The 72,089-nt window shown below is 36.5% G+C and overlaps 1 protein-coding gene across 2 annotated transcripts; it reads left to right on the top strand.

The window, feature by feature from the left end:
* The first annotated feature begins 12,899 nt into the window (after nt 1-12,899).
* On the top strand, nt 12,900-50,131 carry LOC150110406 (uncharacterized). Of its 2 annotated transcripts, none has more exons than XM_090393551.1 (4): nt 12,900-13,136; nt 23,383-23,482; nt 34,202-34,284; nt 49,702-50,131. In XM_090393551.1, the coding sequence occupies exons 2-4, from the start codon at nt 23,446-23,448 to the stop codon at nt 49,873-49,875; spliced, it is 294 nt and encodes a 97-aa protein (XP_090249677.1). In that variant the 5' UTR covers nt 12,900-13,136; nt 23,383-23,445; the 3' UTR covers nt 49,876-50,131. The 2 variants fall into 2 exon arrangements, with proteins under 2 accessions (XP_090249677.1, XP_090249678.1); XM_090393552.1 differs by lacking the exon at nt 12,900-13,136 and adding an exon at nt 13,489-13,667.
* Nucleotides 50,132-72,089: the final 21,958 nt, after the last annotated feature.

Below are 72,089 nucleotides of genomic sequence, written 5' to 3'. Positions count from 1 at the left end.
TTAAATGCAGAGGGAAAAAAAACAGAGTTTTCAGGAGAAACCCTCACTTCTCCATATGCCAGAAACCGATTCATTCCAGAACGAGTCGATGATAAAGTTTATAAAGATGTTACTCTAGCTGGCGACGGAAATCAAATAATAACAATCTTCAGACAAATAAGTACGTCCTATGTTTGCACTCATTACAACCATAGGACTGTACTTTGACTGGCAGCACTATTGTAGATACGTTCATGAGAACTGTAATCTGAAGGATATATGATTACTTGGGGTACAAAAATCCATGAGAACCTGAACCGAAAAGCGGATGATATTCGATCAAACTGCTTGAAGGAAGTCTGGTGTGAAGATCAAATTCCTGATTTGTGCAGCTCTTAGAGTATCCAACTATAAATAGGGATATGAAACAATGTTATGAATTAAATTACAACAATATTCTTGCAAGAATTACTGGAAGAGGTGCTTAGATATATTGCAGAAGAGAAGAGAAGCTTGGAGGAGAAGAAGCTGGCTTAAGGGAAATGGGAGTCGTCAGATTAAGATTATTACCTTACCAGCACTAGTTGAAACATGATTATAATACAGGAAGGACTGCGTAAAACTTTCGTAGATCTATAAAAGGAATATGAACCATGAGAAAAGCTGTTCGAAACGTGATATACATCTACAGTGTGAATGAGATAATATATTAAAAATGCAGTCTATATTTAAGTTGTAAGTTAACAGTTAAAATAGATGAAAGGGCAGCGAGATGCTCTGATGTTAAAGAAATTTGCACATGATCTCCATTGTTATTTATCATCTATATGGATCAAATTATAAGATAAAGTGGCATCATTATTGTTATTTTACGGGTACCTCCATGCAGTCCGAACACTCATCAAAAAAGACCCAATGTACCAAAGAATTTATCATACCTCTGCTTGAATCCACTACCAGACAAAGCACTCACAACCGAATCAGGTAACCTCTTCCACTCGATCACAACGCTCGAAGCAAAAATTCTAATCCTAACACCCCTACAAACCACATTTTCATTCAACTTCGAGATATAACCCTTTACACTGTTCCTTCTAGCCAATTGCTAGAAGGAACCATTGCTGAAATATTTCCCCTTCATCTATCGTATAAAACCCTTTAAATGTTTCATCTTAAACCCATCTCTTTCGCGAAACAACCAACTTCTGCAATCCATACATCTTCAATCTTTCGTCATGGGGAACATTCTGCAAGCCACTCACTATCTTGATCACTCACCTCAGAATCCTCTCCACTGCTTCGTCATCCCCAAGAAACTCAGGGAACAGAATTGAGCACAGTAATCCAGATGTTGGTGTATCATGGCCTTATAAAGAGGAATAACAAAATCAATGTCTCGACTTATTAATGTGTTCTTCATATCCATGTAATCTTATGGACTAATTTAGCAACATGTCCTCTAAATTTTAACTATGTGTCTATTACATCTCCAAAATATTTAGCTTAATCTATTTCCTGGAGTACAGTGCCACCAATGTGATATGCGCCATGTAATATATTTATCCCAAAATGCATAACTTGATTTCTCGATATTAAACTGCCATCCATTAACTTTTGCGCATAGTGACTGTTCATTTTATTTGTCCTGCAAGCTCATCACCATGATTAACTATTACTCTACCTAATTTCGTGTCATCAGCAAACAACTGAATATTTCCGTTCAGGATAATTCGTATATCATTTAAGAACAAAATAAACAGCAATGGTCCGAGTAATTAGCCTTGCGGCAAAACACTAATCACTTGTTTTCTCCTCTCTTCTGGTCCTCCATATACCACTTTTTTGATATCTATCTAGCAGCCACCCTCTTATCCACTTAACCATTATCATATCCGTCCTCATTTGTTCTAATTTCCTTATCAGAGTTCTATGCAGTATTCTGTCAGATGGGTTTTGAAAATCCAGCAAAATCATCGTGTAGCAATTTCCTTTATCTAACTCAACCGTAATTCTATTATAAAAAGTTAGCAAATTACTAAGACATGGCTGACCTTTTACAAAGCCATGTTGACTTTCATATAGTATCACAATTTTATCTATCCATTCTTGAATATCCTTTTTACCAATTTTTCTATTACTTTTACCACCAAACCTGAGATACCGATTATTGTATAATTTGCTTTTGCAGTCTTAAAACCTCTCTTATGCAAAGGAATTATTTTGTTCACTTTCCACTCCCTTCAATCTCAACCAGAGCTGAGAATTAAATTAACGAACCTAGTCAAAGGTATTGATAGCTGATATCCAATCTAATTCCGTAGCTCTAATTCCACACCTGTATATTATCCCAGGGAGATTCTGCAATATCCTAAGAACCCCCGGTTCAACCACCTTTGTTCCCCCATCAATGTCTCTCACATATGTTAAAGCAGTAGCCTCTCTAGGATTATATACCTTGCAAATTGATCACTCAGTAACTTAACTATTTTATCTCATTCTCTCACCTCGTTACCATCATCACTCATTAAGGTTAATCTTCCACTGTCATTCTCCCTCTTACTTTCCACATAACAAAAGAACTGTTTGGGATTTCTTTAGACCTGCTTGGATAGATTCTTCTCATAATCTGATTTTGTCTTTCTTGCCATGCTGGTCACATTTCTTGCCTGAGCATTGTACTGTTCATGAGTTTACTGGCCACATTTCTCTTTATATACCCACCACAGCTTTTCTTCTGCAAAATCATCTTTCTTAATGATATTATTCCTCCCTCTAACTTGTACCTGATTAAACATCCTTTCCTTGTATGCAATTCAATAATTCTTCCTGCAGATGACCCTTAACTATATCCAATGCATTACCCTTCCGTGCTTTATGCAATGGTATAGATATAAGTTTTTTCACAAGCATATCATAACCAACAGACTTAATGTTCCACAAAATCCCTTCTTGATAGAATATTCCTCATGTTGTGCAATATCCCAAGTTATAATCGCATGGTCACTTTTACCAATTGGAGACAATGCTGTCACCTCGGCTTTGGATAGTTCTTCTAATCCTATAACCAAGTCCGATACTCTCCCACCGCTAGTCACCTCCATCTCGTGCTACCATACGTAACTATCTCTTAGTCGTGTATAAATTCTATTTCCTTCCTCTCATATGATCTTCTCCCTTCCAGTCTCTATCTCGATAATTGGTGTCCCCATAATAATCACTCGAACTGTACTCATTGTATTAATTTGGCGATACATGTCTTCCAGATCACCTCTGGAACTCCTGGCCCATAGAAACAACCAGCTTTATATTTTGTCTTAGTGGCTTTAATTTCACACCAACTTGCTTCAAATGATCAGCCACTGTCCTATTCTTTTTGGCTGCAATTCATCTGCTAATCTCAGAAGTACTGAGATTAGCAGATGAAAATACTAAACCTTTCATAATGACTCCATGTAACTACATCATCTACAGTTAGCCAAGTCTCACTAATGCCTATAACTTTTGGCAAGGTTGCACTAACTAATGCAAAAAACCATCCCTCTTGTTCTTGATACTTCTGGCAATAGTATATAGAAACTTTAGCATCCAGTTAGTTCCCCACCCGCCCACCTTTAATTTCTGAATTGATTGCTTCAATATTTTTGCTTGAGAGACGATTATTATTACGGGCAACTCCAAGGAGTCATTAGACTCATCGAGGGTGTCTAGGGACTCATGAGTCCTCAGACTCATAGATTCCTCATTTGGTCTTTCTCACACTCACTAACTTCTACCCAAATTGCTTATGTCTCTATGGATTTTCACTTCAGCATGTTCGGTGATCAAAGCTCTCTCTCTCCAGACTCCTAACACCTAAGCCATTTAGATTCAGTAGTACGTCAGCATTGTACAAATCCTTCTTTCTGTAAAACAAAGACCAGTGTTCGACAAATTCTACATCATTAATTTTGTACGATCTACGTATAAACTCATTGTCTATCAAGGCCCTCTTTCAGTTTCCCCTCTATCATAGCGTAGTACTAGTGCACTTACAATCTTCAGAGTCCTCTCTCTCTCTCTCCAGAGAGTGGACTCATCGAGGGAGGGCACTTTCTCTACAACTCTCTGTCTCCATCATCAACTCCATCTACAACGAACTGCATCTACACCAACGCCATCCATCGCCCACCACCGCTAGTATTTTTAAGGACAATTACAAACATCCATGCCAAGGACGGGATTTGAACCCACAGCCTTTTGACTAGAGAGTGAATACACTAACCACTCGGCCAGCTATGCCGGCTTGAGTTTATGGGACGAAACACATGACCTTTTTCAAAAAAAAATTCCAATTTCAGATATCAACTAACTGGGGAACGGTTCGAAGAAAGATTAAACAGGTTTCTCTAGCTGGTGACTAGATTTGAATTGCGAACTGCTTTTTTTTTTTTTTTGGAGAAACCTAGCATTATGGATGCAAAGCCACTTCTACATACCTGCAAAATATCAGCTAACACCTTTTAATCCCATAGGCGAGGGAGTTTTAAGTTTTAGTAATGGAGGGGGGAAAGTTCTGTGTCCACCAGTAGCCAATCAAAGATAACTTTTCCAAGACTATTGCTAATTATACGTAGGCTGTTCAATAAGTTATAAGACTATATTTATACAGAAAACAGATTACATTTAATCGTCATAATTTACATGGTCTTTTTCGAAGTAACTACCATGAAACCCGATGCATTTGTCCCAACGTTGCGTCCACTTCTTAAACGCATGTGAAAGTCCTTTTTTTTTTTTTTAGAGTTCTTTCAAAACCGCCTCTGCAGCTTTTACATATGCTTTGTTGCTTTCGAAATGGCGGCCACTTACTGGTTTCTTGACATTGATAAATAAAATTTATTAACTAATTTTTTTTCTTCAGCACGCACCAAATCAGAAACAATAATTACCAACAGTTTATCGTTATACATATTGGGCGATGCAATAGAGGATTTGAATAAAACAAAAAGCATTATAGTCAGTTTAAATCCATCAAACAAAAAATACATCAAAATTTTTCCGAACGTTGTGTAGTACTTTGTGCCAAGTTTTGGTGTTCAAGACAAAATTATAGACTATTTCCTTACCTGGTGAAACGTCCGACCTGCAGTGTGAATATTGAAGGACGTAAGCGACAAATTTGCTTTACAAAACAAAATTGTTGCTAAATGAGAAGGGAAAAAAATAAACTACAGCCTGAACGAGGAACTAATCACACGCACAGAAACAGAAGGAACTTAGTATTCGATCAGTGAACCCTCATAAAATCTATAATTGTAAGGATTTATAATATAAAAATCTATAATTTGGATACATTCCTGTATCAGATAGATGGTCCAGGTTTTTCTGAAATGAGAGAAAACTGCCTAGAATTTTAAGACTTTTGTAATATTGTAGAGTTTATTCTTTGTCTTCCAGGAGGTACAGCACCAGTTGAGAAAATATTTTCTCTTATGAACAGTAAGTGGTCAAAGGAGAAATCTTGAGTTCGGACAATGAGGGCTATGTTAGTTGTAAGACAAAATTGTGTTATGGAGTGTTAGAGGTTTTATGATAAGGTGTTGAAAGACCGAAATTTCCTGCGTAAGATCGCCTCATCGGTGAAATATTCATGGCACGATCGTAGTGAAATACAGTCCCCCACTCTTTATGTCAACTTAAATTTTTGTATGGGTTCTGTCACTGAAGACTAATTAAGCTCAATATGTTTATGTAATGAAACTTTTTGTCCTTACTTTTTCATGAACATAGAATATTACATAACTCCTGTCTGGTTTTTGCCATCACAATGTCCCGTTTTTCTCTCAAGGAAATATGGTCAGCCTATAAATAGTTATCTTACCAACAAATTTCGGACAAAAGCATACGAGACAGTAAAAGGTAACTGTTTCCTAGAGAAAATCATACGAAACCCAACTGATAAACATCGTATATTCGAACAATTGAATTCTGTCACAAATTACTTTACATAATAAATTTTATATAAATTTAAAAATGTGGAGTACAATTTATCGACATTTGGAATTGAACGACAATGTTTTTTAATTGAAAACACACGCGCGCCCGGGCGTGTGTGTTTTCAATTAAAAAACACGTGTGTGTTTTTTAATTGTGTGTTTTCAATTAAAAAACGAGCGCGCGCGTGCGTGCGTGCGTGTGTGTGTGTGTGTGTGTGTGTGTGTGTGTGTGTGTGTGTGTGTGTGTGTACTGTATATGAAGCGATAATAGCCTGTGTAGCTCAGTGGAAGTGCTGTTTGCATTCCATGGCGCGTGACCGCACGAAGGAAGACTTCGTTTCGAATCTAGTCGGCGATCAGAGTAAAGTTTTTCGAGTTTTTCTTCCCGTAAACTCAAGAAAATAAACCGTAGAACCGACCCTATTTCAGGCATTAAATATATTGTGTTAGGTTTAGTGACCACGAGATGGCGGCACTCTCTCTCCGCTTTCTTCACTGCGTGTCATTTAATCGGTGATAGCCTTGGGCCAGCTATCTCTGATTGGCTACTAATGGAGATTGAACTTCCCCCCCTCAGTCTCCAAAATTTAGATAGGCTAAAATCCGGCCTCGCCTACTTTTTATACGGAAATGAAAGGTGTTAGCTGATATGAAGCGATATTTTACCCCATCTGGTGGCCAGGATAGAAAATGGACATCGGTTTCAAGGACCCTTTTTGAACAAAACATCAACTTCTCCATGGCCAAAAACACAGATTAGGGAGTTAAGATTCATCACGCTACTATCTCATATTATCACAAAATGACAAAAATGCTGGACAGTTCCAAACTGCCCTTCCTCACCTTTGCACTGGCAAGCACGAAAAATCTAAAAGTGGTCCTGAGAGGGGGTTTCCGAGGGCATCACAAAAGATGAGGTCACTACCGACCTCATCAGTCAAGGACTTACCCCAATCAAAACTGCACAGTTGAGATAACAAGAAAGGAGAGAAAAACCTACAAATAACTACACACTTTTATATCTTTTTTTAATTACTACAAGGCTCACTTAACTATTTTTTTAGTTAAGTAAGACTGTAGTAATTCGCCTACTTATTTATTATCAAAACCCCTTGTAAGTCTCGAATGCTCAGATCTGACAAAAGGCCAATGCCTTTAGTACTAGTAGAAATCAGTAACACCCAGAAAAGGATATAAGAAGTGACAGATATCTGCATGCTCAAAATTACTACTGAGCCTCTGAGGAAAAGGGCATCGGTAGGCCAATGCCATAGATGCCAAAAATTTGGGCATGCCCAACCTTTGTGCAGAGCAGCCTACAGATCAGCTCCTGCACCAAGCCAAGGGCTACACCTGCCTGTTCTGCCAATTGTAGAGGACCTCATCCCGTAAACTACAAGGGGGTGCCTTCTCCAAAAAAATCGTGGGTCAGCAAGAGTAAACCCTACGTCTCCAAGTAATAACACCATAAGCAACCAAGCAGGTTGCCCTCCTGTTCGAAATACCTCAACTTTGGCAGCACAGGAAGGTATGCCATCTTCATCCATGACCAAGATATATGTAGAGTCAGCTCGAACTCAGATTTCCCTCATCACATGAGCAAGCAAGCTCCAACTTTACATCAGAATAACTGCGTATCTTGCCACCATGCTGCAGGAATTCAGCAAAGCAAGCTCCTCACCATCTTAAAATAAGAGATTTTACATACAATATATATAAAAAAAACACACCAAACACACTCATAATAGCATGGAATGCTAATGGGCTACAAAACAAAATCCTCGAACTACAAGAGTTAACTCACAGATACAATCCTGATATAGTCTTAGTTAACGAAACGCACCTTAGGCCAACTAATAGCCCAAAATTACAGGGCTTTACGATGTATAAAACAGACAGAATTATTGCAGGTGGAGGAGGCACCGCCATATACATCAAAAACTATTTAAGCCACAAGGTCTTGACCAACCCACAGACCAAAAACCTTGGGATAACGGGTATTGAAGTTCACAGTAACAATACCGGCAGCATCAAAATCTATGCGACATACAACCCACCCGGCATCCCACAGTTGGCAGTTGATTTGGATTCCATTCTCGGCTCTACTGACTCCATTATTATGGCTCGAGACTTTAATGCTAAGCATACAGCTTAGTTCAGCTCCACAATCAACGATGATAAAGATCGTATTCTATACCATTACTCAACCCAAAACTCAATAGTTATAGCCAGAACCTCAGAGCCCACTCATCACAGCCCATTTGAAAGCTCAGATGTACTTGACATAGTCATCCTCAGAAGTATTAGATACCAGTATCAGCTTGAAACACTAAATGAATGTTTAATGGTATAGAATACGATCAAAACTCTGCTTATGCTCGGTACGCTAGAGCAGCTGACTCCGCCACACTCATTTATACCTTGGGACAAACTCTCCAGAATTCTCCCAGAGCACATTGGCCCAGTCCTTGTTATTAACAATAAAGAAGAGATAGTCTTTGCTGTAAACTAGCGCTTCTGAAACTGTGGGCCGCGGCCCCCTTGAGGGACGTTGGTTATGTTGAGGGGGGCCGTGAAATAATGAAAACAAATTTAAAATGTTTTAAGACTAAGTAGATTTTTTTATTTTAAAAGAAACGTATTTAACTCTTTTTATTTATTATTTCTTCTTTGTTAACTTTTATATTTTAATGGAAAAATTCACACATTAATGTTGGTTCAAATTTGCTTCCTGCGTATTTCGGCGCTTAATGAATATTAGCAAATATTGCTTATTCATATATTTCATTTCAAAGGAGTGGTTAATTGTATTTACTTCGAACGCTCTCCAGGGATGCTCCAAATCTTCCTGTCCCCTTCATCACGCATTCGTAATCAGGGACTATTAATATTGACTTTTTATACATATCAAAACTCGTTTTATATTATCACTGTCATCCGAGCTAGTTTTCTGTTACCAATAAAAGTTTCGCATATATACTTCACACATTTCATGTTGTTAGTCTGTGGTGTGCCAGTATTGGTAAGCAGTGCTATTATTTGATCTATTCTATGTTAAAAATAAAATGGAGCCATACCGCGAATACAAATATTCAAAAGCTGCAGAGGATACAGAATAAATGCCTGAGAACGATTTTGGATGCCCCATGGTTCATTAAAAACTCAGAAATCAAAACTCCTTACATAACATCCCTCCTTCATGATCTAGCAGAAAAGTTCTTCACCAAGACAAGCAATCATCCAAACCTGCTGATCAAGCAAGCTTCAGATTACAATGAAGCAGATTCTACAAATACAAATGACCCAAGTCAGTTCTATGCTCAGCTGAACACAGCTAATTTCACTGCCCTTCCAGGGAGAGCTTAAAGCTCAATAACACTCCACTCAAAGAACTTCCCTCTCAGACAAAGGGAAACATGAAAAGCATTTATGCTTCATCCATCAAACCAGTAAGTTTTATTAAGGAAATACCGTGAGCAGACATATAAATACAAAATTAATAATGAAAAACTCACGTAAAAAGATTATTTAATAATATAATTTTCGCCTGTATGTAACAGGCATCTTCAGTGCATTTTAAGCTAAAATTAAACAATAACTGACAATTCGAAAAAGCGCCACATAAGTAGCTAATGTAAGATAACTAAAAAGGTCAATACATTTCCTAATACAAAAAAAGTATATATACAATAAAAAGTTAGGTAAGATTAGCTGATTTATAAAGTACTATCTCCCATAAAGGGGGATAGACATAAACCATCGGATCTGTTTAAGTTAGGAGAGTAAAGTAAAGTTTCACATGTTTCTTTATAAAGCCGTTCCATGAGGATCTGACTTTTATGAAGGACTCTTGTCTTCTTCCAGTGAACTCTATGTCTAGTGATGATGGCATGTTCTGCAAGTGCAGACTGTTCAGGTTCAAGATATTGAATATAAGACTGGTGTTCTTCTAGCCGAATAGAGGCAGATCTTCCTGTTTGTCCGAAATAAGATAATCTTTTTTATTTAATTTTTTTATATATTTTTTTTTAGTTAGGAAATTTATTGACCTTTTTAGTTATCTTACATTAGCTACGTAGGTGGCGCTTTTTGGAATTGTTAGTTATTGTTTAATTTTAGTTTAAAATGTACTTAAGATGACTGTGACACACACACACACAAACGAAAATTATACTATTAAATAATCTCTTTACGTGAGTTTTTCTGTTATTAATTTTGTATCAAATCAGTAACGTTCTGCAGGATAAGTATAGCCCACTGTAGCACATGCATGTCGTACGAGACGACTGAAATGTGTACTCATGGAGAGTAATGGATGGCAGTGCTTTTGCCGTTGAAGTTTTAACTGAGGTTCGGCTATTGTTGTTACCCTCCTGCCATGATCAGAGCTTATAGCTGTATATTATCCCATCCATCCATTTTCTTCTACAAATAACAGGGAATGTGAAAAGCATTCTTGCTTCACCTATATTTTATATTTCATATTTGTGAGATATATATTTCTATGTGTGAAATATGAAATATTTCACACATAAAACATACAGAAACGAAGCTTTTTGGTATGTTAGTTATTGTTAGATGACACATCTCTGGAGTATTTTATTATTATTATTATTATTATTATTATCAATACCCGACCTCTATGGAGTCAGAGAATCATCATGGGAGGTACTCACTATTGCATATAATGCTCATCCAACCTCGTCATAAACTGATTCAATGTGTCAACATCAACAACACACTCAGGCAATGCATTCCACTCACCAACCACCCTCCATGCAAAAAACCTGCTTCTCACTCCTTTGCTCACACCCTCCTTATACAGTTTCCAGCAATGACCTCTTGTTCTACTTCCCTCTCCAATTCTATGAAGAATCTCTTCCATATCTACCTGATAACAACCCCTGACAAATTTATATCTCAGTCATATCCTTTCTCATTCTCCTATGCATGAGGCTCTGCAACTTACATTCCTTCAATCTGTCCTCGTACTCCACATTCCAAAGACCACTGACTACCTTTGTGAATCTTCTCTGTACCATTTCCAACATATCCTCGTCACCATGAAAACCAGGCAACCAAATCTGTGCACAACAACAATCCATATGAAGGCCCTATCAAGGCCTTATACAATGGAATCATCAAAAAAAAATCATCTAACGCCTTTTTATTCCCGTACGGGGAGTAGGCGAGGCCATTTAGCATTATCTAACTTTTGGAGACTGAGTGGGCAGTTCAATCTCCACTGGTACCAATCAGAGATAGATGTCATAAGGCTATCACTAATTAAGCGGTACGCAGTGAAGAGAGACGGCTCAAATGTGCCGCCATCTCGTGGTCCCTAACCCTAACACAATATATTTAATGCCTGAAATAATGTGGGTTCTACGGTCGATTTTCTTGAGTTTACGGGACGAAAAACCCGAGTTTCCGGGAGGAAAAACCCGCTTGCCCGTGCCAGAGATCGACTCGGGAACCGGTCGAAAAAAGCTTAGAAAAATTTCCTCTAGTCGCCGAGACTCGAAACCAAGTCTTCCTTCGTGCGGCTAAGCGCCGTGGTGTGTAAACGCCACATCCACTGAGCTACACAGGCTCTTACAATGGAATCATAACTTCTCTATTTCTGCATGTCAAAATTCTCAGTATCATTGCCATTATTCTATGTGATGTCTTCACAACTTGTGCGATGTGACTCCTGAATTTCAGGTCCTTGTCCACCATTACACCTAGATCTCTCACCTCCTCTACTTCTGTTAAAGTTTCCCCACCAAGTGTATACTTGGCATCCCATCATTGCTTACCAAATCTCAAAACCTTACACTTGGCAACATTGAACTGACAGTTCCACATACCTGCCCATTCATGCAATCTATTCAAGTCCTCTTGTAAGGCATTAACATCAGCCTGACTGTGCATTGCTCTCCCCAGTTTTGCATAATCTGCAAACAGCTGAATATTACTAGTTAAACCCAATTCAATATCATTAACATACAAATTGAACAACAATGGCCCTAAAAACTTACCCCTTTGGCACACCACTGGTAACCTTTCTCTTTCGAGATACTGCACCCCCATATACAACTTTCTGATACCTATCTGTCAGCCAGTCACTGATCAACACAGAAGTCTGTTATCCAATCCCTTCTCTTTGAATTTAATTAATAGCTTGTCATGTGGCAGTCTATCAGAAGCCTTTGAAATCCAAGTACACCACTGTATATGCATTTCCTCTATCCAAGGTATTTCTCACCTTGTTATAGTACATAAGTAAGTTAGTTAAACATGATCTCCCCCTTAACAAACCCATGCTGATAATGCTGCTGTTATCAATCCGTTTCTGTATCCTACTTCTCACCAATCTCTCCAGGACCTTCACCACAACTCCAGATATACAGATCGGTGTATAATTTAAAGCTACAACCTTATCACTACCTTTATGCAGTGGAACAATTTTACCCTCCTTCCATTCCCTTGGAACCTGTGCTGTTGCAAACCTCTTCTTAAACAGACATGCCAATGCTACTGCCAGTTCCCTGGAACATTCTCTTAAGATGCCTGATGATATATGTCATCAAATTCTCTCGCCTTATTAACATCAAGGTTATTTATTTCCTCAAATTCCTCCTGCTCACTCACAATTAAGCTATTCTCTCCTATGTCCTCTACACTCAAGTTCTTCATGATTCCACCCTGATCAGGATGAAACACACTTATAAATTGATCACTGAATACCTCAACAATGTCTTCTACAGCAGTTGCCATTCTACCACTTTCATCTCTTAACTTAAGTTGAGTAAAAAAAGCCGGAAATTGATTAATTTCCCCTTTGTGCACAACCTCTCATCAGTATTTTATTTATTTTATTCTTCTAATTTTAAAACCAAATGAAATCTTCAAAAAATATTAGGGGGAGACGGCGAGAAATATGAGAAATACGTATTGGACTCCCACGACGAATTCTTGAAAGTTGCACGTAATAATAGGAAGAGTAAAATTATACAATTTGAAAATAACATTCGTCTGTGAGAGATTTTGATCGACGAGGTTAAAAAATAAAAGAGGAGTTTGTTTAATCCTTAGGTTTATTTGCGAAATGCTGATCCCATTGTTATATATTATGTCGTGATGTTAGTGATACGAATGTCTCTCCCTAGACGAGTTTTTGACTTCAGGAGAGTTGATGTAATAATAATGAACAGTTTTCTTTCTTTTTTTTTTTTTGTATTTTTACCTTAGTTATACCATTTTATCATCAGAATGCGCTCCAACGTACCGCGAAATAACTAAAAGCTAAACTGTACTAAAAAATAAATTTACTTTTGACAGCGGTAATCACTTATTTCGCACCCATCTCTGGAATTTGCAGAAAGAAAAAAATGTTGCAGTTTATACATTATAGGAAATTAAAAAAAAAAAAAAACTCTTTATATCGATACTGATAACATAATGTCAATGTTTTCCAACTGTTTTCTAGGTGTATCCCCGTTATAAGATATCATTTGTACTATCTGTTCCCAGTATCCACTGATATAGTTAGTTCATGTGTAGCTCTAAAGGTTTTATTTTATTGAGAATTTTATGATGATGATTTGATATATTTTTCAACTCAAAGCATGCTGACAATGGCACAAAAGAAAAAAAAAATTACTTTTCATGAAAGTGATTCAAAACACGTTGCAGGAAGGAAATAGAATTTCTACGCCTAATAAAGAGGTAATTACTTAAGGCAGCATGTGATGGAGGGGACTAGGGGTAGGACAGTATTAAACCTGATCATAGGATCAGAAGAGCTATCCATTACCAAGGCACCCATATTGCCTCCTATTGGTGAAACTTACCATGTGATCTTAAATTGGGAGACTGTAAAACATGAAGAATATTCTGTCAAGAAGGGGTATATGTGGAACTACAAGGTAGGTGATTAAGCTTAGGAAGAAGCTTAAATTGCCATGGCATGAAACACTACAGGGTAAGAATGCTAGTAGCACCTGGGATATAGCTAAGGGTCAACTACAGGAAGCAATATTTAATTGTATACTTAAGGAGGGTTAATGAGATAGGAGTTAAATGGATGAATAATATCATTAAGCATGAGCTGTAGAAGAAGAAAATGCTGCAGAGGGTATATAAAGAAAAAGGTGATGAACAAACTAATGAACAGTACAAGGCTCAGGCAAGAAAGGTGACCAGCATGGCAAGGAAGGCAAAATCAGATTATGAGAAGACCAGGCAAGCAGGCCAAAGAAGTCCCAAACAGCTTTTTTGTTATGTGGCAAGTAAGAGGAAGAATGACTATGGAAGATTAACTTTAATGAGTGAGGATGGTAATTATGACAAGCTTAATTAATAAAATAGTGGCATTACTGAGTGACTAGAATTATATACCCTTGATTTGCAAGGGTAATATAATCCTAGTGAGGTTATTGCTTTAACATATGTGACAGACACTGATGTAGGAAACAGAGGTGGTTGGATTTGGAGGTTCTTAGGATATTGCAGAATTTCAATATAAATACAGCTGTAGGATTAGATTAGATATCAGCTAGGGTTTTGTGAGAATGTACAACAGAACTAACTGGCAATGCCTCTGATTAGGCTCTTTAACCGTCTCAGTTCTGGTAGAACTTCCAAAGGAAATGAAAGAAGCTAAAATAATTTCCTTGCATAAGGGAGGTTCTAAGATAATAATAAATTTAGTCTAATCCTTTATCCAAGTGTAAGCAAACAAGTTTGCGCCTGAAAATATCTTTAGGACTGAGGTAAGGTGGTACATCACTTAGCAACTCGTAGCAGAGGTGGACTAAGCTCTCATCACTCCTTGTCTCAGTATCTCCCATAATGCAAAGCACATCTCCTTGCAGACATGTATACTGCTATGCATTAAGGGAAGGGCCACTACCCAGGGAGGTTCTAAGACTACAGTAGCAAATTATAGACCAATTAGTAATTCAGGTAAATAATACTGTATGAAGGTCAACATGACTTTGTGAAGAGTCAGTCATGCCTTAGTGATTTACTAACTTTTTATAATAAAGTAACAGTTGAGTTGTTTGAGTTAAATAAAGGAAATGGCTACACAATGATTTTGCTGGATTTGCAAAGCCATTTGACAGAATACTGCATAGAATGCTGTTAACGAAATTAAAACAAATTGGGATGGACATGATAGTGGATAAGAGGGTGGCTGCTAGAGATAGATATCAAAAAGTGGCATATGGATGGCCAGAATCGAGGGGAAAATAGGTGGCTAGTGGTATGCTGCAAGGTTCAGTGCTCAAACTACTGCTGTTTAATTCATACATAAATGATATAGAAATTACCTGGAAGGAAATATTCAGTTGTTTGCTGATGATGCAAAATTAGGTAGAGTAATAGTTGATTATGATGATGTGGAGAGTTTAATAGGCTGTCCTGCAAGCTTTTGGGCAAAAGATAATGGGTGTCAGTTTAATGTGGAGAAGTGTAAAGTTATGCATTTTGTAAAAAAATGGATAAGCCCTGTATCACATTGATGGCACTGTACCCATGAAATAGATGAGCTAGAGATTTAGGATTGGTCGTGGTAGACAGAGAGTTAAAGTTTAGAGGACATATTGCTTAAGGTTATTCAAGATATCTCATAAGATTACTTGGCTATTGAAGAACACATTAAAATGTAGAGATAAGAAAGTTGTTATTCCTATTTATAAGGCATTGATATTTAAGTCTACATCTGGATTACTGTGCTCAAGTCTGGTTCCCCCTGGGTTTCTTGGGGGGATGAGGAAGCAATGGAGAGGATTCAGCAGTGAGTGGTCTGCGGAATGTTCCTTATGAGGATAGATTGCAAGTTTGTAGATTGCAGAAGTTGGTTGATAGGAGAAAAAGAGGGGGTATGATAGTACCATTTAAGTTGCTTAAAAAGTTTTATAGGATAGATGAATGGGAAATATTTCAGCACTTGGCTAGAGGGAGCAGAACAAGGAGGGGGGTCATCCCTGGAAGTTGAATAAAGGTGTGGTTAATAGGTGTGCGAGGACTAGATTGTTTGCTTGGAGAGTTGTAAATGAGTGGAATGGGATGCCAGAGTCAGTTGTGAGTTCTTTGTCTGTTAATAGGTTCAAGGAGAGGTATGACAGATTGTGTGAATAGATTGGGTCTCCTGCGATAAATCTTACTCCATGGAAATGCCTGTATAATAATAATAAAGGTGTAAAATAATTTTATTGTTTGTTTGTTAATGATCATGGGTCACTAATAAAATGTATGACAGTTTTCTTATCTCATAGACTGATAAACACTAATTTTTTTTCAGTGCATGATGAATAGAGAGAGAACTTGAAATCATCCCTGAAAGTTGGGTAAGAGTGTTGAGTAATGTGCAGAGTATATTTTTTGCTAGGTGAGTGAGTGGATTGGATTGCCAGAATTTGTTGAGTGTCCTGACAGTGAATGAATTTATGGAGAGATATGATAGATATTGTGCATCTAAAGATTAGAGCGGGTCCTTTCACAATGAGTCATCTTACTCCATAGAGATATCTGTGTAGTAATAACAGTGTAAATAGGCCAAGTTTTTGTTTTTTATTACTTTGAAAATTTTATTTTTTGCATAATTTGGAATCCTTACTTCAGGAAACCAAACATAATTTTTTTAAGCTGCTTCAGACCTCCAATAAGTGGTGCAGTGATTACACTCTAGGCAAATGAAATTCATCTTGCACCTCAAATTTATTGCACCTTCATAAATTCATCTTGCGCCTTCAGTATTGGTAGTTATACAGGGTAAAGTTAACCATGGTGTTAACAAATGCTTAATATACCAGATTCAAGATTGAACATATGATCCATTGCACACTTCACCTTGGCAGACAAGACTACGAGATACTTGAGATATTTGGAGATATCTCAAGCCCTGTTCACATGCACACGTGTAAGATAAATCTTCAAATGCCTATTATCCCCCATAGGCAGTAAATAAGTAGATGTCTTGTAGAAAGTTTTTTCACTTGGTTATAAATTATATTAAACTTTCCAAGAAATTATATTCTTGTTTAATCCTTTATCCACGTGTAAGCAAAGTTTGTACATGAAGTGTCATCACTCGGTTGCTTGTATATAGAGGCTAATCACTTCACATTAGTTACCTTATTGCATGTTATGCAATATGGAATGCCACTACCTAGAACAATTTTTACCTTTGTTGAGGGGTATTATTATTATCCTTTATCCCAGTGTAAGCAAAGTTTGCACATAAACATTTCTTGGCAAGTTGTATTTATAACAAAGTGAAAAACTTTCTATAACTGTCTCATCCAAAGTATTTTAATAATAAGGTGATACTTTCTCACTACTTGTGTATGAGAAGTATATGATTTCTGCATTAATTCAACCTTGGCATCTCTTCTGGCTACTTGATGAAACTTCAGTCAAGTTTGAAACCTGTCTGGGTAGCAACTCTTTCATAGTACCAGACCTTCCAGTCTGAAAGGATGTGTGCTTTGCATTATTAGATATTAGGACAATTGATTTGAACTCATTAGTTTCTATATACAAGTATCCTGGTCATGAAGATGCTTCACATGCAAACTTTGTTTGTTTTTCACTTGAATAAAGTATTTAAGAAGAATTTTGTTTCTTGGCAAGTTTAATTTAGTGGAATTCTTATAATCCCTAGCATGTTATATGCAGGGATTGTATTGCAGGATTTATATATTATTATCCCTGCAATGGTTTTGAGGCAATGTAATGTAAAGCAGAGGTTGACAAGAAGGCATATTTAGTTTGATGTTGCTGTAGGCCAAGGAATGTGAAAGGTGGCAATTTATATATTTGTATGGAGTTTCCTCCCTTTTTCTTCCCTATCCCTATTGGGACTAGGAAATGTATGAACAATTTGGATTAGTGAACAAAGGAAGGGTAATTATTATGAGTGATTTTAATCATGGCAGTATAGATTGGAATGAAGAGATAGCATTTAAGAATAAGAAAAATGAATTTCTCAAATTCTTGAAAGAGAGAGCTATCTCAGGCAGCATGTAAAGGAGGGTACATGAGGATCGAGAGTTTTAGATTGAGAGTTCTGGTCATTTCATCAGAGGATGCAATTGTGAGTGGGGTTTCACATCTTTCCTCCAGTTGGTAAGAGTGATCATGAAATGATCACCTGGGTTGTAGCTAGCCATATGCAGACTTCTGTGAGGAAAGGATACATGCGGAATTACAAGGCTGATAATTATGACAAGCTTAATTAATAAAATAGTGGTAAAAATTATAAAATAGATGATAAGAGACAGCTTGGAGCTATAACATGGAATGAGGATTTGAGTGGTAAGTAAATAAATGCTGCTTGGGAACTGACAAAGAAATACATAACTGCATCAATGTGCAAATGACATAATCAGTAAAACTTTTCTTATTTCTTTTGTGCTCTCTCCATGTGAATTTCTAGACCATATCCTGAACTGAAATTCAGCAGCTACTTATCCAGTATTATTAGCTTTGCTCTATATGATATGGTATTCGTTTCCTGATTTACTGTGCTGATTAGATCTGCAATAAGGAAAAACAACAGTTTTTTTCTTTATCTGCCCTCTGCATTGACTCACAAAAACCCTTTTTTAAAATAGAACCTTCTTTGAGGCAGTAGGCACAAAAAAGTCTCACCATCCACATTTTTGAAATTTGTCCCCACATTGCTGTACTGGAAGTTGTTTACCATTGAAGAAGTTTTATCTTTGTTTACTCATTGCTACTGAAGCTGTTCCTTTCTTTCCCTAATCACCCCTTATCACTGTTGACAGTTATGTCAACATGGAACTGCTTTAATTCCACTAGTTCCACTTCTTTTCCATTAAACCTTTTGATTGTACTTATGATGATGATGGTCTGTCTTCAATTCTGCTGACATTGCTTTTGTATTAGTTGTTGACTTTTCATTGTTCATTCTGTTTTCTGACAGAAGTAATGTAGTTCTTTTAATACATTCATTCTGGTTCATATCTCATGCATGTTTCATGTTGGGTGAGAACTTACTTGAGTATATATTGTGTTCCTTATGCAATCACGAGTTTACAAATTTTTCTACATACATGCCATGTAAGTTTCAATTTTTTTCGGTGGAATTTTATTTGTAAAACTGATATTAGCATGCTGTCATAATGTTATTTGATGTCATAAAAAGACATTAAATATCAGTTGACTCTGCCTACTTAAGTACAAGGTGTGGGAGTGCAAACATGAAACTATGCCTGCAATTTCACTTGTAGACTTAGTCACTTAGTGGATACTATCATTCTTGAAAATGCTGCAATTCTTCAAAACATTTTTGGGGCTTGTTTTCTAGTATGATTTTTTTATTACTTCACCACATGACATTGAATGTTAGCAATGTCAGAAAACTGCATTCTTTCAAGGCATTCTTCAGTTTACAAACAATCAAACATTGCAAGAGGAAGTCTGGTTATTTATTTATATGTTTAGCATATGATGATCCAGTGGCTGTGAGACCTGTTTTATGGGGGAGTACAGCACCATCTTAATCCCCTCCTCATTTTTATCTGGGCTTAGGACCAGCATATAGCTGACAAATCAGGCCTGTGGCTGGATCTTAAGTATTTCTGACTGTAATCCATGTGTGTTCTTGAGGATGAAAAACCAAAGTTTCCAGGTGAAAAAACCCCTTACCTCCATATGAGACCAGCTAACTCACCTTTTGTTGAAAGAGACCAGATATTTAACTATTTAAATATAGTTAAATATATAGTAAATATAATAAAGTAATATTAAAAGTGTGAAATAATTTTTTATTATTTGTTTATTAATGATCATGGGTCACTGATAAAATGTATGACAGTTTTTCTTATCTCATAGTATGATAAACACTAATATACAAGTAGTGTTTTTGGTTCCATATATTTGGTTGGTTGCATCACTAATTGCACTTTTTTTTTTCTAGAAACAGTCTGTCCAGCTGACTCACATCAAAGCGAATCAAATGCAATCCAATGCAAATTCATTCTGCCCTCAAATATATGCTATACATCTACAAACTGCACTCCCTTCTCACACACCTCTGTCACTATACCATACAACCACGTTATCTCTCACGCTCCGCAATAACCTCCTTATATCCATCCTTACATTCTCCTTATGTTCTACTAAATCATTTGTTCCCACATCTGCTATGAATTCTCTTGCTTGTTTACCTCTCATTTCCAAAGCATCGATTATCTTGCTCATCCCCCCCCCCCCTTGGAAAACAGACTTTGTGGACTTCCTCATTAACCTTGTTTCTAATAATGGAATCCCCATACATTGCTGTTCTCGAATCGTTTGTCTTCCCCCTCCCCCTCTACTTTCCATCAATCTATCCTTTTTCACTCTTTCATTTCTTTCCAGTAAACATCTAATATCACCATTCACATACCTCATTTCATTTCTCATTTTGAACTGTTAGTTCTTCAATGTTGCATTCCAGCAATTTCACTATGTTCTTGCAGTCTCACTGCCTCATTTTTGCTGTTCCTTTCTTTTACTTCCCTAGTCTTGCTTGCTTCTGTTTCCTTGTTTTTGCTTTCTTTTGCTTCTATAATATGTAATATTCTGTAATATTCTTATGTGGAATTATAAAGCAGGTGATTATAATAGTCTTAGACGTCAACTTCGGGAAGTTTCATGGAGGGAGGAATTGGAAGGCCGGGATATCATTAGTGCATGGGAAATTGTGAAAGAATATTTGTTAGCAGCAGTGGTAAGATGTATGCTACGAGTGAAGAAGAGGACACAATTTGGAATAAAGTGGGTGACAAACAATATTAAACAAGAATTGCATGTGAAAAAGAGGCTATGGAAGAGATATAAGGAGACAGGTGAAGAGAAGATGCATGAAGAATATAAGACACAGGCCAGAAGAGTGACTAGTGTGGTAAGGAAAGTGAAACTGGAATATGAGAGGAGTTGGCCCTAAGATCAACCCCAAAGAAAATCCTAGGGAATTTTTTAGCTATGTGGCCAGTAAAAGGAGAAATGACTGTGGAAGAATGATATTGTTGGATAAAAATGGGAATAGAGTGACTGATGCAGAGGACATAGTGGAATTGTTCAATGAACACTTTATTGGAGTATTTCATCTTAGAGGAGTCAGTTTTAATGCTAGAGGGATAGGGCAGGTTTGAGGTTTAGAGGTACAGGAGGAGAATGTGTTTCAGATACTGAGTACTCTGGATGTCAGTAAAGCTTTGGGACTGGATGGCATTTGACCACGAGTTTTGAGAGAATGTGCTAGGGAACTGACAGTGCCTTTAACCTGGCTTTTCAATGAAAGTCTGGCTGTGCGAAGGTGCCCAGGGAATGGAAGGAAGGTAAGATAGTACCATTGCATAAGGGTGGTAACAGACTGGAAGTGTCTAATTATAGGCCAGTTTGTGTGTCATCAGTAGTTGTTAAGATCTTGGAGAAAGTATTGAGGGACCGTATACAGCATTGGGCAGATGAGGGTAATGTTATCTGTGAGAGTCAACATGGATTTGTGAAAGGGTGCTCTTGTTTTAGCAATATGCTAGCCTTTTATAATAAAGTTAAAAGAACATTAGATGAGGGAAAGGCATATACTGCAATTTTCTTAGACTTAGCGAAGGTATTTGACAGGATGCCACATGATAAGCTGATATTTAAGTTGCAGCACATGGGTCTGGTCAGATTGGTCAACTGGATTCAGGATTGGCTGTCTGTAGGTACCAGAGCGTTGTGTATGGTGGAGCAGTTTCAAGGAGGCAGAGGGTTACAAGTGGGGTCCCACAGGGCTCAGTACTAAGACCTATATATATATTGCCAGTGGATTGCAAGGGGATATTCAGTTGTTTGTGGATGATGCAAAGCTGGGAAGGATTATTAGTAATAATGCAGATGTGGTAGCCCTGCAAGAGGATTTGAATAAGCTAGATAGATGGGCAAATGAATGGGGGGGGGGGGGTTCAGTTTAATGCAGCAAAATGTAAGGTCTTGAGGTTTGAGAAACATCGATGGGATGCTGTATACTCTATGGGAGGTTATACTGGAGGAAGTAGGGGAGACAAGAGATCTGGGGTTGATGATTGATAGAAACCTGAAATTTAGGGGACATGTTGCAAAGGTGGTGAAGGTAACACAGAGGATTGCTGCAATTATGAGAATGACACTGACCTGCAGAGATAAAAGGGTTATCATTCCGTTGTATAAGTCTCTGATCAGACCACACGTAGACTATTGTTCTCAGATTTGGTCCCCAGGATTTGAAGGGGGTAAATTAACTGTGGAAAGGGTACAAAGACAGCTGACAAAGGTGGTTTCAGGACTGTACAATTTTGGTTATGAGGGATCGGCTAAGGGAATGTGGACTGCAGAGTTTGGTGGATAGAAGAAGGAGAGGTGATATGATTGAGACTTTTAAACTGTTGAGAGGTGGTTACAGGGTTGACACTGGGGAGTTCTTTCGCTTGGTTGAACAGCTGGAAGGAGTGATGACAAGAGGCCATCCCTGGAAGTTACGAAAGGAATCTGTGAGCAAGAGGGTGAGGAGTGGTTTCTTTGCATGGAGGGTGGTTGAACTATGGAATTTATTGCCTGATGGAGTAGTGATAGCGAGAACAGTCAACGAGTTTAAGGAGTGGTATGATAGACTTTGTGTTTCTTGGGGGGGGGGACCTCCCCCCCCTCGATGAGGCTTGACAGACTTTATGTTCTTAGGAAGGACCTCCTACGATGATAATAATAATAATAATAATGTCATTTACTTTTGTTTCTTCATTCTTTTGTTTTTTTCACTCCCACAATCTTGCTTGCTCACTTTTGTTCTGTTATTCGCACACACTGTTGCATCCACATTTATGTAAGCACTCATTCCTTCAGTCATTTTGGCACTCGCTGATATCATAGTTGATAAACAAAATATCACACTTTCTAGAAACCCATACCTTATCCTGTCTCCTGTTCAGTTGCTGTACAAATACATCTTTCACATTTTGTCACACATATGTATTGCACTCTCAACATTGAACCATTCTCGAAAATTCTTTGTCATTAATTATATTTGATCTTCATGCTGCATGGCTTGCAGATCTTGTTCATACTGCTGTTTTTTTTTTTTTTGTTGTTGTTGTTGTTTTCAATGCAAGCTTCAAAATTCAGGGAAAAAAATCATAAACAAAACCCACAAAGCCCCACAATTCTGTGATTACATTACGCTATCAAACATATCTTTTCCAGAGCTCTTTACCAATGACCTGGTATGTTACTGCCCTCTAGCAGTGTGTGTGTGGTACAGCTCTGTTTTAAATAAAATATCATCACCATACTAACTAATAGCATGTGACCATTATCTGTAGATAGGCAGTTGATTGCATGTGAGAAATTATATCTGCATTTAAGTGCCAGTGTATTCTTATTGTTGTTTTTTTTTATTATTGGACAGATACCCTTTATGAAAATAAGAAAAGCCATGTTAATTATCTAACTAAAGATAACCTTCAGCTGTATGGAAGATAACAAAGTTGCAGAGCTTTCCTTCAAAGGTAAGCCTCTTTTTTGAGTTCACTGTAGAATGAAATCTAGCATGTATCATATTTTATGGTTTTGAAAAAAAAAAAAAAATTGTAGGTAGTTTATAATAGTTTGACACAACTATTCCATGTATTTCTAGTAAATTATATATATATATAATTAATATGCATAAATTATCCTTAGTCTTGCTGTTCTGTCATGAATTCATACAATTTAAGACTTATGCTTGTGGAAGGAACAAAAGGAATAATGATTGATCAAATTGTATTTGAATTATTAAGCCATTCCTCCCCCTCTCTTGTCACCAGGTACCTGGAAGGTAAAAGATCGAGTACTAAATGATGTAATCCTAAAATCCAAATTGTCACATTCTATAGTCACACTAAGGACAACTTGATGGGTGGGCTGATAGTATCATAATAATACTCCCTGAAACTTGTTAATATGAAGTAGGAAGGGGAAATGTTGTAGACTAGCATATTCCAAAAACAGTTGCATTTTAATCTGCCTCTGTAAATATCCTTCCTTCCTGATTTGTGCTTATGCATAGACCCACACTTTACCATGTAGGTGTTTGAAACCATATCCAATGGAATAACGTGATTAATCGTTATTTCATGTCCTATGTCTGTATATTGCATGTGTACTTCTAACCAGTTCCCCCTGTTTTGGGGAAAATCCCCCCCCCCACACACCACCACTTCTGTATGAGACCAACTAACTCACCATTGGATTGAAAACACCTGAAGGTTCCTCACATCACAGACAGAATTCAGGCCAGGGTCTTTTCAACCAAAGGCCTTGTCTAAATAAGCAGAGCTATGAAGTCTCCTGTAAATATAGGATTACAACTGCTTTGTGGTCGTAGTGTGTAGTATTGGACATATTTTTTTACATTCATCCATGCAGAAATTCTTCCAATTTGGTAGAAGTAGGTCAGTTCACTTGTCAAGGGATCTGCTAGGATCCAGATGACGGAGACAGACATTTATTATTATTTGGTAACTCCTGTGGAGTCAACAGACTCATCATGGGAGGCCCACTCAACCATCAACATGTTTATAATAATGAGCTTTGAAGTTATTTACACTGTCTGCACTCACAACACACTCAGGCAGTGCATTCCACTCATTAGCAACTGTCCACATAAAAATCTGCTCCTCACATCCTTCTTCATCACATCTTTATACAACTTCTAGGGATCCTCTCGTTCTTCCCATCTTAACACCTACTCATTTTTATAATTTCTTCTGTATTAATCTGATAGAATTCCTTAACTAACTTGAAGGTCTCTATCATATCTCCTCTTTTTTTTCCCTATCCACCAACCTCTGGAATCCATATTCTCTCAAACGCTCTTCATAACCCACACTCCAGAGTATTGATATCCTTTTGGTTATTTTGGTTCTACTTTGGACCCTCTCTAGTGTTTCTACATCACAATGAAAACTACGTGACCAAATCTGAGCACAAGAGTCCAGACGTCATCTGACCAATTGGTTCAATAGAGCCACCACCACTCATTATCCCTACATGTCAAGTACTTTTAATAGCAGCTATATGATGTGCAGTCTTTGCAACATGCGTGATGTGCCTTCGAAACTTCAGCCCACTGTCCACCATCACTCCAAGATCCTGAATCTCATCCACTTCCTGAAATACAGCTCCACCAATATAGTATATAGCCTTATATCTCTGTATTCCAAAGTGTAACACCTTACATTTATTAGCATTAAAACTGCAACCTCACTCATATGTCCAATCTGCTCACTTTTGGTGAGCAGTGAAGAATAACCAATTTTGGGTAATGCTTGAAGGAAGCTTTGTGTTATGTCTTGTAAGAATTCGTGCTGTTTTCCCCTTAAGGTGTTCTTGATGTAAAAGGTGGCAATGGATTTTTCTGTGATTTTTTTCCCCCTCCTCTGAAGAGAGAGAGGCATGGTTGAATTAAAAGTGTAGTGTGGTTGATTCTACTGAGGGAGAAGCATCATGGATGTTAATTTCTGCACTGAGACTGGTATTTGACAAACAGATGGTTCTACTGTATTAGTCAATGTTTTAATGACAAAATACTGTTAGGAGAAGCAGTAGCAGTGTGAAAGATGATTTATGTATTTACCAGTGTTTATGAGTAGGAAGGGGAGGGTCAACAGTGTTAAAGATGATATAGGTATTTATCAGTATGGGATAAGTTTTCACTAAACAGAAAAGTTAAGAATCTGTTGGATAGACGAATGATGAAGTATGGGAAGACTGAAAGAGCAGAGGTGTAGTGAATGGAGGATGAGAAATTCGTTCAATAAGTTTGCAGCTGAACTGTGCATAGATGTGGACTAGTAGCTTCTTGTGTTTGTGTTTAGAGGCAAATGGAGTAATGGTAGTGGCCAGTTTGATGGAGCAGTGCCCATGAAAATACAATGGAAAAGACATAATGCTGCAACAGTGTCTATGGGGAATCCACTGGAGGGGGGGGGGTCATAAGTTAAATAGATTGTACTCAGAAGAATGCAATCAAGCATTCTGAGAGAGATCCTAGATGCACCCCAAATATGGGAACAATATTCTAAGGTTTCGAAATTTATAAAGTATTCAGAAATTGAACAAGAGATAAGTACTATTTAGATCACAAAGAAATACCAAATTTTTTGGAGGCTTGAAGAGGTTATAGATCTGATGTGCTTGTGCCAGGACAGGCTGAATGTAAAAGCCACTGCAAGAAGAGAAACTGATCCTAGTTGGAGCAGAATATCATTAGGAGTGAGGGAGAGTAAAGCAAGGTCTTTCTTCTAGGAAACAAGATAGGATTGCATTTTGTTGGCATTAAAATTCACTGGATTATCCACACCTCCACTTGAGAATCAAGGAGATCAGTGTTTAAGGCATTAGTTAAAGATCATCTTGAAGTGTGAATTATCTGAACAGTTCAAATTTTGAAAATGGAAAATAGACTACTCTCCTCATCAAATCTGTATAGGATTGGCTGTCAGAGACAGAAAATCATTGATGTATAAAAGGAAGAGTGTAGATGAAAGCACAGACCCTTGAGATACTTTAATTGAAAAATCTAACGAAACCATCTACAAGGGTGGTCTGAAAAGTTCTCGGCCTAAGAATGAAAAAACGGATTTATAATTTCAAAATTATTTTTATTTTTCAACATAATCCTCCTTAACACTAATACGTTTATTCCAGCAATATTCCAGCGCCTTTATCCCATCCCTGTAGTGGTTCTCAGTAAGATCTGCAAAATACCCCTCTACAGCTGTAATCACTTCTTGATTTGAAGAAAAATGCTGACCAGCGAGGAAGAGTTTTAGTTTTGGGAAGAGAGAGAGAGAAGTCAGAGAGAGCCAGATCTGGGGAACAGGGTGGATGTTCCCACCATTTGTAGTTCAGATCCTTTAATTTTCCCATTGCGAAAACGCCTTTGTGGGCAGGTGCATTGTCCTGATGAAAGATGATTTTTTTCTTCTGCAAACCGCGTCTTTTCTCTCAAATATTTTCATCTAGTCTGGTTAAAAGATCGGAATAATATTCCCCGGTTATTGTTTTACCCTTTTCAAGATAATTAATAAACAAAATGCCTTTAGCATCCCAAAATACTGATGCCATGACTTCTCCTGCTAATGGAACCGACTTTGTCTTCTTTGGTGCTGAACAGCTGGCTTCTGCTCACTGTTTTTACTGCTGTTTGAATTCTGTTGTGTAATGGTGAATCCAAGTCTCATCCATAGTAATTAATCGACACACAAAATCAGTTTTATTCATGTTGAAATGCTCTAAGCACTGTTCAGAGATTTTCATGTGAGTGAACTGCTGTGAACAAGTGTGGCACCCATCTTGCACACAGCTTTCTCATTTGCAATTCTTCATGCAAAATATATCCTACACGTTCTTTTCAAATGCCTATAGTCTCAGCAATTTCACGTACTTTTACTTGCCGGTCATCCAATACATTTTGTGCACTTGATTGGTGATTTCTTGATTACTCTTTTTGGACGTCCTTCACTTGGATCATCTTCAAGGTTTGTACGGCCATGTGTAAACTCGGCAGCCCATTTCTTAATTGTCAAAAACGAAGGAGAAGAGTGCCCATAAACTTTTATGAACTTCAAATGAATTTCTTTTGGCGTTAAACCTTTTTTTACAAAGAATTTTATAACTTCACGATACTCAATTTTATCCATTTACAAGGAATACAGACAATACTTTTGCTTTAGACAGCTGTATAAAACAAACTACTTGATAGAATGAGTCAATTTCACATGGTTGCTTATGACAGACGTATCAACTTAGAAAAAAAAAATCATGCCGATAGTGTTGCCAACTACATTCAAGGCCGATAACTTTTCAGGCCACCCTCGTATGATGATTTAGTGCTTGAACCAAGGCTAGATCAGACTGAGTTGGTATGTAATTAGGAGGTGTTGAAGATGAAGAACCAGTAATCTGAGCAGAGATGTACTTGTCAGACAGTCAAAAACTTGTATAAACCAATAACAAAGAAATGAGCTAAGCAAACTATGAATTTTAAAGACCTGAAAATAAAAGACCTGAAAAGTGTTGCCAACTACATTCAAGGCCAATAACTTTTCAGGCCACCCTCGTATGATGATTTAGTGCTTGAACCAAGGCTAGATCAGACTGAGTTGGTATGTAATTAGGAGGTGTTGAAGATGAAGAACCAGTAATCTGAGCAAAGATGTACTTGTCAGACAGTCAAAAACTTGTATAAACCAATAACAAAGAAATGAGCTAAGCAAACTATGAATTTTAAAGACCTGAAAATAAAGAATAAAAGGAACATAGAACTTGTTTTATACACAACAAACACATTTTAAGCTGTCAATTGTTTGTTGATAATGCAAAACTGTGTAAAGTACTAGTTATTCAATGTGATATAGAGAGTTTGCAGGGCGATTTAAATAGGTTGACAGTATGATAAATAAATATGAAAGATACTAAATACCAGTTTAATGTGAAAAGTGGAAAAATATGCATTTTGAGATAAAAAGATTACAAGTACCACAATTACAGGTGCCATGAGGGAAATATACTCTAGGAAACTGATGAAGCCAGGGATTTGCAGGTGGTAGTAGGAGGTCGTGGAAGTCATGCATCAGCATATTAGTACAACGAGTGCGGATTAAGTAACTGTTGTGTAGGAATTCAACTTTGTAGACATTGACTGGAAGGAGGAACGATATGGCAGGAAAGAAATGGAATTTATACACCTACTGAGAGATAATTACTTGAAGCAGTATGTGGTGAAGGCAACTCAGGGTCTGAGAATGCTGGATCTAGTTATAGAATCAGAAGACCTATCCATAACTAAGATGACCACATTGCCTAAAACTGGAGAAAGTGGTCATGTGGTCTTGACTTGGTAGGTAGCAAAACATGCAGAAATTCCAGTTAAGAAAGGGTTTGTGTGGAATTACAAAGTAGGTGATTAGCATGGGGATAGTCAAGGAATACCTGGAGGAAGTAATATCACACTGTATACCCAAGGTCAGGAGGATAAATAGGGTAAGAATTAGGTGGATAAGTAGTATTATTAAACATAAGCTGCAAAAAAAAAAAAAGAAAGAAAGAAACCATCTGCCACTGACCACCACTAGTATTTTCACAGACAAACATCCATGCCCACAGCAGGATTCGAACCCGCAGCCTTTTGGCTGGAGAGTGGATACTCTAACCACTCTGCCAACCAGGCCGCAATATAAGGAAAAGGAGACCAGCTAACTTATGAACAGTACAAGGATCAGGAGAAAAGAGACCAGCTAACTCATGAACAGTATAAGGATCAGGCAAGAAAGTTGACCAGCATGGTAAGAAGGTAAAATCAGATTATAAGAAGAAATTATCTGGGCAGACAGACCAAAGGAAATCCCAAAGGGTTCTTCTTTCGTAATGTGGCAAATAGGAGGAAGAATGACTGTGGAAAGATATCTTTAATGAGTACTGATGGTTGAAAGGTGAGGCTGTTGAAATAGTTGAGCTACTGAGTGACAACTTTGCAAGGGTATGTCATCGAAGTGAGGATATTGCTGTGGAAGAGATAACAAGGACTGATATGAGAACAGTGGTTGATGAATTGGAGCTCAGAAAATTGCAGAATCTCATTGCAAATATAGCTGTGGATATAGATGGGATAGCAGCTCACTTTTTATGAGAATATGCAAGAGAACTGGCAATGCCTTTGACTAGGCTGTTTAATCTAACCCTTCTCTCTGGCAAAGTCCAAAGAAAGTATAAGGAGTACAGAATAATTCTTTTGTATAAAGTAGGATCAAAGTGTGTGGTAGCAAATTAATTATAGATCAATCAGTATCTCAGGAGTGTGATAAAAGTACTGGATATGTTGGTCAAAAAGAGAATTCAGGAATAGGTAGATAAGAGGGGCAGCATGGTTTTGTGAAGGGTTGATCATGCCTTATTAATTTATAATAGAGTGACAGCTTAGTGGGATAAAGGGAATGGCTACAAGATGATACTGCTCAATTTTTCAATGGTGTTTGACAGGATATCAGAACAAATGGGAATGGATATGAAACTGGTGATGTGGATGTGTGAGTAGCAGATGCATGGATACCAGAAAGTAGTATATGAAGGAGCACAAACCAGGAGAATGCAGGTAACTAATGGTGTGCTTCAAGTCTCTTGTTTGGACCACTGCTGTTTAATTTATACATAAATGATATAGGAAATAATTTGGGAGATATTCAGTTGTTTGCTGATGATGCAAAGTTGGATAAGGTAATAGATAATTAGGGGTGATGTAGAGAGCTTGCAGGATGAATTAAATAGGCTCACAGCATGAGAAAAACATAACAGATGTCAATTTAATATAGAAAAGTGTCAAGTTATGCATTTTGGGATAAAAGATTACAAACTGCACCACATTGAGGGCACTGTACTCCAAGAAATTGATGAAGCTAGGGATTTAGAGATAATACCAAATAGAGATTTGAAGTTTAGAGGATATATATCTATTGTATCCAAAATAGCTCATACAGATCATAGTATTACCACACAGTTGGAACATCAGCAAATAAAAATGCAGGTTACAGCTTAAAGTTGTAACTGGTTAAAAATGCCATACACTAACTTTTAACGGACTTATATTTTACTTTTCTGCAAAATACTGCAGCAGAACGATTTCTTTCTTGATGTTTTGTTTTTAAATGAAAATTCAAAATTTTTTTTTTAAATATCTTGGTTTAAAAAATAATTTAATTGCTAATTAGAGAATTATATTTTCATGAATGCAAAAAGTGCAGTACAAGGAAATGATTCAAATACATACATGTAGCAAACACGTGACTATTAGTTGCTGCTTTCAGCAACACATACTAAGGCTGTGACCTCTCAGTCAAATATGAAATATAATTTTTATGGTAAGAATATCAACACAATATTGTTTCATAATTATAGAAAATATAATATGTTTTAGTAATCTACTTACTTATTACAATAGGGTGACTGCTTCCATGGACAGAGGAGAAGAATACACAGTAATATACTTAGATTTTGTAAAGGCTTTTGATAGATTACATCATGATAAGTTGATAGTCAAACTAGAGTGGATGGGGTTGGATATTAGATTGGTGCATTGGATTGGAGACTGGCTATCTGATAGGCATCAACAAGTTGTGTATGGAGGAGTGATATCCAGGAAAAGGAAAGTTACTAATGGTGTGCCTCAGGGGTCTCTTTTAGGGCCATTGATGTTTAATTTGTATATTAATAATATTAGTAAAGATTTGGATGGAGATATTCAGTTGTTTGCAGATGATGCAAAGTTGGGATGAACCATGAAAAGTACAGAAGATATTGTGGCCTTACAAGAAGACTTGAATAAATTGAGTGATTGGGCACGGGAATGGGAATGTGACTTCAATGTTGCAAAATGTAAGATTTTTAAAATTTGGAAAACAAAAATGGAATGCAGAATTTATGCTTGGTGAGGATATATTGTCGGAGGGGAGGAAATAAGAGATCTGGGGGCGATAGTGGATAAGGATCTGAAATTTAGGGGACACATAGCCAAAATTGTGAAGACAACACAAAGGCTTCTTGGAATGATGCAGAGGACATGAACTTGTAGAAGTAGGGAGATTCTTGTTCCATTTTTTAAGCCTTGATTAGGCCACTCATGGACTATTGTGCCCAGATTTGGTTACCTGGTTTTCAGAAGGATGATGCGATGTTGGAAAGGGTCCAGAGGTGACTGACTATGGTAGTTTCTAACCTCTGGAATGATGAGGAAAGATTGAGAAGATGATGCAACTTGCAGAGTCTGGTGCACAGGAGGAAGAGGGGAGATATGATAGAGACCTACAAGTTATTAAGAGGTTGTTATAGGATCAATGCTGGAGAGGTTCCACAGAAAATAGTGGGAGATCAGGAGAGAACAAGAGGTCATCCCTGGAAACTGTATAAAGAGGGAAGTGAGAAGCAGGTTTTTTTTCATGCAGAGTTGTGAATGATCAGAATGCCTTGCCTGAGAGTGTGGTGTCTGCAGATAATTTGAGTGTGTTTAAAGCACGGTACGATGAGCTGTGTGTGTGTATATGATAAAAGAACCTCCTAGATGAGTCATTGACTCTATGGGGTCTTGGGTAATAATAATAATAATAATGCCAAGTGGCTTGGAAAAACCTTCTGTCTGAGTATATTGTTGTTAGTGATTGACAAACAAATAAGTAACCAGTTCTCAGAATATCATTTTGTTCATGAGTATTTATATTATAACAATTGCTTTATTAAAGACATTTAAATATTTCTAATAATATATTATTTTTTATTAGAAATAATTTTATTATTAAGTATATCCAGTTATCAATTTTGAGGGTTTTGGTTTTTGCTGCCCTCTAAACTAACTGCTCTTAGGTAGTACCTTAGTTGCTTGGTGGTTTACCATGTCAATGAGTATTACAATTAACATAAGACGTATAAACAAAATCAAGAATATTTCACATCAGTCTTCATTCTTTTAGGCTTGTTGCAGTATACTTTAATTGAAGTACTTACAATGTAGAGAGGGAAATAAAAGTAAGTGAAAAGTTGCAATTCTACACACACAAAAGGAATCATAACCAATATTAGGGCTTAGCTACTCTGAAATTTGCAATTGGTTATATGAAGAACTTGTTAATTGAGGTTGGATAATACAGAATTCACTATATTACCAGCCCAAAGTTCTTAGTCCTTCCTCCTTGCCTTTCCACATTATTCCTTAATGACTACTTGTAATTCATCTATGTTTTGAAAAAAACATTGCATAAAGACTCATATAAGGTGACGGCTGAATTCGATAAGGGAAATGGGTTTACAGTGATACTGCTGGACCTGGCAAAGGCGTTTGACAGGATACCACATGGAATACTAATCCGTAAACTACAACATATGGGAATGGATATAGGGTTGGTGAGATGGATAGGTGGTTGGTTGATGGAGAGATATCAAAGAGTAGTTTATTCAGGAGTAGAGTCCAAAAGACGGCCTGTGACTAGTGGTGTGCTGCAGGGTTCTGTTCTTGGACCACTGCTGTTTAATCTGTTCATTAACGATATAGAGAAGGATTTAAGTGGAACAATTCATTTGTTCGCTGATGATGCAAAGTTGGGTAGGGCAATAGTGAATGCAGAAGATGTCAAAGTCTTGCAGGATGACTTAGATAGATTGGAGTTCTGGGCTAAGGAGAATAGATGTCAATTTAATGTGACAAAATGTAAGGTTATGCATTTTGGGGTGAAAAGATTAGCAGCAGTATACCACATTGACAGAACTGTACTCCAAGAGATTGATGAGGCCAGGGACTTGGGAGTGTTGGTGGATAGGGAGATGAAGTTTAGGGGGCACATTGCAAAAGTAGCTAAATCAGCTCATCAACTCACTTGGTTGTTGAAAAATACCTTGACGAGCAAAGACAAGCAAGTTATTGTACCTATGTACCGAGCCTTGATAAGACCTCATCTCGACTACTGTGCCCAGATTTGAAAGTCACTCCAGAGGCGAGTGACTTTCAAAAGTCACTCGCCTCTGGAGAGGATCCACAGGCGAGTGACTAAGACGATAACAGGTCTATGGAATGAACCATATGAGAACAGGTTGAAGATTTGTAGGTTGCAGAAACTAGTTGATAGGCGGAGGGGGGAGATATGATTGAGACATTCAAATTGCTAAAGGGATTCTATAGGATTAATTCAGAGGATATTTTTGAGATCAGGACTGGTGGTGGGAGAACTAGGGGACACCTATGGAAGCTGGGCAAGAGTGTGGTTAGCAGGGGTGTTAGAGCTGGGTTCTTTACTTTTTGAATGGTAAATGAGTGGAATAAGCTGCCAGAGTCTGTTGTGGGTGCTATGACGGTGATCGAGTTCAAGACAAGGTATGATAGATACTGTGAGAATGTAATCGCATAGTTGTGTGGACATGATGTTTAGGGCCTCCCTCAATGAGTCTAAGGACTCCTGGAGTCGCCCGAAATAATAATAATAATAATAAACTGAAGACAAGTGATAATCGTTCAGATATTTGACCCAGTATATTAGCTTTGATTTACAGAAAGATTAATAACATCTAATTGGAATAATTTATCTAAAATTTTTGTCATACAGTAGAACTTGCCAAATAAATAGAATATGCAGCATTACTTAAAGAGATGTAATTTTCTGTTATTCATATCTTTTCCATTAGAATGTTATTGTAATTTTATTTTGCAGACCCAGAAAAAAACAAATTTTCTTGCAAGGAAGTAAAGAGCCACTGTTTGGAGAACGATGCCTGGATAATTTTTGAAAACAAGGTATATAGTGATAAATAGACTTTAAATTGGAATTAATCTGCTGCTTTCACTTGTGGCGAAATCATTTTAAGTTGCTTATTTACATGACCTAGGATTGAATGATTGAAATAGCACAGCAATAAAAGTTTCAAAGTACTATACTATGAAAAGAACTCACTAAATGACTTTCATTTTTGCTTCTTTTTTTTTTTTTTTCCCTCAATAGAACTAAAAACTTTTCTTTCAGTGATTTATTCAACAATAATATGAAGTAACCAAATGCATACTATTGTCTAGTACAGTGATTCTTAACCTGGGGTGTGTGCACCCCTGGTAGTGCGAGAAAGCATTTCCAGGGGTGCGAGAGAAGTTTCTAAATTTGGACCCAGATTCGATGGATGACAGCTATTTAATAAAAGACGATCTTATTGAAATGCGAGCCAATGCACGTATTCAAATGGAATTTGAAAAACTGGACTTAGAACAATTCTGGTATACACAGTTAGAACCTTATCCACAGCTGGCAAAAGCAGCATTACAGACACTTTTACCATTTGCCCCCACCTATCTGTGTGAAATGGAATTTTCGTCACTTTTGCACATAAAAACAAAAGCCAGAAATCGCTTAAATGCAAGTGATGACTTGAGCATCGCTCTTTCAAAAAAGAAGTCTCGCGTCAAAAGTATTATTATGAATAAACAACAACAACAACAACATATCCATTAAAAATTGAGATATTGTTTTGTATGTAAATATATGTGTTTATTTTTCAATAAATAAATTATCTTGCAATAGATGTAATTTCCTAAATAAAGAAATAGAAACATATTTTTCAAGGGGGTGCCGATCACTAAAAAAGGTTAAGACTCGCTGGTCTAGTAGTATGCACTTGTTTACTACATACAGGTAATAGTAATAGGTAGATAGTAATAGCATAATTAATAAATAGGTCTATCAAGTTCATATTTTTATTCAGTAAATCAGTGAAATGAAAGTCTTTAGTTTTATTGAAAAAAGCAAAAATGAATGTTATGTAGTGTGAATACTTTTTCATAAATCTTTACTGCATTAGAATAATGCATCTGTTAAATATATTTATCATATGTCAGTGCCAAAAATGCAATAAATTGTTTATTACATTGGGATATTCTGATAGTTAAATATCTAGAAAGCCATTTATATTTCATTTTTCACCTACTTAAATTCTTCTTTTAAAGAATGTAATAAGTCATGATATAACTACACTCAAACTATATTATTATATTATATGGGTGTCACCATGGAACCAGAAGATTCATCACCAAACTAACTTATATACCAGTGGTGGCCACAACATGGCTCGCGAGCTGCATGCAGCTCGCATCCATGTGGCTCTTCACGATCTACCAGGGGAAAAAAATAAACAAAAAAGAGAAGAGGAGACAACAAAAAAAGAGGAAAAAAAAAAAAAGAGAGACGAGAGAGAGAAAAACAGGGTTAATAAAAATTACTGCAATAAAAAAGTTTAATTCTTAAAATTAGATTCTTACAAGCTCGTTACAACCTTGCCATGCATACACTCACTTACTCCTGTACCATCGCATCGGTCAAAGGTTGTGGCTGTTCTAATTCTTACTGAAATTATTTTGGCTCCAAAAGGACAAGTAGTTGGCCACCCCTGCTGTATACATACAATACTTATCACACTTTTCCTTAAACTTATTCACTGCTTCAGTACTCTCACAACTAATTTTAGTAATCTGTTCTACTCATTCACTTCTCCAAGAAAGAAATCTGGTCTGTACATACACCCTTACTTAACCACCCCCCCCCCATCCTGTATTCTCTAGCTGCCCTGAAAATACTAAACCACTCACATTTATTCCTGTAATAAAAGCATAGACACTACTTGTCCCACTCTAATTGTGGACACTGTAACTGGTTCTTGAGACCTAGCCAAAATGTTTAATTATGGTGGGTCAGAGTTACCGACAACAATGGTGTACCATGATTGCTAACCTCTGAATTGGAGAAGCTACATAAGAACTACATTATCTGCTGTCAGTTAGTCTCACTAATGTCTATAACGTTTGGCCAAATTACATCAACAAATGCCCAAAACTCCTCCCTGTTATTCTTGATGCCTGTAGCATTAGTATATATAAATGGTAACATCCCTTTAAACTCCCAGCCAAGTTATATCCTGTATTGACTACCCCATATCGAATGGGGTAGTCAATACCAAATTCCAAATCCATTTCAGTGTAGTCTATCAGCATTATATAAGTTCTGTCATCCATCAAATTCAGACCACAGTGCTACACCATTTCTTCTGCATACATGTCTTCATGGCAGCAAACTTACTCTTTCCCCTCTCACTTTTCCTTTTTTTCTTCTTCCTGTAACTCTCTCATAACTTCTTTTTTACAATATTTTTCACATTTTAAAATCATTAGTGCCAGCTAAACACAATCGATTCTTTCACTTTACCTTTTTGTATCCTGGCAGCTTCACTTATATTAATTTTTGCACTGGGAAAAAAGAGTTTGTAATGCTTTCATTAAGTACTTCTTTTATGTAGAATTACCATAAAAAATTTCTCCATACTCTCTTTCTGTCATTTATTTATACAGTCTTGTTTCTTACCTCACACCTCTTGCTTTTTTCTTCTTCTGAGCTCTACTAATCTCTTAACATTTCTGCAATCTTTCAATTTCGTGCTTTGAAAAACTACACCAAGTCAACTATTTCCTTCTTGAAATAGTCTTCGTTCTCCTGACCTTCTGCTACTGTACTCTAAAGTTATCAACAACATTAATATTTTCTGGACTTCTGTCAATACTGTTTACTCTGCTATCACGTTTTGTTCTCTCACTCTCTCTCCACCCAACTGGCACTTATTCTGTATTCACTCATCAGTCTCACTTTCCTTCCTCAAATTTTCAACTTTTTTAACACATAAATGACCTACTCCTGTTCATAACTTTGCTGATGATAGAATTCTTCACTCATCCTACTCCTTTGACAAACCATGTAGTTCCCAGATAACCTAGTCAACTTCCAAAATGCAGTCCTGCCTTTTCTCTCACAAAAAGGATCTCAGCTCACCTTCTCTCATCCTTAGTAATACACACACACACATCACAAGACAGGATGAACTATCTCTCTATGGACTAACATTTACTTCCATCCTCTCTTGGCACAAACACATCACATCAATAGCTTCTTCAGCTTCCAAAAAACTATGCCTTTTTTTTTTTTGCTCAAGAAGCTGTTTTAAACCCACCCAGCTACTAATCCTATATAAATCCAAAATCCTTAGAATACTGTTCACACATTTGGGATGGTGCACCTACAATCTTCTTCAAAATTCTTGACACTGTCTAGAGGAAAGCAATTTGGCTCATAGATGATCCTTTGCTTACAGGCTTACTTCAACCTCTATCTCACAGATGCAGTGTTTCAGCTCTGTCTCTCTTTTACAGATACTTCTATGGTCACTGCTCCAGTGAATTTGCAATCATCATCCCTCCAATTGCCTATTAAAACAAGAGCAGTAGCTGTCCAACATTCCTTTACAGTATAACTGCAAATTCACCGAACCTGCCTCTTTTCCTCATTTATTCCATCTATCTCTGTCCTCTGTAACAGCCTCCCTATGATGTGTTTCCCAACAATTTCAATGTACAGCTCTCTAAGAAGAATGTCAATAGGTTTTTTTCTTTCTCGACCCTCATCTGCACTTCACACACAACACTTATGTGCTGTAGGTTCTTGTACCTCTTGTGTGTGGGATAAATATAAAACATAAATAAAAATAAAAGAATACATACATACTGCTTTAAACAAAATCTTGCATATTCAACTCGCCCTGCAAAGACATAATGTCTGCCGTTGTACTACTCATTGGCATCATACCTATGACATCTACTTTAAAACAGATGTACACGTTTTTCTTAAATCTAAATAACTCAATGTATCACATATAAATAAAAAAAAAAACTACAATAAAGTAACTTAATATTATTAACTAAAATGTTAAAAAAAAAAAAACTTATTTTTTAGCAGCGTTCCTAACATGCAACTTCTTTGGTTTTTCTTAGACCCTTTCTAAAAGATAATTCACTATAGGATAGATGTTAATTCTGGAGCACAGTAAAACCTTATAGCTGCTATTATTTTGATATTATGGGTTTTAGCCTATTAGAAAGGATACCATCAGGACCAACTGACTTATTAGTGTCTATGCTGAAAGTTTATTTTTCACTTGGTTAGAGTATATAATAAAATTAGTTTAATCCTTTATCCAAGTGTGAGCAAACAAAGTTTGTGCCTGAAAGTATCTTCAGGACTGGGTTAAGGTGGTACAACACCAGCGCAACTCGTTGCAAAGGTGGAGCAAGCTACCATCCTATCTCAGTATCTCCTATAATGCAAAACACATCTCCTTGCGGATATGTCTAATGTTATGCATTAAGGGAAGGGCCACTACCCAGACTAGTTTCAACCTTTATTGAGGTCTCTTCAGTGGGAGCCAGGCCCAAGTAGAGATCCCAGGCAGAAGCATTAGCAGGTCATCTCTACCTATAGAAGTTGCCAAATGGTGTGCCACCCTTTTTTTTTTATTACTCTGGATTTAGAGAAAGATGTTGAAAGTTTATTTTTCACTTGGTTAGAGTATAATAAAATTAGTTTAATCCTTTATCCAAGTGTGAGCAAACAAAGTTTGCACCTGAAAGTATCTTCAGGACTGGGTTAAGGTGGTACAACACCAGGGCAACTCATTGCAAAGGTGGAGCAAGCTACCAACACTCCTATCTCAGTATCTCCTATAAACTAGTCTGGGTAGTGGCCCTTCCCTTAATTTGGATTAAGCATAAGTAGATTCCCAGAATAATTTCTCACATTTGATTCTGTCTTTTTAGGATAACTGTTCTTCTCAAAAACTTCTTGTAGGTTATTGAGAATGTGATCTGATACTCCACTTTGTCCATATTGGTTCATAGTCATACAATTCATAACTTCATAAAGAGTGCAATAATACCAGAGAATTTTTTAAATTAATGTTTCTTAATGTATAATGACATATGTCCTGTGTGAGACAGCTGTACATATAATTCAGCTATATATTTAGCAAAAAAAAAAAAAAAAGTAAATTTAACATATCCAACCTATTAGCATGTTTTGTTATTACTATGGTGTACAAATATCTTACTTAAAGAAACTTTAACTTCAATTTTAAAAAAAACATTCCCTCAAATATTATTGCACTCTTGTTTTGTGATGCAATCAGGATATTTCATATCCATAGAAAGTATTTGCTTGGCTATAAATTGGATTATAACAAGAAAATTGTATCCTTGTTTAATCCTTTATCCAACTGTAAGCAAACCAAAGTTTGCATGTGAAGTATCTTCATGACATTATACTTATCCTTTTAGGTGTGTATAATTGGAAATTCTAAGTCTGGGTAGTGGCCCTTCCCCTAATGCATAGCATTATACATGCCTGAAAGGATGTGTGCTTTGCATTATGAGATACTAAGGCATTTAATGTGAAGCTATTAGCCTCTTTATGCAAGTAGCCTAGTCAAGAAGATACTTCGTATCCATTTGCTTGTTTACACTTGGATAAAGGATTAAACAAGAATATAATTTCATATGGCATAATAAAATTTACCTCCTAGTACTTTTTTTCTGCAAAAGTTTCCATGAAACATGAAGATAGTGCTAAGCTCCTTCTTGACTAAACTCTTCCTCTGCTAGTTGTGCTATGTTGATGACATGTTCGCTATTTGGTCATACAGTCATAATGTGTTAGTTACTTTTTTTTAGCGCACATAATTAACCCAAACCTTAAAATAAAGTTTACTTTAGAAATTGATAACTGTTTTTTTTTTAATTGTTTTTAGACATATTAGTTTTACCAGATTTCTATTATTATTATTACGGGCATCTCCATGGAGTCAGTAGACTCATCGCAGAAGACCCAAACTATCAAAACAATATCTATCATATCTCTTCTTGAATTCATTTACAGACGATGAATTCACAACTGAGTTAGGCAGTGTATTCCACTCATTCACCACCCTCCAAGCAAAAAATCTAGTTCTCAAACCCTTGTTAACCACACTTTTCCTTAATTTCTAGGGATGACCTCTTGTTCTTCCATCACTATCACACAGCTGAAATATTTCCCCTGCATCAATCTTATAAAAACCTTTTAGTAATTTAAATGTTTCTATCATATCTCCTCTTCTCTGCCCATCAACCAACCTCTGCAATCCACAAGCTCTCAATCTGTCAATATAGGAGCATTTTTTACATCACTCACCAACTTAGTCACTTTCCTCTGAACCCTCTCACAACCGCCTCATCTCCAAGGAATCCAAGTGACTAGACTTGAGCACAGAAATCCAAATGTGGAAGTATCAATGCCTCATAAAGGGGAATAATGACTTCTTTATCTCTGGATGTTGGTGTGTTTTTCAATAACCAAGTAATCCTATGTGCAATCTTGGACACCTTAGCAATGTGTCCTCTGAACTTCATCTCCTTATTCACTAACACCCCAAAGTCCCTAGCCTTATCAATCTCTTGGAGTACCGTTCTATCAATGTGGTACACAGCTGGTAATCTTTTAATCCCAAAATGCATAACTTTACAATTTCCACATTGAGCTGAACATCCATTACCTTTTGCCCATTTTGCCAGCTTATTTAAATCATCCTGCAAACTCTCAACATCAGCTTGATTTTTTATTGCACTACCCAACTTTGCATCATCAGCAAACAACCTGAATATCTGCTGCCATTTTCTATCATTTATGTACAAATTAAACAATAACGGCCCAAGCACAGAACCCTGAGGCACACCTGGTCACCTGCATCATCCTGGACTCTGCTCCTCCATACTACTTTCTGGTATCTCTCCATGAGCCATTCTCTTATCCATATCACCAGTTTAGTATCCATCCCCATCTGCTCTAATTTGCACAACAGTATTCCATGTCAAAAGCCTTAGCAAAATCAATAAGTATCACTGTGTAGCCATTTTCCTTGTCCAACTCAGATATCATTCTATTATAAAAAGTTAATAAATTGCTAAGGCAGGATCGACCTTTAACATAACCATGTTGGCCCTTATAGAGTATCGTATTCTAATCCACCCATTCTTGAATTCTGTCCTTAACCAACTTTTCCAATACTTTTACCATGACCCCTGAGATGGTGATTGGTCTGTAATTAACTACTGCAGTTTTAGAGCCACCTTTATGCAAAGGAACCACTTTGCCTTCCTTCCGCTCCCTTGGGACCATACCAGAGTTCAAACTTAAGTTAAATAACCAAGTAAGAGGCATTGACAATTCCTTTGCACATTCACACAATACGCAAGCTGATATTCCATCTAAACCTACAATAGTGTTTGCATTTAAATTCTGCAATATACTAAGTACCTCTGATTTATTAACTTCATTTCTCACATTAGTTATTGCCGCAGGTACAGAGATGTCCTCAATTGACTGATAGACTTTTGATAAGTGATCACTCTGTAACTCTACTGTTACATCTGAATTGGTCACCTCAATACCATCAGCACCTACCAAAGTCATTCTTCCTTTTACTTACCACATAGCAGAAGAACTCTTTGGGATTACCCTTGATCTCCTTGGCTAAGGTCTTCTCATAATCTGATTTAGCTTTTCTTACTATGCTGGTAACCTTCCTAGCTTGAGTCTTGTACTGCTCATGGGTGTACTGATCTCCTTTCTCTTTGTAAATTCTCCATAACATTTTCTTTTATTGCAGATCAAGCCTGATACTACTACTCATCCATCTAACACCTACCTTGTTCTTCTTCCTGACCATGGGAATACATTCTGATATTGTCTTCCTCAGATACCCACTAATTATATCCCATACACTTCTAAAATCTTTCCCCTGCAATATGTTCTGCCATGGGTCAGAACATATTACACTCCGAAAGCTTGTTATAATTACCTAACCTGTAGTTCCTATGAATCAGTATTAAGACTAGCTTCCCTTATTTGTTCTTTAAAAGACAAAGTTTACCCATTAGCATTCCCTGGAGTATACAGCTAGGTTGCGAATAATGCAATATTCAGTTTAGTGTGAATTGTGCAACAGTACCAGGTTGCGTTTAATGTGAACCAAAATTCAGTTAATGCCTGGCTAGCACATTTGCAGTTGAGGTAGCTTGAGGGTTTTAGACTACTATTTCAGCCTTCACTTGTTTATTTAAAAGTGTACATGTGCTGCTTCCTGCTGGAATAACTTTAGTTTTTGTGATTTCTTTTAATTGTTTTAAGAAGTACCCTTAAAAAAACAGTACAAAAGGAAATTCTTTCAAATAAAAACACTACAAGTGCAAAAAAAATTTTGAATGATAAAGATGTTTTCATCAGTGTAAACTTACCTTGTGATATTTATAATATTTTTGTTTGTATTTTGCTCTATATAACTACTGTATGACCTTGTTAACAATAAATTTAAATTACAAGTAGATTATTTTCATTCTTTACTGTAATATTTCGTTAAGAAATCTACCAAACTTATGTTTAAACTTTTTTCTTTGCCTGTTTCCTTCGAGCTGGGATCAATTACCATATTTTACATAAAATAATAATTTCTAATAATGCATATTTGAATAATGTGGTGATTTCATGGGATTCATTATTCACACTAATCAAGACCTAGCTGAATAGGATACATTGCCCTCATAAACTCCCATATTATGTAGTCTGGCAGATCTGCAGTGAAATGGAGAGAATACTAGAATTAGGAAGTTTTGAACTAATATGGACAAAATGAATTAGCAGTCTACATACTTAACACCCTACATGTAATTAAATTAAAAATGCCAAGAAATTATATTCTTGTTTAATCCTTTATCCAAGTGTAAGAAATAGAATTTGTGGATGGAGTATCTTCACAACTTAGCTACTTGTATATAGAGGCTAATGACTTCACATCAATTGCCTTAGTATCCAATGCAAAGTACACATCCTTTTGGGTGTGTATAATGCTATGCATTATGAAAGGGTGATTTCTCCCAGGCTGGTTTCAATCTTTTGAGACTTCTTCAGTTGGTGCCAGACCAGAAAGATTCCAGGATTGAAGTAATGCAGTAGTTATATATATCCCATATACAAGTAGTTAAAAGGTGTGACACCTTATTATCAAAATATGCTGGACTGGAGCCAGTGTAGAAAGTTTTTCACTTGGTTATAAATTAAATTAAAAATGCCAAGAAACTATATTCTTATTTAATCCTTTATCCAAGTATAAGCAAGCAAAGTTTGCATGTGAAGTATCTTCACAACTAATCTACTTGTGTATAGAGGCTTGGATAAATGATTTAACATTTTGGTAAAGGATTAAACAAGAACATAATTTCTTAGCATGTTTAATTCATATAGCCAAGTGAGAAAACTTTCTACAACTAGCTCTAATCCACAGTATTTTAATAATAAGTTTCACATCATTTCACCTTTTGTATATGGATATATATGATTTCTGCATTACTTCAACCTTGGTGGCAACTGGCTTTATCTGAAAAATCTGATCTGATCTGGAGATCTTGTTCAAGGTGACTCATTGAGATTTATTCAGCCTATCTTTAGAGAATTTGAGGCTTATCCAGAGGTAAGTACCAGCTGGTTACTAGATTTATTCTATTTCTCTCTGCTTTTCTTTTTTTCCCCTATCTATTCTCTTAATTTAGGATCACTCTGCAAACTTTAAATGGGTGATCACCAGTAGGAAAGCCTAGAGTTCAAGCAGGCATTTGTACAATTCAGAAGTTTTTATGACTTTTGGCAAATGAAATGGCTCAATCGATTCCAGGTTGATTTTGAGAAGCCAACAACCACTTCAATCATTAACAACAAACCACTGTCATATTTATCCCAGGAAGCAGCTGAGGAAGAAGTCGGGTTCTACAACGTCAGAAGGCAAAAATGACACAAGGAACCAACAACAAATGAAACAATGGATGGAGGTGGCCACGGTCCTCAAAAACTGTAAAATAAATTTTACAAAAGGCAATAGCACAGACAAAGGGATACAAATAAAACCAGAGATGGTAGCTGACTACCATGCAATCACTAAAATTTTACATTAAACAGATGCAAAAAAAACCAAAAAACTTCAAGGTGGTACTGTTCAGTATTACAGAATCCGTCATCACTGAGGAAGTCACAAGAGACCTTCAAACCATGGACTAAACCATATTACAGTTAACCCTGTATGCTTTGAGGATAAATGGCCAATGCCTCTTATCCTAATGGAAATCAGCAAACAGTACTGAGAAATCTATGACCTAAAAACAGTTTGCGATCTGGCTAAAAAAACCAGAACCGTTATGATGGAAGGCATCAATTGGACAATGCCGCCATTGAAAAAAATTTGGCCGCTTGCAATGCTGCTGCAAGGCTATGCAACGACTTCCTGCAGAAAGTCAGAAAACAGAGCCAGCTAAATATGTCAACTGCAGCATACCACATCCTGCCAACTACAGAAGCTGCAAGCAGTACTTGGTCACCTAAAATAAACAAAAGAAAACAAGAGCACCATCAACAAATCCATGGGCATCCCACAGCAAATGCTGATACTCCCCCCCAATTCCACATCAAACCACCGAAACATGTGCCTCATATGCAGAGGTATTGGCTTTGAAACCTGCAGGACAAATTGAATCCCAATGCCCAACCAATTGCAGCAAAGCTGCAGTCATAGCAGCCATTCTGAGCAAAATATTAATAGAATTCAGCAGAGCAAACCCAGCTAGCATTCCACACCAAGTTTGTGAGACACATAAACAATTCTTACTGCACTGTCAATGGTTAACATATGTAGCATGCCCAATGCTCTACAAATTGTATTTTGGAATGCTAGTAGTCTAGGAAAGAAAATGCGTGAACTGCAAGAATTTACAACACATTATAGTACCGAGGTAATCCTTGGAAATGAAAAGCACCTTCAACCAGCTGACAACCCAGAGCTGAGGAACTATGTTCTACACCAAAATAACAGACCCATGCTGGGGGCGAGTGTTGTTGGGTCTGTCAACAAAATATCATGCATCAATACCAAAAGTGATGGATGACCTCAGAATTGACCACAACCCAGTTTTACTCCAGATTGGCTTACAACATGAAAATATCCCAAATTGGGTATACTATAAATTAAAGATACCAAGAAATTATATACTTGGTTTAATCCTTTATCCAAGTGTAAGCAAACAAAATTTGTACCTGAGGTCTATGTGAAATTTATGTGAAAGTGATTATGAAAATCCCTGTATTGAATACAGGGCTTCCCTAATATCATATATGAGTTTGAGCTGTGGGGAAAAGAGGTTGATAGAGGATACTAATTATTTTGGATGCATCCAATTGAAGCATGTACATCTGTAAAGTAAGAGTTAGATGAACAGGTGAAATCATGTAGTGTGGGGAAAAGGTGTTATGATGTGGGCCCAAGACAGTTAGCAGTGATCAGATGTATGAGGAGTATAAAATGCAAGTTAGAAATTGGCAAGCATGGTAAAGAAGGAGAAAGTGGAATATGAGAGAAGATTGGTGAGCCAAGCCAAAGAAATTCAAGAAAATTCTTTCATTACTTGCCAAGTAAGATGAAGAATAATTATAAACATTGGACATTGGTGGAATAGTTATGGTAGTAGGGTGGCTATGACAAAGAATGTAGTGGAATTATTTAATGAGCACTTTGTTGCTGTATGTCATGCCAGTGTAAATGATGATATGCAACATCTAGAAGGGAGGCAAAATGATAGAAGGATTAAAAGTGAAAGAATCAGTCATATCAAGACTTATGTAAATGGATCACATATCACTTTTAGAGAGTGTGCAAAAGAGCTAAATGTGACAATTTTGAAATGGGAAAGATTTCTAAGAAGCAGATGGAGTACTGTACATGTTCTTGGATAGAACTTTCTGATTATGAATTAGTTGGTATATCTACATACTAGTCTATAATCAGAAACTTCTATCCAAGGATTTCAGGATTGGGTTTTTGAACATAGAATTTTTTGTGATGGTCAGCATGGGTGAATAGTGGGTTTTGCTTTAGTAAATATGGTCTCATATGGAGGTAGCAGAGTTTTTCCCTCCTGGAAACTCAAGTTTTTCATCCTGTATACAGACAAATCGCCTTCAGAACACATGCAATTTACAGACAAAAAAATACTAGTGGTGGTGGGCAGTAGATGGCGTTGGTGTAGATGATGACAGGAGTGGCAGTTCGTTATAGTGGATTAAGTGGTGAACGCGGAGGGTTGTAGAGTAGGTGCCCTCCCTCAATGTCTTTGGACTCCTTGGAGGTGTCATGTAATAGTAATAATAATAATAAAGTGATGAATGTGTTGGATAAGGTGACTTTCATACAGTGATATTCTTAGAATATTGCATACAGTGTTATTCTTATCAAAAGCATTTGATAGATTGACAAATGACAAATTGGTATACAGGTTGAAGAAAATGGAGGAATGGATAAGCGATTGGTTATATGGATTAGAGATTAGCTTTCTGAACAGTAGCAACAAGTTGTGTATAGTGGAACAGTGCTTCCAAAAAAATAAAAAAATAAATAAGTGATTTGTTCCATAGGTTATTTTCTTAGATCTCCTACTGGTTAAGCTATTAATGATATTCCACATGGATGATTGACAGGAGATCTTCAATTGTTCACTGATGATGGAAGAGTTGGAGAGAATTACAAGAAGTAATGTTAACCCTTGAGCCTCTTCAGAAAGATTTAAATAGACTTTTAGCTTGGATGAATGAGTGGGATTGTTCTTTTGAGTATAGAGATATAAGGCTATTTGTTCTATTGTTGTAACTGTGCTTCAGGAAGTAGATGAGATTTGGAATGTGGTTTGATGGTCATCGGTAACCTGAAGTTCTGAAGGCACATTGAAGACCACACATATTTTTACTGCTATGATAAAAAGTACATTGACAAGTGATAAGCAAGTGGTTGTTCCACTGTCTAATGCATTAATTAGACACACATGGACTGTTTATGTTCTGATTAGGTCACCCACTTTCCATTTTAATGTTGAAACTGGAGATCTTGCCAGTCCACATTACTGATGTGTATAGGTTACAACCTTTCATGGGATGGAGTCACATAAATGATCCAGAGATGACTAATCAAACAGTTTTAGTACTGTGGATGTTGATTATGAAGAAAGGTTCAGGGAATATTAATTGCAAAGTTGTGAATAGGAGGGAAAATGGCGATATTATATATGTGTGTTTTAATTAAGGAATTTTACTGAATTAATACATGGGAATTATATATAGAGTGGAAATTGAGGAGAAAAGAATAAGAAGGAAAGGCCTTTCCTGGAAGTTGTTTAAAAATGTCATGAAGAGGGAAGTGAGGAATAGATTTTTTACATGGAGGATGTGAGTGGATGGAGCGGATTGCACTGCCTAAATGTGTTGTGCATGTTAAGAGAGTGAATGAATTTAAGGTTCAATGTGACATGTTGCTCTCTGACTCAAGACTTTATACAATGAGTGGTGATTATCTGGAGGTTCTTATAATAGTAATAGCAATATAAGGTTAGTACTTTGATTAAATAATGAAATGTAACTCCAAAAATAGTAATTTCAGAAACACATATGAGAAAACTTATGTCATTGTTTTGCTTTCATTTCACTTGAAGCAATAATACCTGAGCAAGCAGAGAGAGAGTTCCAGATTTGGAGCTTTGTATTCAAATACTGTTGATTAATATTCTATTTGACATTGGTGGAATAGATATGGTAGTCTAATACATGTGCTCTTAATCAGCTTATTAACTTCATTTTAAATTGACACAGGAAGTTGGTCCAAGACCCCCCCCCCCCCCCCAGTTAGATTAGTAGTTGGCAATCTCTAGCTCACAGATTACCATGTGGTTCATGAATATTAATCCCACAATAATGCAAAAGTATAAATTCAGTATCTAAGTAAAATAAATTTAGGTAGCATGGCTGCAAATTGTTAATAGAAACAAAGTTACTAATATATCTTTTGTTACTAAAATTTATTTTCCTTAGAAATTGGAATGTATATCTTTGCATTCTACTCTGTTAACAAAATCCAGTATGGATTACAATTCATGTAGTTATCATTCACGAATGTTAACTCAATGACTAGCAGCAGCAAAAATAAAATAAAAATAAAAGTAAGACATTAAGCTCACAGTTATGAAGGTGATCATTATGAAAGTGTGATCCTGAAGTTTGAGCAATTAAAATAATTAAAATGAAGAGGTTTTAAGATGGAAACAATAATGAAAAAAAAAATGACTCTTAGGCAGTAAACATCTAAAATTTCAAAATGATTTATAGCTGAGTCATGCATTTGAATTTAGCTGGATTCTCAGAATGTTTCAGTATATAATGAAAAATTGTCAATCTGCCAGTATGAAATTAAATATTAAGGGACAATTTGTGTTTGTTTTGTTTTTTTTTAAAAAAAAAACAGTAGATTTGCTAAAAACTACCCAGTTAATTAAATAGTTTTCAGTATTATATTTACGGCTATTTTGCCTGTTTCTGTTTAGGCGTGCCCTTGTTTAAATGTCATTGGCTTTTTACCAACGGATTTTTAGGGCATTGTAGATGTATATTTACCAATAAATATATGTAGCATAAAGGAAGAGAAATTTACACATACCTTTATCTGGGTATGTTGTGGCTTTTCTTCTTTCTGCGATGTCCAAACTACTGTGTGTGTGGGGGGGGGGCAATGTGGGAGAAATAAATTGGAAATGGAAAAAAAAACGGGTTTTTTTTTAATAATATATATATATATATACATATATGTTATATTATTAGGGATGGGCAGAGCGTTTTTTTATATTTATATAGGGTGGGAAAGGGTGAAAAGGGTTGAAAACAGCAACTGATTTTTAGAGGGGGGGAAAGGGAGTTGACGGGGTGCAGTCTGTTTCGACTATGCTTGGTCGTCGTCTGAACACATGGAGGAAGTGGATGCTATGTCAGGTCGGGTAGGTGCTTCTGCTTTTGAAGTGTTTGTGTTATTGCCTATTGTTCGGGATTGTGACCTCAATTTTATGTTGTGAAGCTTCCAAACCTCAGAGCTTCTAATCTCATAGCTGATATTATTACTCCCATGTTACTCCTCTTCTCATAGAAGAGGAGTAACATGGGAGTTTTCCCAGAAGTAATATCCATAGTTTTCAGTATACCGTGATTTTTTTTTAACCTAAATATAACTCTTCCTTGAAAAGCTGCTGTCCCATTCCCTAAATATATCATTGTTACTCTCTCTATTTAGTATATGGGAAGAGTGAGAAAAAGAGGGGGAAGGGTTATGTGTAATATAAATAGTCAGAAAATGTTAATAAATATATAAAAAATTTTACAATTACTTCATATGTTGCATTTTTGTCTCTTAGGTTTATGATGTTACATCTTACATTAAGCACCATCCAGGAGGAAGAGCAATTTTGCATTTTGCAGGCCAGGATGCAACTGAAGCTATTTTGAAACAGCCAGCTCATAAAACTGTACCTACTTTTGTTGCACGACTTTTAGAAAATTTGCTCATAGGAACTGTAATTGATAGCTAAATGTTTCTTTTATTAGTTATTTTAATTTAAAAAATTTAAATACTGTATATATATATATATATGCATATATATATATATATACAGGGTGTTCGGGATAAATTTGACAGTTTCGTAAGGAAAAAGAAAATCTTCTTTGTATCTATTAAATTTAATGAATTGACAAAAAACATTACAGGCAGAGTTAATTACAATACTATCAACAAGATTTACTCAAAATAACCACCATTAGCATCGATCACAGCTTCAGTTCTGCTTCGGAACCTCGAACAAGCTGATGCTACAGTCTCCCTGGGAAGGGCCGCAAAAACTGTTTTAATTTTATCCATTAACTGGGCTTTTGTATTACTGGAAGTGCGATTGGTGTCTTTTTCAACTGCGCCCCATACAAAATAATCCATGGGGTTAAGGTCTGGGGAGTTTGGAGGCCAAACATTTGGACTGGTGAAGTCGTAGAAATTTTCAGACAACCATTTTTGACTTTTCCCAGAGGTGTGGCAAGGGGCCGAATCCTGCTGCCATACATACGGCCTACCATTGGCTACCCTTGTTATCCAGGGCTTGACTACAGTTAGCAACTCCACGAACAAAGCCCGAATTCCAATGCCAGGGTTCTTCAACACCTGTTCCTGCAGATTTGCGAGGAATTCTGCTGTACGAACGCAATCAGATCGTCTGCTAGGGATCTTTCTTCTTGCTACATCCTCGTAGTCACCATTGCAAGTCTCTAGTTCATGCCTGATTGTTTTTACTGTATTCAGGGAGCATTGGGCAGCAGTCGTAATATCCTTATTTTGATGGCGGGCACGAATCATCATGATACAAGTTATTCTCTCCCATGATTCAGGTGGGTTCCAGCTATCCATCCTTTCTGACATCTTGTATATGAATGAAGAAGGGTCCAAACTTTTAAATGAAGAGAAGTGTGTGTTAATACATGTAACTTACGGAAAAATATAATTAATTATAAATATGTCAAATTTATCCCGAACACCCTGTATATATATCAAGATATATCATATTTTCATGCTTACTGATGAACTATGTATATGCATTTTGAAGGAAGGAAAAAATATATGATTTTATTGAAGTATAAAAGTATATATATTTGTTATTAAATATAATTGAAATATGGATATGATGACCTTTGTTAATTACAACTATAACCTCATACGTCCTTTAATCAGACATAAGATTATGTTAGAAGATAAATACTCTACTTACTGGTTACTCCTCCACTGCTTTCATAGTCATCATAAGCTGAATTTTCATCACAGATTGCTATACTAAATGGTCTTTGGTGCTGTCAGATTTCTTTGATATGCCATGCTTCTGAAAACTTTTTTCCATCAATGCATTCCTACATATTTTCAATCCACATACACCAATTTGCTCAGTTTTCAGGCACTTTTATTTTTCCTATTCTCTTCTCCCCTCCCCCCCCCCCTACATTCCTATCTGGCCATCCACTCCATATGCTGTTGTTCTATATCTTTGAAATGCCAATTTGTGCACATACAACAGAAGTCGCATTGTTGATATGAATCCCAGATATATCAAAAATACTGATCATATGATCAGTATTTCACCTTTTTTTTTTTTTTTGGGGGTTCTTTTTTAGGCTGCTTATGTTGTGTGTATCATTAAAGCTATCCGAAAGGAACATATTTCAGAAGTTCACAGACCTTCTGGATGATTCTGCCTTGCACTTTTAACCCAATCTGCTATGATAAAAGTATGCATCCTGGCTCTTTGACCTGAAGGGACTCTTTTTTTTTTTTTACATTGAATTTATTATTAAGTTATGAGAACAATATGTGACACTTTTTAACAGTGTTACGTCAGACATGTGATATTATAACTAACATTATAGAGTCCTAATATCATTTTGGTTCTCCCTCTGCACCCTCTCCAGGGTTAATTTATCCCATGACCAGATCTGAGCACAAGAGTCTAAATGTGGCTTAAACAGGGCTTTATGCAACAGAATCATCACTCTTTTATATCTCTACTGGTCAAAGTCTGTCGTTGTCCAGTAGCAATGCCTGAATTCACCACCTTTGCAATATGTGCTCTAAATTTCAAATATTGATCGACACTCACCTCAAGATCCCTTGCCTCATCCACTTCAACTAGTCTTGTCAATAGAGTATGTAACCTTCCATCTATAGGTCCCAAATTTCAACATTTAGATGCATTAATTTTCTCACTTTTTGCTTATTCAAATCCTCTTGAAGAGCCAAAACAGCAGCCCTATTACTAATAACTCTCCCAAGCTTTACATGATATTCAAATAACTGAATATCTCCTTGCTACTCAGTTACAGTATCATTAACATACAGGTTAAAAAGCAAAGGTCGAAGTACTCATTTTTCCCTCTGGAACCCCACTTGTGACCTCCCTTGATCCCCCCCCCCCATACACAACCCTCTGATATCTATTGGACAGCCAGTTTCCAATCTGCTTCATGAATCAGATATTTAATCTCGTGTTTCAACTTTAATATCATCATGGGGGCACCCTGTATAATGCCTTTGCAAAATCCAAAAAAAAATGGAAGTTGCTGGCTTGGTTGGCTGAGTGGTTAACATATCAGCTCTCCAGCCAAAAGACTGCGGATTCGAATCCCACTGTGGGCATGGATGTTTGTGATTGTTTGTGGATATGCTAGTAGTGGTGGTGGTAGTAGGCGGTAGATGGCATTGGAATAGTTGCGGTTAGTTGAAATTGGTGAAGAGTAGGTGCCCTCCCTTGATGAGTCTTTGGACTCCCTGGAGGTGTTACATAATAATAATAATAATAATTAATGCCTTTTGTTGTCAATTGCTCTTGTAACTTTATTATAAATGCAGGCAAATTACGGAAACAAGAGTACCCTTTAACAAATCCATGCTGAATTTCACAGATATTACCCATATCTGTCCAATTTTGTATATGACCCCCTTACTAATTTTTCCAAAACTTAACACAGAAGAAATACAAAATGGTCTGCAGTTTGATGTCTGTGTTCTACCACCACCACCACCACCACCCCTGTGCAGTGGCACTATTTTACCCTCCTTCCACTACTGGGCACATTCTCAGTGACCAGGCTTTTATTGAACAACCAGATCGATGGAGCTGTCAGTTCAAAGTTCAAAACATGGCAAAATCTTATCCAGTCCCACTTCGTTATTGACATCTAGATTACTTTAGTATTTGGAACACCTTCTTCCCATGCACTTTTAAGCTTTCCATCCTTCCCATTTCCTTCAGGAATAAAAACTTTTTTTGAGGATGAAATGTCCCAGGAAACTGATCATTACACAGCTCCACTGTTCTCATCTGCACTGATCACTTTACCTTCTTTTTCATCTAACAAAACTGATGAAAGTGCAACAAAACTGCTTGATAACAAAAGAATTCCTTGCGGTTTTCCTTGTATTGTAGAGTAAATCTCTCCTCATATTCCATTTTTCTCTTTCTTACTGTCTTACTGTATTAACCACCTTACTGGCCATTATGGATCAAATACGCATCCTCATATGCTTCGTATTCATCATATATTTCAATGTAATATCAATGGTATTACAATTTTAATATGCACTTCGCATCCATAATAACCTTGACGTCTATAGACGTCTTGGCCGGTAGCGTGGTTAATCACTTTCTAGTCCCAAATCTTATATTCCTCATGCAACTGCTCTCCACCTCTGTTTATACTTTTCCACAACCTCTTTTTCATCTACTGTTCATGTTTGATTTCATTAGTCATCCACTTTACATTGAATCGTTTTAAAATCTTTTTCACTTGAGGAATGTTCCCATGTACTGCTGACATCTCTCCCTTGCCAGTACCATCGACAGGGTGTAGCATAGAGGCAGCCTGCCTCATGGTGCTGCTTAATAAGGGCGCTCGTTCAGCCATATTGTGGTAGGCGGCATCTCTACGCTAACAATTTCTGTTAGCTTAGCAAGTGCAGAAAGAAGTTTTTTCAAGCTTAAACTGATTAAAAATTATTTGCGAACAGCAGTGACCCAAGAAAGATTGGTTGGTCTAGCAACTATATCGATAGAGGCAGACATATAATTTAAATTTAGAAGAGCTTAAAAACAGTTTTATTGTGCAATATCTCCATAGAGCAAACATTGAATTAATATTATTATGTAATCATTTTGCATTAATGTTTCTCTTGTAATAAAAACAAAATAGCAATTGGAGATTTTCTTATATTTTTATCTTATAATTCATCAGCGGCGATGTTTAATTGTTTGCCTCAGGGTGTGATCTAATCTGGTGACAGCCCTGTCCCTTGCAATTCTTCTATCCATGGAACTACTGTAAAACTGATTTCTAAGATTATTATAGTCAACTACATTATAATGCCATTATGAATTATGCACTCTGGCCACTGTTAAACTTGAGCATTTTCAGTCTAATATCATATGATGCAGCTGAAAAAAGATAGCTGCAGCATATTTTTATATCTCCATCATTAAAATGATTACATTGTTCCTGTTCCTTGATGTTTTCTGCCACTGTTCTCTCAGCTTATCTCATTTCATAGTTTTTCAAAGTAATTACTCTGGACATCCAGAATATCCTTATCTTCAGTTTTTGTCATGTTATCACTCATTTTGGTTTTAATGTATGTACTCTTTTCTCCATTTTCAATAGCATCTAGAACATTTTGTCACCTTCAAATATTTATTTTTTATATTCTTCTTAAAGTCTTCCCATGTCTTTAATTTTTCTTTGTATTCTCTAAGGGCATATGCTAACTTACTTGCTAAGAGAGGGACTTCTGATATTCCAGGACTGCTTCTTTAATTTCTTGAGACCACCATGATTTTCTTTTCTATGCAGTCGACTTTATTACAGTTTCTCTAGCTGAATCCACCAATGTTTTTCTTCAGATTTTGCTATTCACTCTCAAAAGTGTGGATATTGTTTTCAGATGACTTCTCTTTGTTCTCCAGTGATATCTGTAAATTACATATTTTCACTCCAACCTTTGAATGCTGCTCTGAACTTTTCTTTTCATGAATGCTCACTTTTTATTCTTACATCATTTGGAATTAGATGATCACTTATTATTTGAAATAATCTGTATGTTCTTGTATCTGGAAACAGTTAAGATATCACTGTCTACTGTAATAACATATTTCTGGATTCCCTTTGGTTGAAAAGACTTGTTACAAATCCTGTCTAGGATGTCAAGAACATTTATAAGGGCTTTTCAAGTGAACCTGATCTCATATGGAGGTAGCAGAATTTTCTTTATGGGAAAAAACTTGGATTTTTCATTCCTCAAAAGAGGCAAACTGGCCAGAACAGACATAGTACACTGGCTTCATAGTCTTAACTCCTTCGGTCATTATTCCAAACAATAGAATTCAACCTTGAGCAGAAAACCAGCACGTAAAAATAATTACATTTATTTTCAACTTTTATCTTTTCTCGATATTGTTAAAATTTTATACATCTGGTATTAATTATATATTTAGTTTTAATCTTTATCCAAGTGTAAGCAAACAAAGTTTGCACCTGAAGTATCTTCAGGACTGGAGCAACTCGTAGCAGAGGTGGACAAAGCTTTACATCACTTGCCTTAGTATCCCATAATGCAAAGCACATCTCCTTGCAGACGTGTATAATGATGGGAAGGGTCACTACATGTCCGCAAGGAGATGTGCTTTGCATTATGGGATACTAAGGCAAGTGATGTGAAGCTTTGTCCACCTTTGCTACGAGTTGCCCCAGTCCTGAAGATACTTCAGGCGCAAGCTTTGTTTGCTTACACTTGAATAAAGGATTAAAAATATATATATATATATATATATATATTATGAATAGTCTAACCAAGTGGGAAAAAACTGCCAACATTTATATATATCTGAGAATGACTCCTACTATTCTATTTAGGATTCCATCAAGAACTCTTTTCTTTTTACTTTATGTCATCTGTACTCCTTGATGATCATCTGAAGGTGAATTAGCTGGTCTCATACAGAAATGTCAGTGTTTTTCTTCCTGTAAACTTGGGTTTTTCCATACTGCAAATAAACTGACCAGTAGAACACATGTAGACATGTAATTTATAGGTATGCTATACATATACTATACTGATATCATAGCTTTAGCTACTTCTGCCACAAATCCAACAACCACTCCTAATGACCCAAAATTCTTTTACTTGTTCCTAATTAAAATCATTCATTGAGGGCCATTGACACAAATTTTGCCAGCCTAGTTGATTGAGAACAGATTGCTCTCCAGCAGCTACGTCATGCATTCAATTTCCACTATGGGCATTAGATGTCTCTCATTTAGTATATGAATTTTATTGCCCACTGCACCCCACCCTGCCTATTTGAGACATGAAGTGGCCTGAGAAAATTCCATGTTTGATCTCTAGAATAGCATTCATAAATTATCCAAACTTAACCTACAGTACTAATGTATGATAGGTTTACAATTTTTCCTAAGTGGGGTTCAGATTTAAAAAAAAAAAATCCCAGCAATCCTCTTCTTGATTACTTGCCTGAATATATTATCCAATACTTAGATATATCTGACATGTTTTTATCTTCATCCATCATCATCTTGTAACACCAGCTGTGTTGATATTCATCATCATAAAATTCCTGATATGTACACTCAAGAGGTCTACAGGGTATTATGATAGTATTACATGAAAAACTTACATAATTACTAACTACCTATCAACAATTTTACTTTGTTGTTCAAGCTAACCAAATACACATTTGGTTAGCTTGAACAACATATATATTTTGACCAAGTTTATTAATAATAAAAAATCTCTTTATCTTGCGACCTTTGTGGACACTTCCTATTGTATATATCACTGATTTTTTTCTTGATGACTTCAACTATTTCCCACAGCTTCTGAAATCTGGTAGAATCCAGTTCCTGTCTGTTAATACATTTGTTGATATCAATTAAGAATAGGCAAACTACATTTTATTACTTTATTTTCTAGCACAAAGTGTTTTTCTTTCTCCTATCCTCTGTATTCAGCAGCACTTTCATTCTTATTACTTCTCTCCTGCAATTCTTCAAATTGTTATTCCTAAATTCTCCTTACGTTAGAGTTGTGTTCCTGCATTTGAAATTCGTACAAAACGCTCTAAAAATGAAATCAATGTATCTTAAATATCTTAAAGCCTTATCTTAAAGAGAGTGCTAAAAACAAAATTAACATATTGCTTTATCTTAAAGAGAGTGCTTATGTTTGTCTATGAATATGTCTGCGAACACTCTTCCACTGCCCTGAGGCAATAAAAATCTTAGCAGCAGACCAACACCACTATATATTTAAACTTCTAACATTGTACTCCTCCATTATTCTATAATAAATAATGTAACAAATCCTTTTCAGTTTTTCACTTGACGTGTCTATGAAAGAAACAGTTCCTACTCTAGGCATTTCTCTAAAATTATGTACAAGTGCAGTTTACTAGAGAACTATGTAAAAGTTGGAGATTTAAATTCACATGGTAATCTTTAACATCTCCTTGACGTTCATGAAGACTGGCATGAACGATGATAAATTTTTTCTAAGACAGTCAGGATAAAGAAGAATATAGAATAGCTGTGTCACTCTCATCACAGACAAGATCTCAAAGATCTTGCGAATACAATAGTAATAAAGAGGAATGTTTTGCTCCCTTCAAAAAAATTAAACTTCTCAGTCACCACCCATAATAACAGGGATGTTGAAAATCATTTGTTCCTTTGAGATGTTCTGTGTGAAAAAAATGGTAAAAAGAGTGAGAGATGTGCTTGAATATATTAAATACCTAGAGAAGAAAACTTACACCAAGACTGCCTCACGTACATCAGATACTGTGGCATGTGTAAAGAAATAAGTCTCTGTTGATTATAATTTCTTCATGAAAGCATGCAAGGAATCATCACAAAAGTAAGAAACTTCATTAATGCAATAAGACAAGGAATTATTCCACATGAGATCTGGTCTTGTTGCACCCAAAACCTAGAAGACGTGATCTCAGACATTTTATGTATTGCAATGATATACATCAGTATACATGTCAAATCTATCTTGTTCAACATTGTTGTTTTGAATGTTTCTTAGATTATACTGATACGAGGGGTGTATATTCAAGGAATGTGCTGCACACTCATAAACTTGATGAAGAAAAGGAGCAGTTATTAATTTTATTTTATATATATAGTCATGAACTTTTATAAATATCAACACCATCATGGTGTGGCTGTAAATCAGATAAGGCATTTCAATGGAAGGACGTATAAGCTAGTCCTATACACAGTGTATACCCATAAGTAATGAGATTGATTGTTTACAGGATGGCCCGTTGAATAAAAGTAACAAACGTATTTATAGTTTTAACCACTAGAATGTGTGTTGTAATTGCAGGTGCAGTCTTTCAAGTCAGGTAATGCAAGTTTTCATTTAGCAACTGTTGAAGTAAGTGTATGTGGAGCATCTAGAAGTTGCATCATGGAGCAAAGATTTGTGATAGATTTTTACTAAATTAGGAAAAACTGCTACAGAAGTGTACCAAGACCTAAAAAAGTTTATAACAATGACTGTATGAGCCAAGCAGAGGTGTTCTGCTGAACACCTCTGCTTGGTTTTTAATGTTTAAATAGGTAAAGTAGTCCTGTAGGATGAACAATACTGTGCACGGACAAATGAAAATGTGGTGAAAGTTAGGGAAATTGTTGCCCATAGCAGGCGAATAATCAGTAGGCTACTTGCTGTACAGCTTGACGGTAAGGAAACCACCATATTAATCTTGGAGATTTGCACAAAGGGAAGAGTTGTTCAAGATTTGTGCTGCACACATCGACAGCACCAGGTTGCACATGCCAAAATTTCATTCGTGCAGTTGATCAAGATCGTGATGTGTTGCAAAGAATTGTCACTGGTGTTGAAAGTTGGTGTTTTCAGTTTGATTCAGAAATGAAATACCAGAGCATGGAATGGCATGGAACATCTTTTCCCCAGCAGAAGAAAGTCAGGTTGCAAAAATCAAGGTCAAGATAATGGTCATTGTTTTTTTTTTCATGCTGCTGGAATTATCCACCGTGAATTTCTTCCTGAGGACACAATAGTCAGTGTTATTTAGGAGGAATGCAACATGTCAGGAAAGAACTGTTCCACAACAACATCAATTGGTTTCTGTTGCAAGATAATGCACTGTGCGCTGCCTGTGAAGCAGTTTCTGGCTTTGAAGTCAATCTGTGTGATTGAACATCTCACCTGTTCACCAGATTTCTCTCCCATAGACCATTTTCTCTCCTCAAAGATGAAATGTGTACATTGAAAGTGGGGGGGGGGCACTTCAGCGACATTGAGGACACCCAACATGGTGTTACCCTGACACTGAAGGAACTTCACATTCAGGATTTTCACCATGTCTTTGAGCACCTGTACAACAGATGTAAACATTGTGTGGAGTTGGAGCGAGATTATTTTGAATCCGTAATTGACAATCTCAAATATAGTTCTTTGTTTTGATATAATTGTCTCATTACTTAACAGTCACACTGTATGTGAAGCGAGAGAGAGAGAGAGATGTTGTTCTTGTGTGTAGTCTGCGATCAGAGATTGATGTGCATTTTTGAAGGCGAGCAAGACCAAGTTACAGCCAGGCATGCTCACGAGCACAGATCTACTCAGTAGAATACAGGCAGCTGAAAATTATAGTGCAGTTAGTTATTCTTTCTGGTTTCCTTTTAGATAAATATGTATTTTTCTTTAACTTACATTTATTTTGTTCTTGACAATGGGGTACTATTGAATGTTGAAGATTTGTGTACATCTCTTTCAAACTGGGAATAATATATGGTCAAGTTCAAAATTGTTTTAATAAAAACGTTATTAAAAATAATTATGATTTTTAATGTTGCCTTAGAACCTACCCTATTTCAGATAATAACATATCCTGTTAGGGTTAGGTACCAAGAGATGGCAGCACTTGTTTGCCAGTCTTTTCATTAGTTGCCACTTATAATTTCTGATAGTCTTGGACCAACTATTTCTGATTGGCTGCCAGTGGAGATTAATCTGACAACTCAGTCTCCAAAAGCTAGATAGAGTTAAAAGGCCTTGCCAACTCCCTATAAGGGAATAAAATCCATTATCTCATTCTTTTTTTAATCACTGCACATCCCCCCCCGGCTGACCATATTTCCTTGAGACAAAAATGGGACGGAGGTTATGTAATATTCTATATTCATGAAAAAGTAAGACGATAAAAAAAGTTTTATTAGATAAACATATTGAGCTTACCATTATTCTTCAGTGACAGAACTCATACAAAAATTTAGGTAGATGTAGAGGGGGACTGTATTTAAGAGGTAAGGAAATAAAGTCTATAATTTTGTCTTGAACACCAATTTGGCACAAAGTGCTGCACAACAATTGGAAAAAGTTTGCTGTCTTTTTTTGTTTGATGCATCTAAACCGACTGTAAGGCTTATTGTTTTATTCAAATCCTCTATTACTTTGCTCAATATGTATGGTGATAAAACGTTGGTAACTATTGCTTCTGATTTGGTACGTACTGAAGAAAATTTTCGTTCATAAATTTTATTCATCAATGTTGACAAGCATTCATTTGTGCGAAAACTTTAGCCGTGATGCACAATATGATAACAAGAGCTTTACTTGCTGCAGTTTTATTGTTTTCACTATCACTATCACGTCTCACCATAAACGAGCTGATGTTTTTAACTGAAGTCTTTTCAGCATCCTTATGTTTCTGGCTACATACATGTTGGTTGATGTCGCTTCTGCCTCCGTAACGAACGACAAAATAGACATTACAATGTTGGCATACCACTTTTGTTCCATCACTACACAGCTTGTCCATTTTAATAAATTTGAATTCGTTCTGGAGATCGTCATTAAAACTGCAGTTTCACCTCTTTGACATTGCAAGGACAGACTTAAAGCTTTAAAAAAATAAGACTTAAAACTTAAAAAAAAAATGAAATTTAAACAACCGGCATTATATAACAAAGCCACTGGTTAACATATAGGCAAAACAAAAAAGCAAAGCTTCAGCAAAACAGACGCCGCGTTTGAGACGCGCAAGTGTTGCCACATGCTTTTTTTTTTTTTCTCTAGATAAATCACTGCAGATATCGATATTTAGTATCGAAGAATGCGACTCCATGGTTATACAAATTACTGGGATCCATGATATTGATATACGATTATAGGTTATGGATGATATTTATGATTGACCAATATTAAAGTATATTTATAGTTTTTATTAAAAACGGGACAAAATTGACATTTTTGATGAAAACGACGGGACGACCGAGAAATACGAAAAAAACGGCACTGTCCTATTCAAATGGTCAGCCTAGCAATGACCCAATGATTGACAACTATAACTTGCATGTCACTATAATATCAAGTAAATTTATTTCGCTCACACAAATCTATAATGTATACGAGGCTACTCGAGAACTTAAATTTTGATTTTCTTCAGCCATTGTATGGAAAACGTTCTCATATATTCTCTATCCACGGATGCTCCAAAGCACTAGTATAAATGTCTTCCATGTATTTGTGAATTGCAAGCATTCGCTCGCTAATAATCAATTTTTGTAGAATAGAAGGGAGGAGGAGGAAGGCACACTTTTTGGTAGGAAAAGCAGCACCTTACATACCCTACATTATGACATGAATTCTTATCTTTATATTTTTCATTGAAACGCAATGCTATATAGAAAAAGGAAATTCAATTGGAATTTCCTCTTTCTATACCGTTCGATCGTTCCGAGAGGAAACATTATATGGGCTTTTTCAATTGAAGGTGAGTTCGCCGATCTCATATGGAGGTAGCATGGTTTTTCATACTGTGTACAGGCAAATCGGCCATGAGAACATTAATTTACAGACCAAAAAACTTGTTTGAGAAAGAACGTGTTGCAGAATGAAGTAGAGTGCTCTCCCTGTGATAAGTTCTTGGGCTCCTTGGCAGTGTCACATAATAATAATATCAGTACAACCTTCGGTTGTTATTAGATCTGATACTATGATAAAGTGTTCTGCTCTAAACAAGAAGCATCTACAATAACACTACTTCTACCATGCTACACTTATATGTATGAAAATTGTGGATCTCTTTCGTAATAAACAGTAATACTCTATGCTCAGGTACATATGCTTGATTTTGAAGGAATGCGAGAACATCACAATAAACATATCAGTATGTATAGTGTGTGATTAATGTATTGTATCGATAATCGTGATCTACTCCAGAATCATGCTGAATCTTCATACTAGATTAACCTGACCATTCTTTAGTGAGATATTTCATCTTTACCCAGCAATCTTTCCATGAAATAGAGGCTGTGGATCTTAGTATCAATTCTGACAAAAAGTAGTACAGTTGGGATGTGTTTGGATGAATTCCTTCGGCAAAGAGTAAACGAACAAACAAAATGGGCTAATGCACAATCAGTTTATGAAATTTCGTGGTCTGACTTCCATTTCTTGGATCTCTTTTCGTCATGTTAAATATCTTAGCGACTTCAGACACTTCACCACTAATAATCTAACCGTGATGTGTTTGTTGGAAATAATTAAAATAAACTATATTAACACCTAAGTCTATCTTTAAATTGTGAAAATAAAAATCAAAGCTTTTTATTCCCGGCTAGGCTGTTTCAGCTATAAATTTTGGAGACTGAAGAGACAGTTCAATCTCCACCGGTAATCAATCAGAGATAACTGGCCCAAGAGAATCACTTATTACACATTGCAGCTGGTGAAAAGAGGGAGCTGACCAGTGTCCCATTTGGTGGTCCCTAATCCTAATGCTATCTTTACTGTCTGAAAATAGTATGTATTCTGCGGTCGATTTTCTTGAGTTTGCGGGACGAAAAACCCGAATTTCGTGGATTAAAAAAAAAAAAAAAAACGCTTGCCGCGCCAGAGATCAGCTAACTCGAGAAACAGTCGAAAAAAGGCTTAGTAAAAGTATTTGTAATCTACGACTAGAATTGAATTACGAACCTCTTCTTCGGGCGATCTAGCGACGTATTGGGCGCTGTATCGCCCGAAGATTTAAATCATAACTATGACTAGGCGTATTCAGAGCTTCTTAAGTGTGCTGTTCCACTACATTTATCTGTAGTAGCTGTAAGCGAGAAAAATGGAGACCGATAATTTTCGCAATACAATGATGATGAGAAGTAGCTTTGAGTTTGCCGTACCTATGGTTACCCATGATTATCTATGTGAAAAGCTTATAAAAGATGAATAAATGAAAAATTCGCTCTCACTTCTCAAAGGAGCAAGTGTGCCAATTTTAGTCCTAACTAACTTTTTTTCAAGACCGATGGCCAACAAATCTAAACAAAAAATTTGCCATCACTGGACTGGAATCGAAGTTAAAGAGGAATTTTTTTTACCGTCACCCTATGGAAAAACCAGATTCCACGTAGGTTAGCTACACAGGCTCTTTAGGTGTATATTTACATTGTTATAAAAATAATAATGTAAGTATATACCTAGCTCAATGCACTACTGGGAAAAATGAAGAGAAAACTGAAGCAGAAGATAAAAGGTGTCCAGGTACACCGAAAGATGATGCCACAAAACAAATTGAAACAACAATGAAAAATGTAGGAAGCGTTAAAAAACAAACTATAAAATACATGGAAATAGAATCTGAACAAGAGATTGAGAAAATTGGAAAAACAGACGAAAATATTACAAAAAAAAAAAAAACACAAAATGTATAACTACTGTGGAGACAGAATCTGAACAGGAAATGGAAATAAGTCAAATTGAGAAAAATGAAGAAACAAAGGGGGTTTCGGAAACCACTGGTAACAATAAAATGCAAAGAGAAATAAAGAATATATTCCCGGTGGAAACGAGTGGCCTTTTTAACCCAAAACAGAGAAGGATGAAAATAAAAGTCACTCCAAATATCTCAAGAACAGGAAATAAAAAAAGTAAGTAAGAAAAAGAAATCTGTACAGATAATAATGTAAACAACACACATCATGAAAGTGATGAGCCTAAATTGTAATGTTTTAAATTCTAAGGATACTCAAAATTTATTAGTAAACCAAATATTTAAATCCTTTCCAGATATTATAGTGCTACAAGAAACAAAAATTTGCTCTAATAGAACCCATTCAATATTTTGATAAAAGAATAACTGTCCATTATATCTTAACCCATGAATCTGTAAATAATAATAATAGTGGTGGACCGATAACTCTAATAAAACGCACCCCAGACATTCAGTTACTTTCTTGTGAGGTACCCATAAGGCTAAAGTTTAGAAACAGATATAGTAGTAGAAAAAGTATGCATAATTGTTAATGTATATGGACCAACAAAACATGAAGAAGAAAAAATATTTTGGAAACAAATGAAACATCATCTGTTGCAAAAAAAAAAAAAAAAAAAAAAAAACATTGCCATAGTAGCAGGGAACATGAATTTTATAGAAAATAAGTTAAGACCAAGAGAAAATAACTGAAATACCACAGAAGGAATACACTAACATCTTTAACAGTGTGGACTTACTAATGGTTTCAGGTTGTTATATCCGATGAAAAAGAATTCATCCACTTCGCTCCGGGCAATGCATCTAGAACAGACAGAATTTACCTTTCAATCTATCGAGGAATAACTGTAAAGAATGTTAAACATACTCCAGTCGTATTGAGTGATCACTATATAGTAGGGCTAAACTTCAGCATTCGCGAAAAGAAAAAATTAAAAACATTTATTAATCGGAACTTTCCATTATGGAAATTCAGTGAAAAGCTATCAGAGGAAAGTGAATTTAATACGGAAGAAGAAAATATAATAATTGTAGCTGAAAAATATGAAAACGCAATCAGTGCGTGGGAAATATTTAAATTATACATTAAAAAGGCAGCTATCCGAATAGGAAGTAAAATAAAGAACCAGCAAAAGAGAGAACAGAAAGAAGAAGATCTTAAAAAGTTATCTAGCTTATACTACTCAGACAGAACAAACAGACAAGTGAAAGCAAAAATAAATCGATTAAAAATAAAATAAAATAATTACAATACAAGGAAATAGAAGATGCAGGGCTACGGGCGCGTTTAAAAGCTGTAGAAAACGATGAAGGCAAAACATCCACTTCCTGGCTGCTCGAAAGAGACAGCAACGAAAGAAGAATAACGGCTCGCATTATGAAGGGGAAACATTGCAAGAAGATGCAGACTTACTAAGGGTTTCCCCACAAACACTTTACAGCTCTATTCACAGGAAAAGATAATGATACCATTGAACGATTGAATGAAATAAATTCATGTCCTTTCGACCCAAGATAACTAAAATGGAGGCTGAAGAGATTGATGCCCCCATTACAAAATCGGAATGCAAAAATACAATAAAGCATCTCCCGAAAGGAAAATCTCCCGGAGCAAATGGTTTAACTGGCGAATTCTACAAAAGATACTTTCAAAAGATTGAAAACTTGTTTATGAAGATGATTAAACAAATGTTAGAAACACAGGCAAAACCAGAACACTTCAACGGTGGATACATCACTTTAATAGCAAAAGTTTCCGATCCAGAAAAACTGAAGGATATAAAAAAAATGGAGAGGTATAACATTGTTAAACACTGACTATAAAATAATCTCAAAAATCCTCACAAATAGAATGCAGAGAGATGTCTACAGTAGCCTTATATATATATAATATTATTATATATATATATTATTATATATATATATATATTATATATATATATATATATATATATATATATTACTTAGTCTAGACATCGAAAGAGCTTTTGACACAGTAAGTCATGAATACATCATTGAAGTAGCAAAAGTATTAGGATTTGGAGCAAATTTTAGGAACTGGTTAAAAATATTTTTTGAAAATGCACAAAGTCGTATAATCATAAATAAAAAACTCTCCGCACCTGTCCAAATCAATTGTTCCGTACGACAATGGGATACACTCTCTATGGCCCTATTTGTATTAGCAATCGAAACAATAATCAAAGCAATAATCACAAAAAAAAAAAAAAAATCAAGGAACAAATATTCATGTAGAAAGCGAAGCAAAATTGTTAGCTTATGCATACGACATAACACTCACACTAGAAAACGAAAAATCCATGGAAGAAACAATAAAAATATCGAATTCCTTTGCAAAGGCTTCAGCTCTTAGGATGAACGTGGCGAAGTCTTGCTGTTTGGTGGTTGTCGACTAAAAAAAAGCAACCATAAATACCGGCCAGATTGTTGAAAAAAAACTACTTTCCAGTATTAGGAATAAAAATTGGAGGTATAGACACATATGTAGATCAATGGAAAGAGTTGTATGAAGTCATATTTTAAAAAAAATAATAATATGCGAAATAGACCTTTCCGTGAGAGGCAAGGCTAGGATTTGCAATATGTACTTAGCCTCCAGACTGTGGTACAAAATACATAACCTTCCATACCACGGATAGTGGACGGATAAAATTCACAGGCTCTTTGCAACATACATATGAGGTTCACAATATGAACCAATGGCCGTACAACACTCTTTCACAAAATAGAAGCTGGAGGTCTCTGTTTAGTTAACATACACTTAAAGACCTTGAATATCAGGGCCATAACTGCAATTAAAGCACATAATAAATCATACCATGGATATGCAATTACTTTTCTACAAAAGTGCTCCCTGACAGGTCATCAGCTCTCTTCCGTCGATCAAAAAAAGGCCACCCAGAATGTTCGCTGAAATGGCTGAAGGATACCGGTTTATAGAAAAAAATTACGGCATTGAGAAATTACTATATACGAAAACAAGAGCAATATATGCAAAGCTAACTAGAACCATTTTTCCAATTCCTCAGCATCGAGAATAATAAAAAAAAAGAGAGGAGATCAAACTAAGCTCAGTGTTAAACAATATATTTCGTCTTCCAATAAGTCCGTTCTGCAAAACCTTTATTCTTTAAAATTCATCATGCATGTTTGCCAACCGAAATGCGGATTGTAGCAAAAGGAATACCACTAGATGGTTCTGCAACCTGTCAATTCTGTAAAGAGTCAGAAACACTTCATCGCATGATAATTTATTGTAAAAAGCAGAAATCTGGAGTCTTGTGAAACAATGCATGCCACAGTATCAATAATTAATGAAAATCTAATATTTTGGATAAACGAGAAAACGTTAAGCAGAGTACAAACAATCATAATTATTAACAACGCATACTATCTGGACATACAGGTGTGACCATATGTATGACAGAACAGGCGGTGAAAACATCGAAACAAAATTCCATAGATACCAAGATGTCATGAGGAATTCTATCCAATTGAAAAGGATGAACGCAGAGGAATGGGAGTCCTTACGAATTCACGTGCATCAAATTAACTAATGCTACCCTTCAGATAACTGAACAGAAAGAACATTCATAATTATATACATATATATCAATGATACGCAATGAATAAGCCTGTGTAGCTCAGTAGAAGTGGCGTTTGCACTCTATGGTGCTTGGCCGCACAACGAAAGGCGTTCGAATCTAGTCGCCGACTAGAGGAACTTTTCCAAGCCTTTTCTCGATCGGTTCCCGAGTTAGTCGATCTTGGGCACGGGCTAGCGGGTTTTTTCTCCCGGAAACTCGGATTTTTCGTCCCCTAAAATCAAGAAAATCGGCAGTCGAACCCACACTGTTTTCAGACATTAAAAATATTGTGTTAGGGTTAGGCACCACGATATGGCTGCACTTGCTAGCCACCTTCTTCACTGCGTACCGATTAATTAGTGATAGCCTTGGGCCAGTTATCTCTGATTGGCTACCAGTGGAGACTGAACTGCCCACTCAGTCTCCAAAAGTTAGATAGGGCTAAACGACCTCGACTGCTGCCTATATATGGGAGCAAAACGGCGTTAGCTGATTTTTATATGAATAATTTATATGAAAAATTTATATAAATTTTTATATGAATAATTTATATGAATAAGCATATATTTACTAATATTCATTAAGCGCGGAAATACGCAGGAAGCAAAATTTGTGAACCAGCACCAATGTGTGATTTTTTTTCCATTAAAATATAAAAAAGAAAAAAGAAATAATAAATAAAAATTAAATGCGTTTCTTTTAAGAATAAAAAAAATCTACTTAGTCTTAAAATATTTTAAATTTGTTTTCATTATTTCACGGGCTCCCCAAACTGTGGGCCGAGGCCCACAGTTTGGGAAGCGCTGATTTACAGCACTAAAGCCATATTCAACTAAATATGACGACGGGAAGTGCAACAATATTTTTTTTTTTTTTTTGCAAAACTAGTTGAATTTCGTTATTTCGTTTCTGTCTCGTTAGAAAGCCATGCCATTGTCCCTTTTATGTTGAATAAAGTTCTAATAGACTCATCATTCTGCTTTTCTGAGAGTTCTTGATACTGTATTTATGTTGACTGCTATACTGGTGATGCCAGCTTTTTTTTTTCTCGGAAAGTGAGGGTTGCAACATCGACAATTTATCGCCAACAATGGTGAGTTTTATTAGTATATCGGTGATGAGGTGACGAATGCAACATCATTTTGTAATTTCCCCAAAAAATATTCAAATCCCCCCCCTGAGGGGCGTACGCCCCAAACACTGGGGAAATTTGGGAACACTGCTCTAAGCAGTAGCGTAGCTAGAGCTTTTACCACCAGGGGATATCACTGAATTTGCTGCCCCTCTCAATACACACTAAAAATACCAAAAAAGTCAAAACGACTAGGGAAATAAATTAAAATACTATTATTATTATTATTATTATTATTATTATTATTATTATTCGTGACACCTCCAAGGAGTCCAAAGACTCATCGCGGAAGGAAGGACACCTACAACTGTCTCAACCACTACACAGAACCTATACTATGAATCATCTCCTACAACGCCATCTACCGCCCACCTCCACCACTACCACAACTAGTATTTTTTGCTGTAAATTGCGTGTGTTCTATGTTTATTTTGGAAAACTTTAATTCTAATAACATTCTGAAATGTTTTTTTTTTTTTTTTTTTTTTGCTTTTCTGTTAGCAAAATCGTCGATGACATTGTCGAAGTCTATTTGTTAACGATTTGCAAAACAGATAAGACTGCAACATGATATCCTATCACAAGGCCTATTTCCAACTTCGTCAGTTCTCTTCTGGCAGCAATTTCACCCAGGTTTAATTGAAATGGCGTGGGAACATCATATTCCTCCGATTTAGACCATGACTACACACACACACACACACACACACACGCACACACACGCACGTGCCTTATTATATCGTAAGATGCATCTTGCCCATAAGGATGTCTGCTGATTTCTTTCCAAGCAGTATATAAAACAGTTAATCTCATTGACTGTATGACCTCTTTCCGTATATGTGTCTCTCAGATTTCTCTGTTAATGCAGAAATGTTCCTCCAGCCACTTAGGTTTTTCCCTATCTTCTCTCTAATGCGTATATGGCTAACAATTCTATGTATCGTTTCACTGATCATAACACATGGCATCCTCATGTTCCTTTGATAGTTGGTGGTGTCATACTTCGGCCTCGATAATTTCTAAATCAATATTCTTCAACATTGATCTTCATGGCATTTTTCAATGGGATAAGCACAACCTACTTCCAGGCATAGTCCCTTCTGCTCCCACAAAACAATATGAAGTTTTATTTCTCAAACAGGATACAATATATCTCCTATGGTATATCATTTATGTTTATAATAGAATTACTATGTCAATGAATTTGTGGTTTCAATAATATCTTGGCCACTGCTTTTTACGATTTCATTTCCGAAGCGATATCTCTACAAATCTCAATTCCACCAAACCTTAGAATATTGTTCTTATTCTTTATTGGTATTAAGAATCTTCCTAAAAATAAATCCTCGAATTAAAATAAAAGAAGAAATTTCAATAAAGTGATGCTCCATTATTATAAATTCACTCATGCATACAGTCGTGCTTTTCAGGCTGACATTTCTATAGGCATTATTTTATTGAACTGCCACTCACTGTTCAACTTCACTTAGATTGTAGTCATGTTAAGATTAAAATAAGAAATATAATAACATCTGAGTGAGGCTCTAGCTGCAGTGGTCTGGGGAGTTTAAAAAATAGCATGTTGTTTGAACGTGTTCCAAGAGTTTGGAAAACAAATAGTATGGTGGTGAAACAGATTATCAGATTATCAGTTTTACTAAACAGTTCATAAAAAGATGATCTGGAAGAAAAAAATCAGCTAACGCCTTTTTGTTCCCGAATAGGGAGTAGGCAAGGCCGTTTTAGCCCTATCCGAATTTTTGGAGACTGAGTGTGCAGTACAATCTCCACTGGTAGCCAACCAGAGATAGCAGGCAAAAGACTACCACTAATCGGTACGTAGTGAAAAAGGCAACTAACAAGTGCAAGTGCAGCCATCTTGTTGTCCCTAACCCTAACACAATATTTTTAATGTCTGAAAATAGTGCGGGTTCGATGGCCGATTTTCTTGAGTTAACGGGACGAAAAACTCGAGTTCCGACAGAAAATATCCGCTTGTCTGTGTTAGAGATTGACTAACTCGGAAACCGGATGATAAAAGACTTAGAATATGTTCATCTAGTCGGTGACTAGATTTGAACCCCCCCCCCAGGTCTTTCTTCATGTGGCCAAGCATTGTTGAGTGCATATGCCACTTCTACTGATCTTCACAGGCTCTTAAACAATTAATGCAAGCAGTACCCAGGGTTCCTAGATGGTCACCCTCTGAAATACTAACTGGGGTCAGATTTGTTTAACTTGAGTGAGCAGACGACAACAGGTCTCTCAAATCGATCTCGCTACAGACTCGAAGTAAATAATAGAAATTAACTGCATACCCTAAATGCAAACGAAGAAAATTTTATCGTTATTATTATTATTATTATTATTATTATTATTACCTGACACCTCCAGGGAGGCCAAAGTCTCATCGAGGGAGGGGCCCCTACTCTACAACTCTCCACCGACGAACCGCAACTATACCAACGCCATCTACTCCTCACCACCACCAGTAGTATTTTCACAGACAACCACAAACATCCATGCCCATGGCGGGATTCAAACTCGCAGCCTTTTGGCTGGAGAGCAGATACGTAACCACTCGGTCAACCAGGCCAGCACAATTATGTGCTGGCCTGGTTGGCTGAGTGTACAGTTATGCTGGAAATAGATGAAAGAATGAATACGAAATTATTATTATTATCATTATTACCTGACACCGCCAAGGAATCCAAAGACTTATCGAGGGAGGCACATACTCTACAATTCTTCACCAACGAATCGCAACTACACCAACGCCATCTACTGCTCACCACCACCACCACCACTGGTATTTTCAGAGACAACCAAAAACATCCATGCCCACGACGGGATTCGAACCTCAGTCTTTTATCTGGAAAGTGGATACTCTAACCACTCGGCCAACCAGCAGCTCCTTACTCCTGTATCAGAAAGTGAAACGACCATCCATTTAATGAATGCTCACTTTGAGATGAAATATTATCCACGTATATGTAAAATGGGCTCACTTTAGTGAGTACGGGCATGGCAAACCCGATGTACCTGACGCTGGACTATGCCTTACTTCCTGTAATATACATCTGTTGCATTATCTGCAGACTGATCCATCCCCATCTTTCTTTGCTTCTTCTCTTCTTGCTCCTTACCCTCAATGCTATTAAAGTATTCGAGGGCTAGGGGTGAATCTTTCCAATCTTGCTATGTCATTTCGCCTATTGCAGCCGCCGAAGGGGGAAAGCTATCCCAAATAGGTGCAGGTCCGAAGCCCGGGTAAATGGTGATGGTTGACGTCAGGAAGGGCATCCAGTCAAAAAACTTCACTGCCAGCTCTAGCAGTGATCAAGTGAGTCGAAAAGAAAGTGGTACAAGGGCTAGGGCGTACCCCTTAAGCGATGCACAGCCACATCGCCCTACAGCTGCAAGAAGTTGACGAGGTCTACAGCATCAAGGGCGGCTGCTGTTAAAGAAGCGGGCCAAGCAAGTGGAGAGAATGGTGCGAGTGGGAACGTTGAATGTTGGAAGCATGACTGGAAGGGGAAAAGTGGTAGACATGATGAAGAAGAGGAAGTTGGTCATTTTATGTGTGCAGGACATAAGGTGGAAGGGGTAAAAGGTGAAGAAACTAGGAGACGGGTATAAATTGTTCTACTCTGGAGAGAATA

Source organism: Typopeltis vanoorti, chromosome 1 (assembly GCF_054136105.1).
Source record: "Typopeltis vanoorti isolate ZY-2024b chromosome 1, IOZ_Tvanoo_1.0, whole genome shotgun sequence".
In the NCBI taxonomy this organism is placed as follows: domain Eukaryota; kingdom Metazoa; phylum Arthropoda; class Arachnida; order Uropygi; family Thelyphonidae; genus Typopeltis; species Typopeltis vanoorti.
The sequence above is the reverse complement of the archived record's forward strand: the minus strand, read 5'-3'. Positions and strand labels throughout refer to the sequence as shown.

Excerpts from the sequence above, each read along its gene's own strand:
- LOC150110406 (XM_090393551.1), top strand. The coding sequence starts at position 23,446 with ATGGAAGATAACAAAGTTGCAGAGCTTTCCTTCAAAG. Across the intron at positions 23,483-34,201 it reads TGCAGAGCTTTCCTTCAAAG|ACCCAGAAAAAAACAAATTT; the intron begins GTAAGCCTCTTT and ends TTTATTTTGCAG. Across the intron at positions 34,285-49,701 it reads GGATAATTTTTGAAAACAAG|GTTTATGATGTTACATCTTA; the intron begins GTATATAGTGAT and ends TTTGTCTCTTAG.